Genomic DNA, 60,948 nt, shown 5'->3' with positions numbered 1-60,948 from the left:
CTTGTCGGTATTGTATACCTGTCTTGCACAAACAAAAATATATCCAAAAAATGGCTTTGAAATAGGAACACTGGCACGATTGTATTTTCTATATATTATTTTTTATTATCAAAACTAAACGCTAAACCCACAAGGGTCATACAGAGCTGTGTTTTTTATATAGAGTACACTATGAACATTAAAACTGCTGCTCTGGCTTTGCACTGTAACCTAGTTATTATAATTTTATCATATTCACAAATATATAATAGGGGGAAATTAAAAGGTTATGCAATATATGTATAATGAGCTTTATTTGGAACAATTTATGATAATGTTTTTCAACGGAGTAGAATAAATTGTCTTGTAACAAATATTTACAACTGGCCACATATATGTACACATGCCGAAAGCGCACGTTAAAAAATTCAACACATGGTTACACTGGGAAGGAAAAATGAAACTTAACAAGTCGACAGCATCACGTGACACTCCACTTAACTAGTAGTTAATAAGGAAAACAATAACTTTTATAAACCTCTTGGAAACACGTGTTAGAAAGACTTTATAAATTTATATCGGTAATTTTTATAAAAATTCTCGAGTGATGAATGAAACACTTATATGAAGCAGTTCTGAAAATGACACATAATGAGAGGAAGCCAGTTATCAAAGATACATAACACATACCCAAAAGTATTAGAGGTTGTGGTGAAAGGGAGTTTGGGTTAGCTCAGTCAGTTAACAGCTGTATAAAACGCAGATGATCAGGAATGATGTTCCGTGAGACATTAAGAATGATAAAAAAAATATATATGAAGGACATGATGAGGACTATATACAGTAAAAACAGGTAGCATGGAGACGAAGGAAGATAAAGTAAATAATATCAATAATGTTATTCCTTAGCTGGGGGCTCTCAAACTGAAGTAAGAAAAAGTCACCAAACATATGTGCTATATGAGCAGCAACACATTTTATTGGTTTTACTTTAAAGTAAAAATGAGGTGGTGGAGTCTTATGCCCAGGTTATTTGAAGGTATCAAGAATAAAACACACGTTCAACATCTGCGTATCTTTATTGTAGACGTTTAGCCATCCAGTGGCTTTATCAATACAAATTCAAGGACATAATGAGAAGACAGTAGAACTATATACAAAAAATGCCTCATCTTTTGTATATAGTTGTGCTGTCTTCACATTATGTCGTAGCATTTGTACTGATAAAGCCACTGGATGGCTAAACATCATAAGATACTCAGATGTTACACGTGTCTAATTCTTCGGTACTGTATATCATATATTTACAATTTCAAGGTATAGTAATTATATTTTTAATGTTTATATTTTCTTCATTAGTGATGACTCCATAGCATGTGGTGGCAGGTGCAGGTGGTCATATATGGGGGTTAATTGTTTCTTAAAGGTTTAGCGCTTCTTTTTGATTATAATAATAATCAATGTTTCTCAAGTTCCGTGTTTATTCTTGATCTACATATTAACTGACTTAATTCATCTTACCCTTCTCAAGGCTAAAAAGAACAGTCATCAAAGTTCTTAGATAGGTTAGGTACATTCGACTATATTACGTTAATTTTAGCTAAGTGAGTAAGATGCTATATTAGTTTCGCTACAAACTTATTATATTCAAAGAAATCGTTAATTACACTTGTTGCAAAAAAATATGGTCAACTGTTTTGCTGTTGGAATAACGGGCCAATTTTCAAATGATGTTACTCCAAATTTTTACGATTTGATCCTAATTTCACGACTGTGATCTAATTAAGCTCATGGAAAAATGCTACTATGGAGTGGATGAAGAAAAGATCGAGTGGGTCCCATTGTCCTTTATATTTAAATGAGTCTGAAAATGTAATTATGAAGGCGAAACATACTTAAGAATGTGAAAAAAATACTGATTTACCATAAACTCTGCAGCTGGAATTAATTATTGATCTTAATTTATATGTACATCATGTGTATGATGAGCAGTTTGTTGTTGCTTCCAGCTTCTAATGTGAATATTAATGTAGTTTGTTGTGTGCGTTAGACATAAAGTGCAAAAGAGAATACTAAATGCAGATTTTAATTTAAATGCAAGGTCAGAATTAATCAGTCAAAACATCAGTAATAAAAAGATTCACTGATCTAGTAACGAAGTTGAAATTAACATAAAGAGAAACAAAGGTAAAATTCTATTACATTTTAGTTGAAATTGTTGAAAGGCCCCACAGAAATGTCGACACCAAGAATGTAGTGGTAGTGGTACTTACAGAAAGAGATCAGACTAGTTAGGATGTTCTTTTAGAGACTCATTTATGACACAGGAAGATTGTGACTACCATTAACAAGTGCTGAATTTGACCAAGATCTGTCGGAGTCATCATGTCAAACAGGTAACTGTAAACTTATTAATAAAGGAACATTTATTACTACACAAAAAAAAGGAATATTCTTGTCTGATATTTTCATTCTTATTTTTTTTTCTTGGCATCGACTTGGTGATTATGCATACAAAGTTGGAAATATGAACATGAAATATAGATAGGTTTGTAAATGTAAAAATATGTGAACATTGGAAATTTGTAAAAAGTGCACACAGGGATAACAAGAAATACATTCCTTCCGAAAAATGGAAGATTGAAAATGCTGCAGGTGGACCAAACATTCCTCAAATAGCCTACAGAGTTATTATACAGGAATGAATTGCATGCCATACCATCGAATCTGTCCACCACTATCTCTAGCACTAACCAAAAGTGTGGAAGTTTTTCTATACGTCACTTATTCTCAGTTGACATAATCATAAACATAGCTTGTATGTGGACAGGTATTTTACTGGCTTTGTAAAACCATATTGCCTACTCTTAAAATAATTTACACATATTAGATTGTAGGGTATTGCACGAAACGATGCATTCAAAATAGACTGAAACTGAAGCAAATAAATTACTCCTACTCTGATACAGTATTGTACATTAAAATAAGAGATTGCAGGTACTGATCACTCTGTACATCCAGCACTCTGGCAGTTTTGAAGTTTACGAAGGTTCTCAGTCTTGCAATACCTAATACACCTGTCACAGGCAAAGTATATACACTGAGAGGTGTATATCTCTCAGTGTACATACATTGAGAGTTAACTTTAATCCCTATTTTAGGGATTACAGTGGGTGGTGTACAGGGGGAAAATGCAGCCTTAATGACCCTCGCGGAGTCGATAGGCTTTAAACCTAACAAACCATCAGAAGAGCCCCCCTATGAACTGTGTGGGTTTTAAGTTTTGAAGCTGTGTTTGAAGGAAGTGTGATTTGAAACAGTCACACTGCCAGATCGCAGGCAAGATGTGGTATCACAGACATCCTTTAAGCCTGTGTGATAGCTGACATGGCATGGGATAGTTAAAATAGTTTTAACAAGTTGTAGACCTACCGAAGAGCAGTTTCTGAATGCAAGCAACAAGTTGTCAAAGATCCAGAAGCCAAGTATTAATACGTGCTGATCCATTAATGAATTAAAGATGAAACTTGCTGTTTTTATATATTTTAAATTTACTATGCTAAAATTATTTCTGTGCAGGAATTTTTACTAGCGTATGTAACCAAAAAACTGAGACTATTTCTAGGCTACTAAAAAAATCTTCCATGGTGCTTAATTGCGTTATTCATTACCTTACCAAACATAAGCTGGATCCACATGGCGTACTGCCGACAATAGTAAAGGCAAGACACACGTTGAGGAACGAGCTTTACTCTGGACAAATGAAGCTCTCTCAGAGGGAAACGTCATCCCAAAGCTTGTTCTGCAACCTGTGTCTTTCCTCCAAGCATAAGCTAATACTGGAACACTTGCTATACAAACATTTGTGAATTTATTGCTATCCAGACTGAAGCAAAGAGCTGTTCTTATTGTTCACTTCTAAATTTCATACTGCCAGCTTGACTTGTAAAATATACACACACAATATCTTGAATATGAGCCTCTAGCGCAGTCAAGTGATATTCAAGCTTATAACTTAACGTCTTTAAAAATTTGCAATGGAAGTCAGCATAACTTCTAATTATCATTACAATTACCCTAATGGTAGCTCCCTCAGTTTATTTAGCCTATCTACAATAACACATTTTTGTCCTTAATACTGATATATTTTTTTTAAAGCCACGCATCAGCATAGATGTGAGAGGAAGGGCAGTAGTGCCACCTGTCTTGACATTAAGACAGTGGCACCGCCTGTCTTGAGATTAAGACAGCAGTACCACCTGTCTCGAGACTAGTTCAAGGAGTCAGTATGAAGTTGCTTATCTTGTAAAATAAAATATTACTAGACGTCACAATTCAATCTTACTGTCTCGATTTTGATTATTTAGTCACTTGTATTGCTGCTTGTTCATTATTTGATTCTGAGCAACTGGATGCACACACTTCCCCTTGAAAGAAGCTGCAGGATATGTACTAAAATAACATTTACTGCAGGTAACTGCGATAGTCAATTGCTCTGTCATCGAAATACTTTTTGGAAAACAGGCGTGCCTGCTTCTAGAGCAGTAATTCTCAACCAGTGAGCCGCGGACCCCTAACGATGGGCCAATAACTTATCCATTATACCGTAACTATTAGCATTTGTGGGTCCGCAATTTTTGAGGTTTGCAAGGGGTCCTCTTACACGAGAAAGCTTGGGGACTACTGTTCTAGAGCACTGATGTTATTAACTATTCTGCCACTTGTTTCATAAGGAAGCACATGCAAAGGCAGCTGGAAGATATGAACACTAACCACAAGCCTGCCTCTCACCCCAGGGCGCTCAGCTCTTTATACAGCCATATGGAAGTTTATTACCACACAAGATTCAAGAGAGTATTAATACATGTCCGTCTAACCCTCGACATATCAAGAATTATTTTCTCTAGTAAAAGCACCTTGTTTCAGATATGGGCAACAGAAACAGTTACTAGCTGACTAACATCTAGGAAGACTAGAGTGAACAGTGGGTCTTAAACTACCACATTCTTTAATTAGGATGATTGAATAGTGCCTCTTACTTAAGTTATTACTCAAGGGAAGACAAATTTGGCATAAGAGATTTTCTTCATTATTTACACGTGACTTGTTATCACTTTCAGAATCATGCTGCCCAAAAGCTTCGCATACAAATGCCACAAAGAAAAATTATACACAATAACCATTACAGTGAGGGTATTCAACCTCACCAAGGACCGTTTACCCATAATTCATAAACCCAGTAGTGAATACACTTTCACTGAAATATGCCTTAATTCAAGTAATAACTTAAGGTATCGTCCTTGTGATCTATACTGCTATGAAAGCTCTAAGAATGCTTTTTATTTTGTGATATAATATCTTCATACCAGAAAATTTACTTGTCTATAAGCATAGTAATTCTACACTTAATTATTGCATGAAAAGAATAAAAATTCTAGTAAGTCGTAACAAGGGAAAAGAATTCAAAATGACTGGTAACGTTTTAGAATTTGTAGGTAAATTACACTGTGGAGTATCTATGTCTAGCAGCTACCTTGATACAGCACATTGTTCAAGTATCCCGAATTCTAATTTCCTACATATAATAAAATATTGCTGAAAATGATCTGAGTCAGCTGAAAAGACACAAGCTGCCTTGATGTTGTGTAACAATCAGGCTTGAAGGATAACACACCACAGCCACACTCAGGTTTGCAAGCGACTGGAGTGCTTCCTCCACCTCTGATACCAATCCACCAGTTTATCCATATTAATCGTTTTTTTTATTATAAACTTTAATTTCTAACCTTCCAGGATAGATTTATAAACCCTTAAATTACATCTGTTTACCAAAAACCTTGCGGCATTCCTAAAATGTCACGAATATCCAAATTTATAGTTTTCGAGTCATTTCTTGTAATATTTATATATACCTGACTAAGAAAGACAGCCTTGGAACTAGTAAGGGAACCGATGAGGTATTATACTCATGGGGAAACGCTAAAACAGTAAGGGTCATGCATCGCCTAGAGCATGTGAGACAAATTCTGATGGACTTGTGTCAGTGACAGAAGGAACACTGAGAGCTCGTTATTGATATCTATATGATAATATTTTCGACTTGAGAAAGAATTTGGTGACCTCCCTCATGTAACTGTACCACCTGGTGTATGATGACCCCCTCATGTAACTGTACCACCTAGTGTATGATGACCCCCTCATGTAACTGTACCACCTGGTGTATGATGACCCCCCTCATGTAACTGTACCACCTAGTGTATGATGACCCCCTCATGTAACTGTACCACCTGGTGTATGATGACCCCCCTCATGTAACTGTACCACCTGGTGTATGATGACCCCCCTCATGTAACTGTACCACCTGGTGTATGATGACCCCCTCATGTAACTGTACCACCTGGTGTATGATGACCCCCTCATGTAACTGTACCACCTGGTGTATGATGACCTCCCTCATGTAACTGTACCACCTGGTGTATGATGACCCCCTCATGTAACTGTACCACCTGGTGTATGATGACCCCCTCATGTAACTGTACCACCTGGTGTATGATGACCCCCTCATGTAACTGTACCACCTGGTGTATGATGACCCCCTCATGTAACTGTACCACCTGGTGTATGATGACCCCCTCATGTAACTGTACCACCTGGTGTATGATGACCCCCTCATGTAACTGTACCACCTGGTGTATGATGACCCCCTCATGTAACTGTACCACCTGGTGTATGATGACCCCCTCATGTAACTGTACCACCTGGTGTATGATGACCCCCTCATGTAACTGTACCACCTGGTGTATGATGACCCCCTCATGTAACTGTACCACCTGGTGTATGATGACCCCCTCATGTAACTGTACCACCTGGTGTATGATGACCCCCTCATGTAACTGTACCACCTGGTGTATGATGACCCCTTCATGTAACTGTACCACCTGGTGTATGATGACCCCCTCATGTAACTGTACCACCTGGTGTATGATGACCCCCTCATGTAACTGTACCACCTGGTGTATGATGACCCCCTCATGTAACTGTACCACCTGGTGTATGATGACCCCCTCATGTAACTGTACCACCTGGTGTATGATGACCCCCTCATGTAACTGTACCACCTGGTGTATGATGACCCCCTCATGTAACTGTACCACCTGGTGTATGATGACCCCCTCATGTAACTGTACCACCTGGTGTATGATGACCCCCTCATGTAACTGTACCACCTGGTGTATGATGACCCCCTCATGTAACTGTACCACCTGGTGTATGATGACCCCCTCATGTAACTGTACCACCTGGTGTATGATGACCCCCTCATGTAACTGTACCACCTGGTGTATGATGACCCCCTCATGTAACTGTACCACCTGGTGTATGATGACCCCCTCATGTAACTGTACCACCTGGTGTATGATGACCCCCTCATGTAACTGTACCACCTGGTGTATGATGACCCCCTCATGTAACTGTACCACCTGGTGTATGATGACCCCCTCATGTAACTGTACCACCTGGTGTATGATGACCCCCTCATGTAACTGTACCACCTGGTGTATGATGACCCCCTCATGTAACTGTACCACCTGGTGTATGATGACCCCCTCATGTAACTGTACCACCTGGTGTATGATGACCCCCTCATGTAACTGTACCACCTGGTGTATGATGACCCCCTCATGTAACTGTACCACCTGGTGTATGATGACCCCCTCATGTAACTGTACCACCTGGTGTATGATGACCCCCTCATGTAACTGTACCACCTGGTGTATGATGACCCCCTCATGTAACTGTACCACCTGGTGTATGATGACCCCCTCATGTAACTGTACCACCTGGTGTATGATGACCCCCTCATGTAACTGTACCACCTGGTGTATGATGACCCCCTCATGTAACTGTACCACCTGGTGTATGATGACCCCCTCATGTAACTGTACCACCTGGTGTATGATGACCCCCTCATGTAACTGTACCACCTGGTGTATGATGACCCCCTCATGTAACTGTACCACCTGGTGTATGATGACCCCCTCATGTAACTGTACCACCTGGTGTATGATGACCCCCTCATGTAACTGTACCACCTGGTGTATGATGACCCCCTCATGTAACTGTACCACCTGGTGTATGATGACCCCCTCATGTAACTGTACCACCTGGTGTATGATGACCCCCTCATGTAACTGTACCACCTGGTGTATGATGACCCCCTCATGTAACTGTACCACCTGGTGTATGATGACCCCCTCATGTAACTGTACCACCTGGTGTATGATGACCCCCTCATGTAACTGTACCACCTGGTGTATGATGACCCCCTCATGTAACTGTACCACCTGGTGTATGATGACCCCCTCATGTAACTGTACCACCTGGTGTATGATGACCCCCTCATGTAACTGTACCACCTGGTGTATGATGACCCCCTCATGTAACTGTACCACCTGGTGTATGATGACCCCCTCATGTAACTGTACCACCTGGTGTATGATGACCCCCTCATGTAACTGTACCACCTGGTGTATGATGACCCCCTCATGTAACTGTACCACCTGGTGTATGATGACCCCCTCATGTAACTGTACCACCTGGTGTATGATGACCCCCTCATGTAACTGTACCACCTGGTGTATGATGACCCCCTCATGTAACTGTACCACCTGGTGTATGATGACCCCCTCATGTAACTGTACCACCTGGTGTATGATGACCCCCTCATGTAACTGTACCACCTGGTGTATGATGACCCCCTCATGTAACTGTACCACCTGGTGTATGATGACCCCCTCATGTAACTGTACCACCTGGTGTATGATGACCCCCTCATGTAACTGTACCACCTGGTGTATGATGACCCCCTCATGTAACTGTACCACCTGTACCACCTGGTGTATGATGACCCCCACACGTAACTGTACCACCGGGAGTATGATGACCCCCTCATGTAACTGTACCACCTGGTGTATGATGACCCCCTCATGTAACTGACTGGTGTATGATGACCCCCTCATGTAACTGTACCACCTGGTGTATGATGACCCCCTCATGTAACTGTACCACCTGGTGTATGATGACCCCCTCATGTAACTGTACCACCTGGTGTATGATGACCCCCTCATGTAACTGTACCACCTGGTGTATGATGACCCCCTCATGTAACTGTACCACCTAGTGTATGATGACCCCCTCATGTAACTGTACCACCTGGTGTATGATGACCCCCTCATGTAACTGTACCACCTGGTGTATGATGACCCCCTCATGTAACTGTACCACCTGGTGTATGATGACCCCCTCATGTAACTGTACCACCTGGTGTATGATGACCCCCTCATGTAACTGTACCACCTGGTGTATGATGACCCCCTCATGTAACTGTACCACCTGGTGTATGATGACCCCCTCATGTAACTGTACCACCTGGTGTATGATGACCCCCTCATGTAACTGTACCACCTGGTGTATGATGACCCCCTCATGTAACTGTACCACCTGGTGTATGATGACCCCCTCATGTAACTGTACCACCTGGTGTATGATGACCCCCTCATGTAACTGTACCACCTGGTGTATGATGACCCCCTCATGTAACTGTACCACCTGGTGTATGATGACCCCCTCATGTAACTGTACCACCTGGTGTATGATGACCCCCTCATGTAACTGTACCACCTGGTGTATGATGACCCCCTCATGTAACTGTACCACCTGGTGTATGTTGACCCCCTCATGTAACTACCACCTGGTGTATGATGACCCCCTCATGTAACTGTACCACCTGGTGTATGATGACCCCCTCATGTAACTGTACCACCCCCTCATGTAACTGGTGTATGATGACCCCCTCATGTAACTGTACCACCTGGTGTATGATGACCCCCTCATGTAACTGTACCACCTGGTGTATGATGACCCCCTCATGTAACCACCTGGTGTATGATGACCCCCTCAAGTAACTGTTCCACCTGGTGTATGATGACCCCCTCATGTAACTGTACCACCTGGTGTATGATGACCCCCCATGTAACTGTCATGTAACTGTAACCACCTGGTGTATGATGACCCCCTCATGTAACTGTACCACCTGGTGTATGATGACCCCCTCATGTAACTGTACCACCTGGTGTATGATGACCCCTTCATGTAACTGGTGTATGATGACCCCCTCATGTAACTGTACCACCTGGTGTATGATGACCCCCTCATGTAACTGTACCACCTGGTGTATGATGACCCCCTCATGTAACTGTACCACCTGGTGTATGATGACCCCCTCATGTAACTGTACCACCTGGTGTATGATGACCCCCTCATGTAACTGTACCACCTGGTGTATGATGACCCCCTCATGTAACTGTACCACCTGGTGTATGATGACCCCCTCATGTAACTGTACCACCTGGTGTATGATGACCCCCTCATGTAACTGTACCACCTGGGGTATGATGACCCCTAGTGTATGATGACCCCCTTATGTAACTGTACCACCTGGTGTATGATGACCCCCTCATGTAACTGTACCACCTGGTGTATGATGACCCCCTCATGTGACTGTACCACCTGGTGTATGATGGCCCCCTCATGTAACTGCACCACCTGGTGTATGATGACCCCCTCATGTGACTGTACCACCTGGTGTATGTTGACCCCCTCATGTAACTATACCACCTGGTGTATGATGACCCCTCATGTAACTGTACCACCTGGTGTATGATGACCCCCTCATGTAACTATACCACCTGGTGTATGACCCCCTCATGTAACTGTACCACCTGGTGTATGATGACCCCTTCATGTAACTGTACCACCTGGTGTATGATGACCCCTTCATGTAACTGTACCACCTGGTGTATGATGACCCCCTCATGTAACTGTACCACCTGGTGTATGATGACCCCTTCATGTAACTGTACCACCTGGTGTATGATGACCCCTTCATGTAACTGTACCACCTGGTGTATGATGACCCCTTCATGTAACTGTACCACCTGGTGTATGATGACCCCTTCATGTAACTGTACCACCTGGTGTATGATGACCCCTTCATGTAACTGTACCACCTGGTGTATGATGACCCCTTCATGTAACTGTACCACCTGGTGTATGATGACCCCCTCATGTAACTATACCACCTGGTGTATGACCCCCTCATGTAACTGTTCCACCTAGTGTATGATGACCCCTTCATGTAACTGTACCACCTGGTGTATGATGACCCCTTCATGTAACTGTTCCACCTGGTGTATGATGACCCCTTCATGTAACTGTACCACCTGGTGTATGATGACCCCTTCATGTAACTGTACCACCTGGTGTATGATGACCCCTTCATGTAACTGTTCCACCTGGTGTATGATGACCCCTTCATGTAACTGTACCACCTGGTGTATGATGACCCCTTCATGTAACTGTTCCACCTGGTGTATGATGACCCCTTCATGTAACTGTACCACCTGGTGTATGATGACCCCTTCATGTAACTGTACCACCTGGTGTATGATGACCCCTTCATGTAACTGTACCACCTGGTGTATGATGACCCCTTCATGTAACTGTTCCACCTGGTGTATGATGACCCCTTCATGTAACTGTACCACCTGGTGTATGATGACCCCTTCATGTAACTGTACCACCTGGTGTATGATGACCCCCCTGTCATGTGATGACTGTAACTTCCACCTAGTGTATGATGACCCCTTCATGTAACTGTTCCACCTGGTGTATGATGACCCCTTCATGTAACTGTACCACCTGGTGTATGATGACCCCTTCATGTAACTGTTCCACCTGGTGTATGATGACCCCCTCATGTAACTGTACCACCTGGTGTATGATGACCCCCTCATGTAACTATACCACCTGGTGTATGACCCCCTCATGTAACTGTTCCACCTAGTGTATGATGACCCCTTCATGTAACTGTTCCACCTGGTGTATGATGACCCCTTCATGTAACTGTACCACCTGGTGTATGATGACCCCTTCATGTAACTGTTCCACCTGGTGTATGATGACCCCTTCATGTAACTGTACCACCTGGTGTATGATGACCCCTTCATGTAACTGTTCCACCTGGTGTATGATGACCCCTTCATGTAACTGTACCACCTGGTGTATGATGACCCCTTCATGTAACTGTACCACCTGGTGTATGATGACCCCTTCATGTAACTGTTCCACCTGGTGTATGATGACCCCTTCATGTAACTGTTCCACCTGGTGTATGATGACCCCTTCATGTAACTGTACCACCTGGTGTATGATGACCCCTTCATGTAACTGTACCACCTGGTGTATGATGACCCCTCATGTAACTGTACCACCTGGTGTATGATGACCCCTTCATGTAACTTCCACCTGGTGTATGATGACCCCTTCATGTAACTGTACCACCTGGTGTATGATGACCCCTTCATGTAACTGTACCACCTGGTGTATGATGACCCCTTCATGTAACTGTACCACCTGGTGTATGATGACCCCTTCATGTAACTGTTCCACCTGGTGTATGATGACCCCTTCATGTAACTGTTCCACCTGGTGTATGACCCCTTCATGTAACTGTACCACCTGGTGTATAATGACCCCTTCATGTAACTGTTCCACCTGGTGTATGATGACCCCTTCATGTAACTGTTCCACCTGGTGTATGATGACCCCTTCATGTAACTGTTCCACCTGGTGTATGATGACCCCTTCATGTAACTGTACCACCTGGTGTATGATTCAACAGATGGATTCTTTAATAAAACTTGTAGATTGCCTGATGGTCACACCTTATTGTATGTGAACAGAGACAAGAATGCAGAAAAAACTTTAATCTGGACACCGTGTCGCTCTAAATAAAGCTGTTATGACTTGAAAAAGTCATAATTAGAGCGGAATGGTATTCTGTATACTTGTATGTCCAAATACCAGCGAGTGTGTGTGTGTGTGTGTGTGAAAGACGAACAAATGAAAAACGAATTATGAATTTCACTGCATTTAGAGACACTTAGAGTAAGCCTTTTATTTGAAGGCTTTCTTGCTTTCGTTGCCCATCAAGGTGAAGGACTCTTGATTCAAAGCCAGCACGTCTATGAAGACATACACATAACAGCATAAGCCCTTATTATAACAACGTTTCGCTCATCGTTATAATTAAAACATATGATGTCTTCATATACGATGTTTCTGCCAATGTCTCATTCATAATTTGCCAATTTCTGTGCATCTCTCAACACATCCTCAGCATGTACCCACAATTAGGAGAGGAACCTTATGACGACGTTTCAGTCCTTCCTGTACTATTTTCAAGTCACTTATGGACGGACCGAGACATCATGGTAAAATTTATCTCCTAATTGCGGAATTTTAGTTAACTGTTCCAACCTCAGTACTGTGATTTTTATTTTTTCTTGCTCATATGAACAGGAAGACCAATATATGTAAGTCAAAAATGCAACATAATGGATGTGTTACTAAGCATAAATCACATATTTACTTTCAATGTATTAATTAAAGGGATAATTCTTTACATGTGTTTTTTTACGATTTCTCTAGAAATTTGGCCATTGAAGAGACGTGCGCAACACTTGAGTATCTTAATGGAGCGACACACTGCCTGCCCAGCAAGCTAAGACGGAGGCCAGAAGATGGAAATTTTAATACTGGAGTTAGTGGTAAGATGCAGCAGTTGAGGACATGGATACATGTGGGCGGGGCTCACCACGCAAGCAGGTGAGAGATATAAGCCGCATGTGTCCTTGCGTTCAACTGCCACACCTCTTTCCAGTAGTCTCCGCCATCACTTCTCTGTAATAAACTGGCAAAAGTTACTGAGAGGGCAAAACGTCTCTTAACTTTCTAGGCTCGAACCTATGAACTCTCACAAGAATTGTGTCTTAGCCATCAACCTGTCCGTATTATATCTTTTTATCTAATGATTTCTCTACGAACTTTTTTTAACTTAGGTTTGGTTGGCTACACTATCATAATTTCATGACAAGCATATTGGGGAGTAAGTACATTAATATTATTATCATAATCAAAACTAAGCTATAAACCACCGGGGTCATACAACGCTGTGTGAGGGAGCAAGTACAGCTAATTGAAGAACAGAAAATATTAATCAGGTCAAAGGTGCATATGACCGACAAAGTAATGAATAAGACGAGCATAGAACACCTGGGTATCTCTGAGAGACGTTACGCCCACCAGTGACTTTCTCAGTCTAACACAGGGATGGTAGGTATAATGTTTGTCAGGAAACAGGACAAGTGTTTCCTGACGCGGGTCTTAGTCATATGATGACCCACAGCTGGAGCTTTTGGTCATCTGACCGAGGACTTCCGCTGGCTTTCGGTCCACCTCTTTAAAAAATCATGGTTATGATTATAACCATTAGGAGTACAACTAATACAGGGACGTGAGAACGGAGACTTATAAATGGCATCCTGAGAGGTGAAGGAAGGAGGCAGCAGTAGTCATAGTGGTCACATAACGGATTACTAGTGATGTGATTCACTGGCCGTGAAGACAGTGACCAGGTTGACTTGGGATGTAGTAGTATGTGTAATCAGGTTCGAACCTGTGACCTCCGACAAGGGAGATATGTTGTAGTAGTAATAGTAGTAGTGGCAGTAGTAATAGTATGAGTAGTAGTGGTGACAGTAGTAGTTAGCTGTGTGGTAAAAGCAAAAAGTCAAGATATTCTATTCGCCCAAATTCCATCATATTGCAAGAAGCTGAACAAAACACCTAGGTGTTGCGCATGCCTCTTAATACGTCAGCAGACAAAACACCTAGGTGTTGCGCATGCCTCTTAATACGTCAGCAGACAAAACACCTAGGTGTTGCGCATGCCTCTTAATACGTCAGCAGACAAAACACCTAGGTGTTGCACATGCCTCTTAATACATCAGCAGACAAAACACCTAGGTGTTGCACATGCCTCTTAATACATCAGCAGACAAAACACCTAGGTGTTGCACATGCCTCTTAATACATCAGCAGACAAAACACCTAGGTGTTGCACATGCCTCTTAATACATCAGCAGACAAAACGTGGATAAACCGTACTTTACAATGAGGCTCTCTCAAGCATCATCATGAAGTCAGTCCTCGCACAAGGATGTTGAAATTGCTACTCGCAATGAGAAGCGAAACTTAAGGAATCTAAGGAGTGGCAGCCATAGTTGCATCGGTCACTTCTTCTCTTCAAAGACATTCATTAACTAGAGTAATTTTTTTTTACCTGAATATAAATGGCAACCACAGCAATATTATCTTCATGGTGAAGCGTCAAGCCTGTAGGGGTCATTAAGCGCACGGAGTACAGGAGGTAATAATAATAATAATAATAATAATAATAATAATAATAATAATAATAATAATAATAATAATAATAATAATAAAATAATAGAAATAATAATAATAATAATAGAAATAGTAATAAAATAATAGAAATAATAATAATAAGTAATAAAAAATAGAAATAATAATAATAATAATAATAATAATACATTTTCTCCTGAAATCGTTACATTGAACAGACAGGAAGTCAAAATTAAGCTGACGTGGTAATTTAATTTCAAAAAACATAAATTAAAGATATAAGGATCACATGCAATGATTTATGCTGATTTATTATTATTATTATTACTGCGATCACATTCATTGGAAGCGACAAACCCGTTAGAAATGAGAGGCTATCACGTTTATTCCAATAGACGGAAGCATAGCTCCAATTCCGAGGATCAAGAGCCCTTCATGAGCATCACGGTGCCTGCTACTGAAGGGCCGTTAAAGTGTAATATTGCTATATCTCAATAGAAGCTATTTTAAGTTAGGTTATTTTGAGGTTAAATAGGCTATATTTAAGCAACTTTAGCACAGGTCAAGTTAGGTTAGCTTAAGTTAGCTTCGCAACAAGCTCAGCACCAGTACACACATTTTTTCCCTTGTCAGCAAATTATATTCACTGGGAAGCGCTAAACCTGTAGGGGGATCATACAATAATATTTCAGCATAATATATCAACGTAAGTGATGGTCCTAACATAAGAGACTCCATCACTTAGAGAGGGGAAAAACAGGACAGTATTACTGAAGACATTTCTGTCCTGGAACAATGATCACCTCAAATGTTGGAAACGTTCACGGTCCCATGAGCAGAAATGTCTTCACTTGTAATTAGTGAATGAATTATTTCCCCAGTAAATCGTTTTACGATTCTTGTCTCCACTGGAGGGAGGTACCCTGATGCCGGCGAGGGGGATCTTGATCCAAGGAATTTGGCCTGCCCTCCTCTGTCTACATTGGATTTAAAACTGCTTTTCATTCTCCCCTTCCCCTGGGCGCTGTATGACCCCTATGGGTTTAGCGTTCCCCGTGAATGTAACGGCTGTTGTACTCCCTCTAACACTCCCACCTGGCGAAAGGCTCTTAATCCAAGTACTTTCCTCTTTCTCGGATCAAACGTGATTACCTTCCACATCCCTTACCGGTTTAGCACTTCCCCATACACACACACACACACATGTATATTATACATATATATATATATATATATATATATATATATATATATATATATATATATATATATATATATATATATATATATATATATATATATATATATATATATATATATATATATATATATATATATATATATATATATATATATATATATATATATATATATATATATATATGTCGTGCCGAATAGGAAGAACTTGGGTTCTTGGCTTAAATAGCAGCGCTCATCTTGCCATATAGGACAAGTGAAAATTTGGTATGCAATAATTTCGTCAAATTTATTCTGAACCTAACGAAAAAAAATATATTTCATTGTGTTTGTTTAGTATTAAATTACTGTAAACAAATCTAAAATATATTTAGAGGTTTAAGCTAAAATAAATTGCACTTGTTATAATAAGGTTAGGTAAGTTTTTCAAGATTCTTTTGGTGCAAAATTAATTTTTTTTACTTTAACATTAATGAAAAAAATATATCTTTAAACGTACAAGAGAAAATTTTAGAAAGGACTTAATTTTAAATGAGTTCTTGCTAATTGACCAGTTTTACATATTCGGCACGACATATATATATATATATATATATATATATATATATATATATATATATATATATATATATATATATATATATATATATATATATATATATATATATATATATATATATATATATATATATATATATATATATATATATATATATATATATATATATATATATATATATATATATATATATATATATTATATCCATGTTTCAAAAAACAGATGGAAATTATTATTATTAAAATTCATGGTGTAGCACCAATCCTATACATAAGTGTAACAGCGCCTTGGGAATGGGAGGTAATTAGGTTTAAATACAAAGAAGGAAATTGCAGCTCTAGTTCCTTGGATCAAGAGCACTTCACCAGCATCAAGGCTGGTGAAGAGCTGCAAGGTATTACTTGAAATTATGATACCAGCCAAGGCGAAAGTCAAAGCCTAGCAGGCTCGAGAACTTTTTTCCTCTCGTCTCCTTTCAACGGGCTTATAGTAACAGTCTGACTAGTCAGGAAGAGGACAGCGATTAGCGATCGGAGGATAGAACCTCCACTACTCCTGGCGCCGGATGACTCACACAGGATTAGCGCTTCATGAAGTAAAGATCTATTAAAAATGAGTGTCCCGACAGGAGCACCGGAGTCGACATTTTCAGCCACAACAATGGTGGTGGTGTCTTTAAACCTGACGAAGTTCTACAGTCATCGTGCACTGAGTTGCTCGTAGATGATAGCGAGGAGGGGGAAGAAGATGCAGGAGAAAGAGGAGGTACAGCAGGGTAAAGAAGGAGAAGAGATGCTGGAGGAAGAGGAGTTCGATATGAAAAACGAGATGTAGAAAGGAGTGAAATAAGATCAGAGGCGCAGAAGAAAAAGAGAGAGGAAGAGGAGGCCTAACAGGAGCAGCTGGTGGTGCCGCAAGACGAAAAGAAGGCGTAGTAAAATTAGCGATAAAAAGAAATAAAAAAAAGTAGCAAACTGAAAATGATTTCCCAAGATGCAACATATGTCCTACTAACTCTGAGGTCTTGTCACTACTTACAGCCTCGTAATATTGCTCTGAATTCGTATAACAAGTAAACATTATATAAACACATTTGTAAACATCACTACATACACACTCTTCCAGTCTGCGAGCCATGTTGATACATGTAGAATTATATATATCACTGAATATGGTTATATGTAGACTAAGTCTTGTTGCAATATAAGGAAAAAATTAAGAAATGCCTAAATTATTTTCGGAGTGCTTATAAAATTCTTGAATGAATTTATAGCGAAACATTTAGATATATTTATATATGTATATATATCTTTTTGCACGTTGATTCTCAAGGAAGCGTGAGCGGCGTATTTTTACGCTTACTCAAGTATAATTTGTAACTATTTCATCCCCTAAGCGAGCATAACGGAACGATATTGTGCTTGCAGTTAAGACTTGTGGACACTACAGTTAGTGGCGACGCTTCAACAGACACTATTGAGCCACAACAAAGGTTCTTCAGGTGAGGGGCTTGTCGGGGCGAGTATAAAAGGTATTTTCACACTCGCACCCTCTTGAGGTATGGCAATACGGTACTTCCAATCATTCAACTTAATGCAAGTTTCCTTTAGTTCAACATTATATGTATGAGTCATTGGAACCCAAAACATCCCATGCACTCTTTCTGTATGTCTGGTACACGGAAGATGCAGCAGCCATCTTCAATACAGACATAGTAATACTGATACTGTTTCAAGTTCGACATTACTTTTTGGCTTTTTGAAACAGTTTTGAGCATTTTTGTATTATGCATGTGGAGTGTTATCACTATCACTCATGCAGTCGAGTGTCGAGCTCAGTGAGGTCACTTAATGTCCACAGGTCACATAACGTAGTTATAGAAATAAACGAGAACAACTATACACTTTAGGTTCTTTTGGCTGCCAGAGTCACGACGTATAACACGCCACTCAAAAGCACGTGGGTAATGAATCTCTGTTAGTTGGCACGTAACAAAGGAGTTATTGACAAGATCCTACATTATGAGGATCAGGTAGTGTTCTTGCTCCTTTAGCTTCTTAGTTTCTTATTCCTGGCTGGAGAGGATTCTGCGTGTAGTCGTCGAGGCAACTGCGTTTTCCTGTAGGCTGTCCTCCTTGCGAGATCACCTGACACTTCTGGAGGAAACTACAGTCCCTCAAACACCTTCAGGGACTCCGTGATCACTTCGTCCTGAAAGGAAGGATGAGAAATTAGGCAAATGCAGTGGTCACACAAGTCTCAATCTTTGAACCCATTACGTACCTATTAAAGGATACTTTCAAAATGTTTTTATAAATTTGTTGATAAGGGCCAGTTGGTCAGGGCAGTACATATATAATTATGATCAACTGATAACACAGTTCTGATGTTTGTGATCCGATACAGGGATTGTCAGTAACTATAATTATTTGAAGGGAAACAAAACTGGAAAGATATACCTAACAAAAGCGTATGAAACAAACAAGGATTGGAGTACATTACAATCATCATAATCTGTAAAAAAAAGTACAAGAGTTTGACCTCAAAGAGTCAAAGGTCAAGTGACAATAAAGAAAAAAAAATATACAGTATTTTACGAACACTGTAGCCGCTGGACAACAAATCTGGCTCAATGATACGAGGTCAGTTAAGGACCAACAACCAAATATTTTTTTTTAACCTTAGAAGTGGCCTTCCCTTCACCTATACTACCTATTTGGTCCCTCACATCACATTTTCCACTGTAGTTTCCTGTGGTTTTTTACTAGGTTTGAAACCTATCGACTACTTTTTTCCTACAATGAAGATCAAAGTAAATTCTCAACATACATATAGTGAGATACATACACTTCTCGTTACACATATTCTTATCCTAAAGCTCGCTCTATCTTATTTTCCCGTTGTCTGACTTAATAATACCTGCGTGAGAGTTTCCTGTTATGACAGACCGAGACAAATAACAGACTTGCAGTAAACATCACGACTCAGACACAACATCGTAAAAATTAGAATTGAAATTTTAGACCATTTGCGAAATTCAAACCGAGACCTGGTGTGCTCCCAAAATAAATTTAAACTTTACTCTTTTTTTCGTTATTTAGGAGTGGAAACTATTCGCATTTTTATAATAAAACTTAAAAATCATACCAGTTTTCATTGTCGCTCCCTCCGTGGGTATGAAAGTCGCTAGAGCGGCTCATGCCTCAGTGAAATTCCTACAATTCACAATCGTAGGATCCGTGTTCAATCATGGAGTGATTGGAGACGTTGGGCATATTTATTTACACATGTTGCCTCTGTTCACATAACTGTATATAGGTATCTGGGTATCGGCCGACTGTTGTGCGTCGCATCCTGGAGAAGTGGATCAATGGACCCCTATAGCTGTCTCTGATTCCTCTCCACGAATAAAATCCTCTTGTTCTACACTCATGCTCATCACAATAAAAGTTGCTGAAGTCTTGAACTTCATCGCGTGTTTCAGTTCAGGAAGCAACACACTTTTAGCTTCAAGCCATCATAATCGACTTCAAAAAAAGGACACGTGTCTGCATCACTTTTTCCTTCCTGTTATCTTTATCCTGATTATTATACTTTCTACCTAGATTGTTATATTCAGGTGAAAGAGGTAGAGCAGTATGGGGTTGCTGTTATATAAAGTGAGATGTTTTAGGCTGTAACATCGTACGTATTTCAGCTTTCTGTATCTTGATTCTTATTACATCAAGTTCTGGCATCTTCGTGAAAGATCACCTTAGAAAAAAAATATAAATTATCTCAATAGTCTTAAGTACATGTATGTTATACATATACTCAATAGTCTTAAGTATATGTATGTTATCATACATATATTTAGCTAATACATTTTGTATTTCAAAGAAAAATGTCCAATATCTCACAAGATGAGATTAACCTTGGCAAGGGAATGATTTATTGTGCTTTACTCTGCCTAATACGGAATTCAAGAACGACAGAAATTTACATGTTTCAAAAGCTGATGAATCTGAATTGTCATTATCAACAAGTATGTCTATAATGGTGAAATGAAAGGTTTACTAAGTGACTCGGACACTTATGTTCTGTTGAAAAAGATCCATCTTGAACACGTTAATCATTCTTTCAACAGAAAATTGAAAGAGATTCTGAAAAGGAATGATAATTTAATCAAGCAGTTTTCCAGAATTGCGTCACTTTCTTATTTATATGGGCTGATTTAGAACACATAAAATTGGCAATCCTGTAAAGCCAATCATAAGTTCTATAGGTTCTGCAACCTATAAATTATCTAAATAATTAGTGAAAATATTAGCCCCAATTGTAGGTACCATGTCTTCTTCTCATGTTAAAAAAAATGATCTCATTGATAAACTTATAGGTTTCATATGTCTAATGAATTCAAGCTTATTAGTTTTGATGTTCGTTGTTTACTAAAGTACCAGTAGATGACATGTTAGATTTCCTTGCAGAAGACCTTCCAAAATATGTTCTTCCCTTCAACACTGATTAAATTATTAATTTGATTAAATTGTAAGTTTATGATCAATGGCAAATTCTAAATAAAGAAATTTGTCATGGCCATAGGTAATTCTTTATTCCCTGTGTTGAGTAATTTGTACATGGAGTATTTTGAGACCAAAATACGTATACTCAAAAATATTCTTCATCCGGGATGAAGTGCTGTCAGTGGCCTCATAATGAAAGCCCTGATGACTATCTACCTAGATTAAACTCACTGGTCCCTTCCATTAAGGTCACTATCGAAAATGATGTAAATGGAATAAATCCATTTCTGGATATAGATATTCAGAGATCTGGTAGAACACTTAGGTTGAATGTTTATCGCCAGCCTACTAACAAGTTCATACACACATTACTATTCGAATCACCAAATACATATTTAACAGTGTATTTATATCCATATTTTTGATGGGGAAATGAGAAAAATCTATGAAATTGTTTCTAATCTGCAATATCCACGAACATTTATTGATAAAAGTTTTCACTAACACACACACACACACAAAAAAAAATCTACAAGACAGAGCCTAATACTGAGTATAAGCTTTAGAATTTGTTGGTTTTACCATACAATGAAAATCTCTCTTACCTCCCACAAGCTCTTAAATACTTCAATGTTAAAGTATAACAATACGGCGAAGCAAAAATTAATTAAAAATTATTTCAAGGAATCTTGTGTAACTTGTAAATGTTGTGATACCTTGTATTTAGGGCAGACTGGCAAATCTCTTGAGACCAAAATTAAACAATAAAAATATGCAGTATCTAGTGGACAAGAATCCAGTGCTTTGTTCATTCATGTTAGGAATACAGGCCATTGTGTAGATTGGACTAATGTCAAAGAATTACTTCCCTCTAATTCAACAGTTCAACGAAATATTGTGGAATCATCTCTTATTAAGCACGATGCACAACATATTTCAAATTTGTGTTTTGGGTTATATAAACTTGACAGTTTTACGGTCTAGAATATTGCCTATAATATTAAAGGTAAAAATATTTTTCATAAAAATAGTGCGTGTTATTTGTCAGGCGAACAATTTAACTTGTTGGACAAATTTATGCGTGGGTTAGGCTTGTGCGGGATCTGTGTGAAGTGTTGCGACCATCCTTGAGTTTTAAGTATCATCCCAGGGTTTGACATATAAAATGTGCTTCTCTTGCCTCATCTTCTATTCCTCTGAAGATATGTGTGTAAGCACATGAAAGCGCTCAGGTTTCATATCTTATTTTCACTGTGGTATTTTTCATGTTATCGTGAGTTATATTTCCCCAAATAACATTTCTTCCTCCTCCTGCCAGTCACACAAGATCATCTAGAACCACACTTCATGGACAGATCAATCATTTACTTATAAAGATATATATCACTTACACTTACACAGTCCATATATTATTATTATTAGTAGTAGTATACGAAGTTGTAAATCCGCTTGGGCGATGGAGCTCCCTCAGTTACAGAGGCTGGATCCTCCTGTAATCAGAAGTGTTCACTAACTCAGATAAATTATTGTTTACATCACTCGATCTTCTACTTGATCTCAATTTTCTTTACTTATTTCCTATAATCTCACTTCATTTATTAATAAATTATATCACAAAATGATCGAATATATCAGCAGTAGAGAGAGAGATTATTACTGTATTAAAAATAATTACTAAATCCATATGCATTAAATAGCAGAGAGAAAGAGAGAGAGAATAAACAAAGGTATTTATATCTGAGAGATAAGGCAGAATTCTTCTTCCGGTGAAAGGGAGATAGAGAGAGAATGCTGATAAACGGAGGAAGGGGAGGGAATGTGAATAACAAACGTATACCAAGTATATTTAATATTTTAAAATTATTTTCTCTGGTATAATACCCTGGGTAAAGCACTCTTAATATAATATTCACCGAGAAGCGCTAAAGCTGGAACACAAACCAGTCTGTCTTAACATGGCGCCGAATTTAAGATAAACGAAAGTCCTAACCATATACAAAAGTGCCTCAGTTCACTCTTTTCGAGACAGCTTATGGCATTGATTTTCTCTCCACTTCTAACCTTCTGATGAGAGGCAGCTGAATCCTCCGCTTCAGAAGACATCTTTCTCGAGTGTCTTAACAAACTTCTTACAACACACAGTTCTCTGATATTTGAAACCCGACTGCAATTTTAAAGCATGCTCCCCCCCACCTTCCCCATCATCCTTGCGTGAGGACTGATCTGTACTGATGTTCGTGTGACTTGCAAGAATCTCTCATGGATCAGTGACGGTAGTCACAAGTGTCTCACCCATACATTTATATACTATACTTGAAAATGATTTAAAAAGTTATAATATGTAGAGGCAAGAATAAGAATAATTTCTTTATTTTCACTGCTCATTAGAGGTCCTTGTTCTTCTCGTATTTATTTATATATATATATATATATATATATATATATATATATATATATATATATATATATATATGTCGTGCCGAATATGTAAAACTGGTCAATTAGCAAGAACTCATTTAAAATTAAGTCCTTTCTGAAATTTTCTCTTATACGTTTAAAGATGTATTTTTTTCATTAATGTTAATGTAAAAAATTTTAATTTTGCACCAAAAGAATCTTAGAAAACTTACCTAACCTTATTATAACAAGAACAATTTATTTTAGCCTAACCCAACTACATATATTTTAAATACGTTTACAATAATTTAATACTCAACAAACACAATCAAATGTATTTTTTTTCGTTAGGTTCAGAATGATTTTGGCAAAATTACTGCATACACAAATTTTCACTTGTCCTATATGGCAAGATGAGAGTTGCTATTTAAGCCAAGATCACAAGTTCTGCCTATTCGGCACGACATATATATATATATATATATATATATATATATATATATATATATATATATATATATATATATATATATATATATATATATATATGTGTGTGTGTGTGTGTGTGTGTGTGTGTGTGTGTGTGTGTGTGTGTGTGTGTGTGTGTGTGTGTGTGTGTTTGTGTGTGTGTGTGTGTGTGTGTGTGTGTGTGTGTGTGTGTGTGTGTGTGTGTGTGTGTGTGTGTGTGTGTGTGTGTGTGTGTCGTGCCGAATATGTAAAACTGGTCAATTAGCAAGAACTCATTTAAAATTAAGCCCTTTCTGAAATTTTCTCTTATACGTTTAGAGATATACTTTTTCCATTAATGTTAATGTAAAATTTTTTAATTTTGCATCAAAAGTATCTTAGAAAACTTACCTAACCTTATTATAACAAGAGCAATTTATTTTAGCCTAACCCAACTAAATATATTTTAGATTTGTTTACAATAATTTAATACTAAACAAACACAGTGAAATATTTTTTTTTTCGATAGGTTCAGAATGATTTTGGCGAAATTACTGCATTCTCAAATTTTCACTTGTCCTATATGGCAAGATGAGCGTTGCTATTTAAGCCAAGATCGCAAGTTCTGCCTATTCGGCACGACATATAAATATATATATATATATATTTATATATATATATATAAATATATATATTTATATATATATAATATATATATATTATATATATATGGGGAGTTTTGAATCAAGTGTGAGAGTAATGGTGGTTGGGGATTTCAATGCTAAAGTGGGTAAAAATGTTATGGAGGGAGTAGTAGGTAAATTTGGGGTGCCAGGGGTAAATGTAAATGGGGAGCCTTTAATTGAGCTATGTGTAGAAAGAAATTTGGTAATAAGTAATACATATTTTATGAAAAAGAGGATAAATAAATATACAAGGTATGATGTAGCACGTAATGAAAGTAGTTTATTAGATTATGTATTGGTGGATAAAAGGTTGATGGGTAGGCTCCAGGATGTACATGTTTATAGAGGGGCAACTGATATATCGGATCATTATTTAGTTGTAGCTACAGTTAGAGTAAGAGGTAGATGGGAAAAGAGGAAGGTGGCAACAACAAGTAAGAGGGAGGTGAAAGTGTATAAACTAAGGGAGGAGGAAGTTCGGGCGAGATATAAGCGACTATTGGCAGAAAGGTGGGATAGTGCAAAGATGAGTAATGGGGGGGTTGAAGAGGGTTGGAATAGTTTTAAAAATGCAGTATTAGAATGTGGGGCAGAAGTTTGTGGTTATAGGAGGGTGGGTGCAGGAGGAAAGAGGAGTGATTGGTGGAATGATGAAGTAAAGGGTGTGATAAAAGAGAAAAAGGTAGCTTATGAGAGGTTTTTACAAAGCAGAAGTGTTATAAGAAGAGCAGAATATATGGAGAGTAAAAGAAAGGTAAAGAGAGTGGTGAGAGAGTGCAAAAGGAGAGCAGATGATAGAGTGGGAGAGGCACTGTCAAGAAATTTTAAGGAAAATAAGAAAAAATTTTGGAGTGAGTTAAACAAGTTAAGAAAGCCAAGGGAAAATATGGATTTGTCAGTTAAAAACAGAGTAGGGGAGTTAGTAGATGGGGAGATGGAGGTATTAGGTAGATGGCGAGAATATTTTGAGGAACTTTTAAATGTTAAGGAAGAAACAGAGGCAGTAATTTCATGCACTGGTCAGGGAGGTATACCATCTTTTAGGAGTGAAGAAGAGCAGAATGTAAGTGTGGGGGAGGTACGTGAGGCATTACGTAAAATGAAAGGGGGTAAAGCAGCTGGTACTGATGGGATCATGACAGAAATGTTAAAAGCAGGGGGGGATATAGTGTTGGAGTGGTTGGTACTTTTGTTCAATAAATGTATGAAAGAGGGGAAGGTACCTAGGGATTGGCGGAGAGCATGTATAGTCCCTTTATATAAAGGGAAAGGGGACAAAAGAGACTGTAAAAATTATAGAGGAATAAGCTTACTGAGTATACCAGGAAAAGTGTACGGTAGGGTTATAATTGAAAGAATTAGAGGTAAGACAGAATGTAGGATTGCGGATGAGCAAGGAGGTTTCAGAGTGGGTAGGGGATGTGTAGATCAAGTGTTTACATTGAAGCATATATGTGAACAGTATTTAGATAAAGGTAGGGAAGTTTTTATTGCATTTATGGATTTAGAAAAGGCATATGATAGAGTAGATAGAGGAGCAATGTGGCAGATGTTGCAAGTATATGGAATAGGTGGTAAGTTATTAAATGCTGTAAAGAGTTTTTATGAAGATAGTGAGGCTCAGGTTAGGGTGTGTAGAAGAGAGGGAGACTATTTCCCGGTAAAAGTAGGTCTTAGACAGGGATGTGTAATGTCACCATGGTTGTTTAATATATTTATAGATGGGGTTGTTAAGGAAGTAAATGCTAGGGTGTTTGGGAGAGGGGTGGGATTAAATTATGGGGAATCAAATTCAAAATGGGAATTGACACAGTTACTTTTTGCTGATGATACTGTGCTTATGGGAGATTCTAAAGAAAAATTGCAAAGGTTAGTGGATGAGTTTGGGAATGTGTGTAAAGGTAGAAAGTTGAAAGTGAACATAGAAAAGAGTAAGGTGATGAGGGTGTCAAATGATTTAGATAAAGAAAAATTGGATATCAAATTGGGGAGGAGGAGTATGGAAGAAGTGAATGTTTTCAGATACTTGGGAGTTGACGTGTCGGCGGATGGATTTATGAAGGATGAGGTTAATCATAGAATTGATGAGGGAAAAAAGGTGAGTGGTGCGTTGAGGTATATGTGGAGTCAAAAAACGTTATCTATGGAGGCAAAGAAGGGAATGTATGAAAGTATAGTAGTACCAACACTCTTATATGGGTGTGAAGCTTGGGTGGTAAATGCAGCAGCGAGGAGACGGTTGGAGGCAGTGGAGATGTCCTGTTTAAGGGCAATGTGTGGTGTAAATATTATGCAGAAAATTCGGAGTGTGGAAATTAGGAGAAGGTGTGGAGTTAATAAAAGTATTAGTCAGAGGGCAGAAGAGGGGTTGTTGAGGTGGTTTGGTCATTTAGAGAGAATGGATCAAAGTAGAATGACATGGAAAGCATATAAATCTATAGGGGAAGGAAGGCGGGGTAGGGGTCGTCCTCGAAAGGGTTGGAGAGAGGGGGGTAAAGGAGGTTTTGTGGGTAAGGGGCTTGGACTTCCAGCAAGCGTGCGTGAGCGTGTTAGATAGGAGTGAATGGAGACGAATGGTACTTGGGACCTGACGATCTGTTGGAGTGTGAGCAGGGTAATATTTAGTGAAGGGATTCAGGGAAACCGGTTATTTTCATATAGTCGGACTTGAGTCCTGGAAATGGGAAGTACAATGCCTGCACTTTAAAGGAGGGGTTTGGGATATTGGCAGTTTGGAGGGATATGTTGTGTATCTTTATATGTGTATGCTTCTAGACTGTTGTATTCTGAGCACCTCTGCAAAAACAGTGATAATGTGCGAGTGTGGTGAAAGTGTTGAATGATGATGAAAGTATTTTCTTTTTGGGGATTTTCTTTCTTTTTTGGGTCACCCTGCCTCGGTGGGAGACGGCCGACTTGTTGAAAAAAAAAAAAAAAAAAAAAAAATATATATATATGTCGTTCCGAATAGGCAGAACTTGCGATCTTGGCTTAAATAGCAACGCTCATCTTGCCATATAGGACAAGTGAAAATTTGTGTACGCAATAATTTCGCCAAAATCATTCTGAACCTAACGAAAAAAATATATTTCACAGTGTTTGTTTAGTATTAAATTACTGTAAACAAATCTAAAATATATTTAGTTGGGTTAGGCTAAAATAAATTGCGCGTGTTATACTAAGGTTAGGTAAGTTTTGTAAGATTCTTTTGGTGCAAAATTATAAATTTTTACATCATCATTAATGAGAAAAATATATCTTTAAACGTATAAGAGAAAATTTTAGAAAGGACTTAATTTTAAATGAGTTCTTGCTAATTGACCAGTTTTACATATTCGGCACGACATATATATATATGAACATAAGGACCTCTGATGAGCAGTGAAGATAAAGAAATCATTATTCTTGCCCCTACATATTATTATTATACGCTGTCTCCAACGTCGGCCGTCTCCCAGAGTGACCAAAAAAAAGAAAAAAACACGTTCAATCCAGGGACATGATGGAATGAATTCGCTGTACCAGATTGAAGAAAGCATTTTGTACAGGCGAAACGTCTCTGCAATACAGTTAACCAGGTTTTGTTGCACGTGTCTTAGTCATTAACTTGTCGGTATTGCATACCAGTGATCTAATAATGAACGATGTAGCCGCTGGTAATGATTAAGTCTTTCTATGAAGCCCCAGAAGTAAAAAAAAAGGTGTACATCCTTAAGTTTACTAATTACAGTTAATCCAGCTCTCTGCACTTTGTGATTCGCTATTAATGTGGAAAATACTGTATATATTTTCCAGAAATACAGTAGTTATATGTAAATAGATGGCCATACTGTATTTAATAAAATTTATGTTATCGAAAACGGGAAGCTGCGCCTGCGCAGGACACTCGCCATTGTTAATTTGAATTGGATACAATGTTAGTGTAATGGGAAGAATTTTTCGTGCTCTAGAGGTTAAAATTGGGTTGACACCTCTCAAATAGGAGGCGAAATTGTTGGATGTGCATTCCTGCATAACTTGAGATATCAGGCGACTGGACAAGAGAGCTCCAGGAACCTCAGATAAGTCTTATGTAGTAACCTGGCCAGTGTTATTTTCATAGATAGACAGTGAGGTTTTCTGAGTACGATACACATTAATCTCCAGTCAAATTGGTGAGTGATATTAAGATATTCTCCTTCTGTTATGTGTATGTGTATATATATATATATATATATATATAATCATTTATTATTTTTAATATACAGTCCACAAATTTATATATTTGCCAGAATTCCTGGTGATGTATCTTTTATTTATAATTAATAGGTCTAGAGCAACTTGTGGATATGACAGTGGTAGGTATCGAAGGGGGACATTTTTTGCGACCTAGGTGTCCCAAATTCCTACTTGTCTAACTGATGAATAATAATTATCTTTGTTCATTTACTGTTATGTACATAATGATACATTCAGATAAATGTAATTTTCCACAATTAATTTGCCCATAATTAAATATCACCACAATAAAACTTTCATAAATGATCAGAATATAATTGTAAAAAAAAAAAAATAGCACCTATCATCATACTTTTGTTGTGCGAAGATAGTCTAAAAATTTAAATATGTTTATAGACAAAAGGGTGCTTTATATTCCCCCCCCCCCCAAAAAAAAAAAGACACCTCAAAGGCTATCTCGTAATTTCAATACCAATAAAATGACTAAGACGAAGGAAGAAAAGTTGCATTTACAATTATATTATATATACTTTTGAAGTGTTATGCAACAGTCATGTACCAAAGTTAAAAAAAAAAATATGAAACCAAGCACTGGTCAGCTACCTCTTCCAGAGAGCTGGCCCTCTTGTGCTTATGTAGTGCAGGATGTATACTCATCCTGAGAAGAGATTCATATTCATACGGGAGATGAGAAGGTTGAAGCCATAGAGGATGCCTCCGGTGATGACCAGTGCCAGTGCGAAGCACAGCACCTTGGGCAGCAGGTCTTGCTCTTCCTTGCCAGGGGGACAGTATGAGTTATCAGTAGTAACAGGCAGCCGAAGGTGTGGACGTCGCTCCCAGTTACCTGTTAACCGCACGAAATCTCGCTCGTCTGTCTCTGATTCGGTTACTTCCGTCTCAAATGTTTCTGTCCGCGTATCACAGTCGAAAGAAACGTTTTTACTAGTTCGATACTTGGCGCAGTGGGCGTGGTCAGTGAGGAGGCCGGAGCGCCGCTGCTGGAGGTTGGAGGGCGTGCGGTCCAGACATTGTGGGAAGCCATGCTGGTCCCATAGCGGCGGCTGCTGCGATAACAACACTGGTGTAAAGGTTAAACTACTGGATTTTAGCATAGCTGCTCGAGGATCCTGGGTCTTGCTCTCTACCTCCTCTCTCTCTTCCTTATCTAGTGGGATCGCCACACTGGCCTCTGTGGTGCGGCTGTAAAGGCTGCATCTCGAGTCGTTACTATCACTGCATAAACTCGAAGCTCTCCTGAAGGAGTGACATGAGCGGGGTTGGTTTTTGTCCTTTCCTAGAGAAACGCTTGTGCTAGTACTCGATTTCGGGGGGCTAGTGGTTTTTCTGCAGGTGTTGGCACGGGTGATGGCGGCCCGGGCCAGCTGGGCCACACTGGTGTTGCTCGTGGCATGACACAGGTTGGAAAGCGAGCCAGTCGAGTAGTTGAGCTCAGCAGTGATGAGATGGTTAGTGACCCCTGTAGAGGATAGCTTGATGCCCTGAACCTGGCTGGATTTAACTCTTGCTAGGCTAGTGTGACTGGGCGACTGGTCGTCTTCAGACACCAGGTCGCCCTTGAAGGGGCACACATGGCCTGTGTCTGCGAGAGCCACGTGGTGTGCGGTGCTGAGGTTGACCTTGGTGCCTCTAGGTGCCTTATAGGTGACCACCGTGTCTCTGGGCACCACGGCGGCCATCAACATACCGCTGCCACCAGCCAGCCTACCCACATTGTGCCCCTTTCATCCCTCTCAACACCCTCACACTCATCGTCACCACTAGTGCTCTTCAGCACACTTCTCCATTAAAATATCTCCACTTAAACAACATTCTTAGGACTTAATTATGCAGCTCTCATATTTTTCCACATGTAATTTTTCAAGGCTAATTTTTTATCTTGGAACATGACGTGAAATAACCTAGTCATCAACAGAACCTTAATATAAATATGAGTCACTCTGGAATTCAAAGTTTATATAGTATGGGAGTGACAGAGTAAAGCACAACACCAAGTGTAGGAGATTACTGAGTGAGGTGGCTGGCTGGACTGCTCCCTCACACCCGGCCAACCCTCCATGCAGCCTCACGCACGATAACTACTTATTAATAACGTCTCTCAATAAAACTGCAGTTTACCTCTACATTAAATTACGAGTAATTTAATCCCTAAAATTTGCGTTAACGTACATTTTCAGTGTATGCACACTATTATACACCTTATCAGCGGTAGAGTGATCGGTTCACAACCGAAAGTTCCTGCATTCGATTTACTGATTGGGCTAAATTTATTGGCAAGTCTCCCTCTGCACCTGCTGCCTCTGTTTGCCTAGCAGTAAATAGGATCCCGGATGTTAATGTGCTATGTGTCGCATCTTCAATATAATATACGATAGTTTGAACTGGGTTTTGAAGTAAGCTGTGGTAGGTAACAGCTCTTAGCCTGTACAAATTAACTATACATAAGAGTGACGCTGGGTGGCGGTGGAATGGCAGACCTCATTTGCATACAGATGGATTTGCTTTCCCATTACTCTTATCCCTCCCACATTTTCCCCTTCTCCCTCATTTTCCAGTTGGCACTAGGTAATTGTCTCCCATTTCACGAGGCAGCTGCCTCCCCGTATCCCACATGCGAGCTGGATGCCTTCTCTGTTCGATACCCATTGAGAAGAGATGGATGGCAGAGCATCGTAGCGGGAGACATTGTGGTGTGTTTCTCACACTGGAGGAATTGTTCCCATGCTCGTTGAATAGTTACCTCGGTTTTGAAATAGTTCTCATGCTGGCGGAATTGTTCCCATGCTGGTGAAATAGTTCTCATGCTGGCGGAATTGTTCCAATGCTGGTGGAATAATTCCCATGCTGACTGAATAGGTCCCATGCTGGCGGAATTGTTCACATGCTGGTGGAATAGTTCTCAAGCTGGCGGAATTATTCCCATGCTGGTTGAATAGATTTCACGCTAGCTGAGTAGTTCCCATGCTGACTGAATAGTTCCCATGCTGGTGGAATAGTTCCCATGCTGACTGAATAGTTCCCATGCTGGTGGAATAGTTCCCATGCTGACTGAATAGTTCCCATGCTGGTAGAATAGTTACCATGCTGGTGGAATTATTCCCATGCTGACAGAATAGTTCCCATGCTGGTGGAAGTTCCTATGCTGGCGGAATTGTTCCCATGCTGGCTGAATATTTCCCACGCTGGCTGAATAGTTCCCATGCTGGCTGAATAGATCCCATGCTGGCGGAATTATTCCCATGCTGATTGAATAGATTCCACGCTAGCTGAGTAGTTCCTATGCAAGTGGAATAGTTCCCATGCTGGTGGAATAGTTCACATGCTGGTGGAATAGTTCCCATGCTGGTGGAATAGTTCCCATGCTGGTGGAATGGTTCCCATGATGGTGGAATAGTTCCCATGCTGGTGGAATAGTTCCCGTGCTGGTGGAATAGTTTCCATGCTGGTGGAATAGTTCCCATGCTGATAGAATAGTTCCCATGCTGGTGGAATAGTTCCCATGCTGGTGGAATTGTTCCCATGCTGGCTGAATAGTTCCCCTGCTGGATGAATAGTTCCCATGCCGGCGGAATTATTCCCATGCTGGTTGAATAGATTTCACGCTGGCTGAGTAGTTCCCATACTAGTGGAATAGTTCCCATGCTGGTGGAATAGTTCCCATGCTGGTGGAATAGTTCCCATGCTGGTAGAATAGTTCCCATGCTGGTGGAATAGTTCCCATGCTGGTAGAATAGTTCCCATGCTGGCTGAATAGTTCCCATGCTGGCGGAATTATTCCCATGCTCGTTGAATAGATTCCACGCTAGCTAAGTAGTTCCCATTCTGGTAGAATAGTTCCCATGCTGGTGGAATAGTTCCCATTCTGACTGAATGATTCCCTTGCTGGTGGAATATCTCTCACATTAGCTAAATAATTCCCAAGACTGGTTTTTAGTTCTGACACTTGTTCGAGCTTCAAAAATTACCATCTTTATCTTGTTATAAATAGCTTAATTTTTGACAGAGGACAGTTTAACCTAACTAATCTTAGCTTAACTTCAGTTAAGTACATCAAGAAATTTACTGTAAATCTTATGTTAGAAATCCACATTGAATTTCAGAGGATGGGTTGTAGGGGTGGTTGTAGTGGTAGTGGTGGTGACAGTAATTGTGGTAGTAGTGGTGACAGTGTTGACATGGCCACATCCTGGGCTTCCTGAGGCTTATAGCCAATGGTGTGAGCATGACCATAATTGAGTTCTCTGTTGCTCGTCACCTAAATTACATTACAGAAGGGCCTAGGTGTTTTTCGTCTGAGTTATATGACAGAAAATTCAGATGTTGCACGTATGGTGTTCATTGCTTGAATTACATAATGGGAAGACGTAGGTTTCCTCCGTTGTTCCCCGAGCGTCGTTCTTCACCTGCGTTACATAACTCAGGTGTTCTTCATATTACAGGTGATAATTATTATTTGTGATTAAGTCTTTGTAGACGGTGTTCTCAGATTCGACCTAATGAGTCGTATGAGTAGTAGAAACCAGAGGGAGATGTAACACTCAGGTCTATCATCTTCAACCAATGAATAGCAGATACCAGTGGATGATACAACAGGCAGAACAAACATCTTCAGCTGTTCTATAAGCCTATAGGAGAGTACAAATATAGGAAACACGTGTCTCGTGCTCAGCAGACGAAGGATCAAACCTCCACCACGTTTTCCGCTGAATGACACATTGGTTAAGCGCTTATCATGAATAATTAATTAATTCAGCTGTTGTGTAATAGATACGAAGGGAAGAAAAATACAACCGGTGGTAGACACAACAGTCAGAGCCAACGTCTTGAGCCAAGACTGTGAATGTTTCAAGGAAGAGGTGGCGAGTTTATGCAGTACGAAGGACTAAGACTGATAATATTCTGTCAGCTTTCTTTATAAGTAAGCACTCTTGATTAATTTTGTTCCTCTATTCACCTGAGTGTTGAAGAAGACATCTTCCTGGTTTATGTATTCTCTTAAGAGGCTTGTAGCCTCTTCATTACTGTTGAGGTGTGGTAAACATGCCTTTCATCAACTCGGAAACGCGTTACGGTCGACCTGACGCTCACGTATAAGGGCAACTTCGACCTTATGGAGTGGGTGCTAAGGCTGACATTCACGTTGAACGGTAATCTCGACCTTATGGAGTGAGTAGATTACTGGTGTTGTGGACACATACTGAGGGCTTCTCTACGTTCAGCTGATCCCTCCTGGCTCACTTACCTCTTCAATGTTCATATCAGACTACCTTCCATCACAACCTTCCACTACCATCTTCAGTCACAACCTTCAACTACCGCCTTCCACCACCATCTTCCATTTCCAACTTGAGCTAGCACCTTCTACCACCACCTTCTACCCGCACTACCAGAGGTGTGATAGGTGGTGCAGATACTGCTAGAGGTGTAACAGACAGTGAAGGTACTGCTAGAAGCGTAGCAGACAGTGAAGGTACTGCTAGAAGCGTAGCAGCGAAGGTACTGCTAGAGGTGTAACATACAGTGAAGGTACTGCTAGAGGTGTAACAGACAGTGAAGGTACTGTTAGAAGTGTAACAGACAGTGAAGGTACTGCTAAAGGCGTAACAGGCAGTGAAGATACTGCTAGAGGCGTAACAGACAGTGAAGGTACTGCTAGAGGTGTAACAGACAGTGAAGGCACTGCTAGAGGTGTGACAGACAGTAAAGATACTGCTAGAGGTGTAAGAGGCGGTGCAAGTACTGCCAGAAGCGTGGCAGGTGGTGCAAGTACTGTCAGATGCAGATGTGAGGTGGATGTAGGGTGGATGCAAGGTGGATGTGTCGTGGATGTAAAGTGGATGTGAGGTGGGTGCGAGGTGGATGTGATCTGGGTGTGAGGTGGGTTTGATTCTATATAGTGAATAAATTGTTCCAAGGGGACGCACCAGATGAACGACCAGAACAGTGCTTGAGCAGCATACGCTGCAATATTGCAGAGCCCTTTCTCCTTTGGGAATCAGAGACGGGTCATCGCAAGATTAAGACCCGTGCCAGGACCCCGGTCTTGGCGAACATTATACATACATTCCAAGGGGAAGTGGCCTTTCAGTTTGTACGACACATTCATCAGTACCCTCTATGACCTCCGTACAGGTGGGGGGGGAGGGGGTCACTCACCTTTCACCTTGAGGACGCTCAAGAAGCCATTCATAGGAAGCGAGGAGGAGAAGGAGGAGGATGAGGAGGGAGAGGAGGATGAGGAGGGAGAGGAGGATGATGAGGACCACGATGGGGGGGAAGACGTTGAGAGGAGTACTGATGGTGTCTAGAGGGAGGGTGAGCATAGAGTGTACTGCTAGGTCAAAGTATCCATATAAATCCATGTTTTTACTATTTATGCCGTAGTTATTATTATTACTATTACTGATAGGGGACATACAACGCACTGTGATAACTTCTTGTTTAGTGAATTTTGATGAAATTATAGCCACCCTCCCATCCATTCTCCAGGAGCAGTATGATTCCTACATTCTTAGGGCTTTCCCATTACTATAAAACTCTAATATATATCGGCAGTAAATATCAGTGTGTGTGTGTGTGTGTGTGTGTGTGTGTGTGTGTGTGTGTGTGTGTGTGTGTGTGTGTGTACTCACCTAATTGTGGTTGCAAGGGTCGAGACTCAGCTCCTGGCCCCGCCTCTTCACTGAACGCTACTAGGTTCTCTCTCTTCTCCATGAGCTTTATCATACCTCGTCTTAAAGCTATGTATGGTTCCTGCCTCCACTACATCACTCGCCAGACTGTTCCACTTCCTGACTACTCTATGACTGAAGAAATACTTCCTAACATCCCTGTGACTCATCTGAGTCTTCAACTTCCAAGAGTGACCCCTTGTTTCTGTGCTCCCTCTCTGCAACATCCTGTCTCTGTCCACCTTGTCTATTCCACGAAGTATTTTGTATGTCGTTATTATATCTCCCCTAATCCCCCTGTCCTTAGCTCTTGAACTAACCTTGTCGCAAACCCTTGCACTTTCTCTAATTTCTTAACGTGCTTGACCCGGTGTGGGTTCCAAACTGGTGCTGCATACTCCAGTATGGGCCTGACGTACACGGTGTACAGTGACTGGAAAGATTCCTTCCTTAGGTATGGGAAAGCTAATCTCAGGTTTGCCAGGCGCCCATATGCTGCAGCAGTTATCTGGTTGATCTGTGCTTCCTGAGACGTGATCGGTGTTATACTCACCCCAAGATCTTTCTCATTGAGTGAGGTTTGCAGTCTTTGGCCACCTAGCCTATAATCTGTCTGTGGTCTTCTTTGCCCTTCTCCGATCTTCATGACTTTGCATTTGGCGGGGTTATATTCGAGAAGCCAGTTGCTGGACCAGGTGTCCAGCCTGTCCAGGTCTCTTTGAAGTCCTGCCTGATCCTCATCTGATTTAATTCTCCTCATTAACTTCACATTATCTGCGAACAGGGACACTTCTGAGTCTATCTCTTCCATCATGTCATTCACATATACCAAAAATAGCACTGGTCCTAGGACCGACCCCTGTGGGACCCCGCTCGTCACAGGTGCCCACTGTGATACCTCATTACGTACCATGACTCGTTGCTTCCCTGTCAGGTATTCTCTGATCCACTGCAGTTTCCTTCCCGTTATACGCGCCTGATCTTCTAGTTTCTGCACTAATCTCTCGTGAGGAACTGTGTCGAAGGAATTCTTGCAGTCCAAGAAAATGCAATCAACCTAACCCTCTCTCTCGTGTCTTACTTCTGTTAATTTATCATAAAACTCCAGAAGGTTTGTGACACAGGATTTATCTTCCATGAATCCGTGCTGGTTGTCGTTTATACTCTTGTTCCGTTCCAAGTGCTCCACTACTCTCCTGATAATCTTCTCCATGACTTTGCATACTATACACGTCAGTGACACTGCTCTGTAGTTTAGTGCCTGTGTGTGTGTGTGTGTGTGTGTGTGTGTACTCACCTAATTGTGGTTGCAGGGGTCGACACTCAGCTCCCGGCCCCGCCTCTTCACTGATCGCTACTAGGTCCTCTCCCTCTCTGCTTCCTGAGCTTTGTCATACCTCTTCTTAAAACTATGTATGGTTCCTGCCTCCACTACTTCACTTGCTAGGCTATTCCACTTCCTGACGACTCTATGACTGAAGAAATACTTCCTAACGTCCCTGTGACTCGTCTGAGTCTTCAGCTTCCAGTTGTGACCCCTTGTTTCTGTATCCCCTCTCTGGAACATCCTGTCTCTGTCCACCTTGTCTATTCCTCGCAGTATCTTTTATGTCGTTATCATGTCTCCCCTGACCCTTCTGTCCTCCAGTGTCGTCAGTCCGATTTCCCTCAACCTTTCCTCGTACGACATTCCCCTGAGCTCTGGAACTAGCCTTGTTGCAAACCTTTGTACTTTCTCTAACTTGTGTGTGTGTGTATGTGTATGTGTGTGTGTGTAAATGTAAACCCTACGGTATCTATCCTCCAGTTTTCACTAATGAAGATACGATTCCATACAAGTGCGTCGGTATAAGGTAAGTACTGGCCAGTACATGAAGACTGTGTGAGGAAGCTAAACTAGCGTTGCTGGAAAGGCACAAAATACAAACACTAGGATACCTTATTGGAAGCCTTTAAGTCCTTTTAATAAACTAGCATTTCATCTGTTTAATTACATACATAAAATGCATTTTTCGATACTTTTTAGAAGTTGTCTCATTTAGGTCAGTATATATACATGTCTGTGTGCTCACCTATTTGTACTCACATATTTGTGGTTGCAGGGGTCGAGACTGTGTGTGTGTGTGTGTGTGTGTGTGTGTGTGTGTGTGTGTGTGTGTGTGTGTGTGTGTGTGTGTGTGTGTGTGTGTGTGTGTGTGTGTGTGTGTGTGTGTGTGTGTGTGTCCGTTTTCATCTCTAAGTTAGAGTTTAGTCTCTTTAATTTTTGTGCTAAAGAGAATTGTGATCTCTATTGACTTTTTTTTTTACTATAACAACTGATTTATTTACCAGAACAAGTGCATCGTGTTGGACAGACCAGAGGTTAGGTTAGCTAAGATTACTTGTTTTTATTTGCTTTTTTAAGAGCCATGATGGCTTATGTCTGATGAACCCTGCTGCCACAAGTCTGGTGTTTAAATGTTGACTTAACACCTAGATACTGCACAGAGAAAGGAATACATAGAATACAGTAGATTATTATTATTATAATAAAAAAGAAGCGCTAAGCCACAAGGGCTGTACAGCAGAATACAGTAGAACCTCTGTATTTGGAATTAATTAGTTCCTTAGAGTGTTCTGAACATTGAATTTCCTGAATATTGGATCATTTTTTCCATAGGAAATAATGTAAATTGGGTTAATTAGTTCTAGGCCCCGACAGTTACTCTTCACAAACCGTTTTTGTCAGAATATTGGTTAATTAAACTTGTAAATAACATATACAAGCACGAAATCATGCATGAACCCTTCAGGAATTTTAATTCCTGTTGCCACATTAGCACTTTTTATTGCTCTTTTATTTTCTTAATAGAAAATACGGTTAATGTTGACATTCCACATTCCTCTGCTAGGTCAACAAGTGTATTTCATATTCGTGTTTTGAAATAAGTTCGTTTTTAAGTTCAATGGTGACTCTTACAGCTTCCCTTTTATTTTTTTTACTATTCTTATTCAGGCAATGATCACTTATTTTCAATAATAAAATAAAAATAACACAAAGTTATATAAAAATAACAATTGAATCGTTTCGAATATAGTGACTTGCGAATATCAGTACTTTTTTTCCCACGTTTTTTTTCCAAATATTGGTTTTTACAAATAAACGCGCATCCGAATACGGAGGTTCCACTGTATCTGAATCGAAACGGGAGCCGTTGAGAAGGACGGGACTTGTAGGATGTACAAGTTGTTGACCTAAATCCTCACGGCATATGGTACAGGCAGAGTAAAAAGTGTTCATCTGTATCATCCTGCAAAGGATACCAAGGGCAGGTAGACGCACCATGGACATATCAAAGAGACGATCCCAAGCACGAGCCCAACGACACTAAAGTTCATCAGAGACACGAATGAATCGAAGATGAGTAGACCTGAGAGGTGGCACTGAATCTGACAGCCGAAGTCGATGACAGGCCCGCCATATCACTGGAGCCGATTCATTTAAATCCAGTATCAGCTTCTGCCTGTTTCATAGACCTGAAGCTCAGTTTAGATTGATGCTGCTCAAATACTCACCATCTGTGTTGGTATACCTGCTAAATATACTACATTTTCTCAGTATGTCGTATATAGGAGCTATATGCATATAGTTAACAAAAATGATGCACGTGATTCATGTTTAATGTTCAGTAATTAAAAGTCATGAGGTACTTAATTAAGTCATGACTTTTAATTACTGAACACCCAGATTTTAGATTTTGCCACCGAAGTGGCTAGTTTATTGTGCACCCCATATCCATCCTGTGGACGGTAGCGCGAGAGCATATGGATACACAAAAGGCCTAGGAACTAGGCCCCCAAAGGGTTAACAGGAATACATATGGATTTATATCTACATATCTATAGTTCACTTATCTGTTACAAGCAAATTTAGGAAATTTGCTTAGTATATCTGGTATCTTATTTTCATTAATAAGATATCTTGACATGTCACATAGGTTATTATACTGTCTGTCTCTGTATTCCTCAATAAGTGGACAATTAAGCACATAGTGTTCAAGAGAATGACCATATGCCTGATCACATAATTTACATTTAGTTTGATCATCATCTGTGTGTCTCCCAAACTGCCAGAAGTACTTGTAACCAAGCCTAAGCCTGGCCACTACAACATCAGTCAGTCTGTTCACATTGCAAGTTGCTCCATAAACATACTTATCTACGTTCATGTTATCATAGTGGGTTATAGATCTACTCAGGCTTCTAACTGCATTCCTATAACAATCATTTTCATTATTTACTTCTCTCCTAATATTATTCCTAATGCTAGACACAGTTATACCAAAGTTATATTCTACATTCTCCTTCTCGATACTCTTCTTGGCTAACATATCAACTTTATCATGAAGGAGTAATCCAATGTGTGATGGGATCCATAGCAATTGTACATTAATTCCTTTGTCCCTAATTTTTGAGTATCTATACCTGGCTTCCCCAATGAGCATGTTGTTGGAGTCATTATATGAGCCAAGAGCCTTCAATGATGACATAGAATCAGTAATGATGATAGAGTCAAGCTCAGTGTCATAGGTTAGCTTTAGCGCCATTAGGATTGCAAACAATTCAGTTTGCAGTGTAGACGCCCAGTTGTTAATTCTTATGCCTAACTCAACAAATTTATTATCGTTCTTAACTAGGTAGGTGGCAACAAGAGCAGATGCAGCCCTGCCAGAAGACTCCTGTTTAGATCCATCAGTGTATATAACTTGTGATAACTTGTTACTACCAGCTAGGTGAGAAATTTCTTCTTGAGCAGTTGCTCTAACAAGAGATTTAAGGAAGGGATTACTAGCAATGAGCTTCTTGGGAGGAACTTGTAGGTATGTGATATTAAATGAACACATCTTCCATGGAGGGGTGAAATGCTCTTGTTGCCTACAGTGATACAGTTCATGCAGGTTATAAAACTTAATGCAATTGCACGTTTTCACAATCCATTTAGATCTGTGTGTATTTACCTCTAGACACTTGGTAAGATTCACTGTGACAGTGTCTGGTTCGTTTCTCAACATTCTAATACCGAGTACAGTGTTAATTTCAACAATCCTATCACTGATACTAGAAATACCAAGCTCCTTCCTCATGTTAAGAACTTTTGTAGATCTGGGACAGCCAAGAATAATCCTGAGAGCTTCATTTTGCATTAACTCCAAGGGTCGGAGAGAACTTTCTCTAGCTAATATCAACATGGGAGCAGCATAATCAATTAAGGACCTAACATAGGCTATGTACATCATTCTCACGATTCTCACATTTGCACCATAGTTGGGATTGTAGCCAGCAACAGCTTTGAGAGCATTTAGCCTAGCTTTACATTTCTTGTTTAGTTGTGGTATAGTGGATTTGTTAAAGGGTACATCTACACCAAGATATCTGTAAGTTTTAACGTAGCTAATGATTTCACCCTGCAAATAGATGGGTGGGGGATGTCGTTTGCTTGTTAATATCTTAGTTTTAGAGGAAGATATTATGAGGCCTAGTCGATTACAAATTGCTTGAACTTCATTAAGAATGGTATTCATCTTCTTATGCCCTGTTGTATGGATCATGATATCATCAGCATAGCTTATAGCTATATGTTTAGGTGAGGCAGGTAGAGCATTTAGGAGAGCATTAATCAGAATATTAAATAGCATGGGACTAAGAACTCCTCCCTGCGGTGTACCTAAAGACATTTCTTTAGAATCACTTCTGAAGCCTTGGTAAAGGACAGAGGATACTCTATTTGACAGGTATCCTATTATCCAGCAGAGTAAGCTACCACCAATATTCATTTTGGCTAGTTCATGTAGTATAACGGTTCTGTTCGCAATATCAAATGCAGATTTTAGATCAAGAAAAGTGGTAAAACTAGTAGAGGTGTGTGCAGTGAGAAAGGTGGAAATACAGTTCTGCACACTTTTACCTTTCATGAATCCATAGAGGTAGGGGGAAAGTTGATGTCTGATTCTGTAGTACAGTCTGTTAAGCATCATTCTTTCAAAAGTTTTACAAAGACAACTAGTTAAGGAGATCGGCCTAAATGTATCAGGCTGTTGGGGCTTAGGGATAGGCACAATGAGACTATTGGTCCAGGAAGTAGGAAGAACGCCCTCAATGTAACTGAGATTATACAGTGCCAACAAAGGGTTATCAGGCACGTGCCTTAGAGTTCTGAGAATATCATAGGTTATACCATCCTCTCCAGGAGCAGTTGATCGACCTTTGGTTAATGCATTATCTAATTCATATTCGGTAAAGAGGCAATCACTCTCATCAATATTTTGGCTCATAAAATTAATCAGTTTCAACATTTCTTCAGAAGTACTCTCTAAATTTTTTCTAATATGAGATGGAAGGCTTTCATGCCTGGATGTTTTGGACCAGTCATTTATGAGGTCATTTGCTTTTTCAAGAGGAAAGGGATGAGCAACATTGCCAGTCTTTTTCCTGGTTATTTTATTTATACCTTTCCAAGCCAAACTCAAAGGGGTGGACCTATTTAATCCACTAACAAACTGTTCCCATTCCTGTTGCCTAAGTTCTTCCTTTCTATTCCTTGCATTTGTTAGTGCAGCTTGGAACGTTCTGAGCAGGTCTGGGGTTCTACATTCACGGTATGCTTTACCAATCCTCCTAGCTGCATGTGTTAGATTGCGCAGCTGTGGATCATTATAGTATTTACATTGGTTTTTATTGTTATTTATAGTGGAGGGTTTTTGTTTCCTATTCCTGCCCACTTGATCTGTGAGAACACTCTCAATAGTGGTAATTAAATCATTAAATTTTTGTGTGCCAATGGGCTCGTAATTCTTATACCATTGATCCAAGTGGTTAATAAAGTTGTCTCTGTGTTCTGGTTTGAGAATAAGTTTCCTCCTTCTGTATTTAGCTCCTTGATTGCTGGAGATGTGATCAAGATTGACAGTTGTTAGTCTTGGGAAGTGATCAGATAGAAGATCATCAACTATGACAGAGTCATGCATCGTATATGATGTATTAAATCCAAGACACAGATCTAGTATGCCACCATATATGTGAGTAGGCTCAGTAGTGCCCACAATTCGAACATTATCATGCTCATTTAGTAATCTCACTAGTTTAGTTCCATTGGTGTTTGTTATAGACCCACCAATATTCTTATGTCTGGCATTAAAATCTCCAAGAATGATGGTAGGTTCACTATTGATGCGATCTGGTAAAGCATCAGGTCGAAGCTGGTTCGCTGGGGCATAGAGATTAAAAATGTTTATGGAAAAATCGCCTGCATATACTTTGACACCATGATACTGCATGTTAACTCGACTCTGCAAGGAAAGGAGTGAATGTGGCAAGCTCTTTCTGACATACATCACACAACAGTTGGTTGACCTTAGGTTATACGCTGCATATCCAGGCAAGTTTGGTGGAGGTGCTCCATCTTTCAATCTACATTCCTGCAAACAGATGACATCAATATTCTTGGTTGCACTAATATGATGTAAGTCAGGCAACCGCTTCCTGATGGAAGCAATGTTCCATGAAAAGATTTGTAATGTATCCATTGTAGTGAGTTATTACAATCTCTTGCTCATAAGATGGTAAAACTATTATGCTTTGACTACAGTGTGCAGATACTTAAGAGCAAATAGCATAGTTTGTACGTCTTTATCTTCAGGACCTTTATTTTTAAGCATTTTTCGGCATTTTGGCAGCCAGTGATAAGGCAAGTCTTGAAGGCAAGAGTTATGGGCTTCTTTCTCACAAATTGCTGGAAGCTGAACGGAGATTGCTGCACTTTGGACATCATCACCATTCTCAAGAGCATCATCCTGATTACATATATTTATTAAACTTGTCAGGATCTGTTCAAGATGCTCAATTTTTTTCTGGAAAGTTGTTATAATATGAGGAAGGTCTAACGAATCCAATGCCTCTCCGAAGGATGGCACTTCTGGGTTAGTGCTTTCTTTAACACCTATCACCTTAACAGGTACCATGGTTACATTAGTGTTCTCTGTTTCATCATTCATTGCAGGTAGGTCCTGTGCATCTGACTCATCTCCAATTTCCAGGGAGGTTACCTGTGTGGTGTCCGTCTCACTGTTGTAGTTGTGTGTATTGGGAGAAATGACAAACTCATCCCCATATTCAGGTGTAGCCATAGGTATCTGTAGTGGCAGACCAGTAGTTCCATATGTGCTAGCAGGGATGGCTAGCTCCTCCACAGCTGGTGTGTGTGATGGCATTCTGGTATCACCAGAATCCTTTGCAGTGAGGTGGGGTTCTTGCACACTTTGCAGAGGTTCAGTCTCAGATCTGGCTGTGGTAGACTGGATGGCCCCATCCTCAGTTACCATTAAAGGACTGTTATCAGGTTTACATCGAAGGTTGTTTGGGTTCTGACTGCAGTCCTTGTGGGAGACTGTAACCCCAACTTCTTTACAGTTAATACACTTAAATTTTCGGCTGTCAGGGCCTACTGTGCATTCTCTAGTGGAATGTTTCCCAGCACACTTACCACACCAAGAATGTAGTATTCCACAGTCTACTGCAACATGGCCATAGTGCTGGCATTTGTAACACCTACGTTTAGGGGGTAGGTACACTTCGATGTTTAGGAAACGTAAACCATGCACCCAGATATTCCGGGGGAGGGGCACAGGACCTACCCAACTGGCAATAATTTGGGATTTTCCTTTAAGTCTTTTAGGCTTGATGATATGCTCACTTAGAGTCAGATGGGATGGGTCCATGCAGAGAGGGTATCCAAAGATTATGATACTGACCCATTTTTTAAAGTGGTGAGTGTCTGATGGAGGTCGGAGCAGCTTAATATCCCCATAAGGTGTACTAAGTAGATCATTAATCAGCTCTTTATTCTGTTCCACAAACACAAAGTTGTGTGTGTTTTTCCTAAATTGGATCCTTGAGTTAGGATGCTTGTTTACAGCTTCCATTAGCCATGCACACTTAGCAGGCAGCGGGGTGTTGTCAGGGAAGTTCAGCTTAACACATTCTTCCTTTGAAGAAAGACTTCTTGCAGCCTCTGTGCACCAAGGACGTTTAGTATCACATTGTGTACGAGTCAAGTGAGTCTGACTACGTCGACGCTCTAGCCCTTTCTCGCTTTTTCTCTTTTGTTTACTTTTAAAGGTCTGGAAGCTATCTTCATTTCCATCACCTGCAGAAATAGGTTCCTCTATGACAGTTGCCATGTTTGCCAGTGATGATATCTGGTGTAAGACTCACAACACAAGAATTCCTCGCTTATCTTTCCCTTATAGCTTATGCAAGAGCAAATATTCACTACAAAGTCAGAAGTCCAAAATAGATCACAAGACACAAGTGCTCAAGTTCAATGAACACCTCCAACCATACTCAACCCAGACCACCACCACTCAATACCACACACACCCCACCAAAAACACACTCAGAGACCTCTTGTATGTGTGGTAATAATATGGTACATATAATGATATAATGGATGGTACACGGAACTCTCTCCAGGTAAACAGGCGAGGTCTTACACCTTATCACAAATTACAAAGATGAAAAGAGAGAGAGAAAGAGAGAGAGAGAGACAAAGTAGGTAATATTGAGCATAAAATTAGAATTCTGACATACATCACATTAAACATGAGGTTCAAATTCAATGATAACTTCCACTTGAGTTAGTTCAGGCTACTGCCACCTAATGTACCTCACTGAAATAATAATATAGCAGACATCACAATGAATGCTGAAGACAACCTCTTACCCCAACCATAGATTGTAAACAGTATTATTTAAAAAAAAAAAAAAAAAAAAAAAAAAAATAGGTAATGTTACAATGACAATGAGATAAATTACTCTGGTCGACTTCCTTCCTCCATCCTGGGTAACTCACACATTACTATGTTATACATGTATGCAAGCATAAGTGTGCAGCTGTAGATAGATGAACCAGTACCTAAACAATCTCACTTACACACGCGTTACTATGTATGACAAGTGTTACCAAGTACACCAAGTGTATACTTTATCACTTAGAATACACTTTTGTTGATGTAAATATAGGTGAGAGTGGTACACCGCTGGTCGTAATAAACACACTGAACTTCTCAAGGTCACACACTAGGCCCAGCTTCTGGAGTTACCAGCGTTTTAATGTGTTTATTATGTGTCAGTGCGTGTCTGCAGTCATTAAATTGGTGTATCAGAAGTTAAACACTACAATCCAGTTGATCAAACAGTCTAAAACAATTTACACAATGTATAACTAGAAGTATAATGATTGCAAATTGTTACTATTACAATTTCAACTAGGCGCCAGACCCACTAGATGAGATGGCAAGGAACATAGATGTTAACAGGCTGACTCTTGCTTAACACAGTTGAAAGGTAACCGAATTACTCAAGAGAGAAAGTATTCATGAAACTGAACATTATGCAGGAGTAAGCTTGTTCACAGCAAAAATACAAAGCATAAGTTACACACTCACACCACAGATGAACACTGCAATTTGAAATATTACTGGGAACCTAGCAGTAAAGTTTCAGTCTGAACGAGACTGCACACCCAGAAGTGTATATCTCAATTCCTACACACCGAGAGATATATATCGTAGTTTATTTACCCCGAGAGGTGCATATCAGTGTATAATTCGACAGATGTATATCTTGGTGTATTTATACCAAGAGATGTATATTTCACAGTGTATTGACACAGATGTATGTCTCAGTGTATTTACTCGGAGAGGTATATATTTAACATATTTGCTACGAGCGGTGTATAAATCGAAGTGTATTTACCCGGAGAAGTGTACAGCAGCGTATATACACCGGAAGGTATATATTTATGTATAAACATCAAGAGGAGTAAATATCTCATTTTATAAATACCGAAAGGTATGTAAAAGCTGAAAGGTGTATATATCTCAGTGTATAAACACCAAGATATGTATATCTTAAATGTATTTTGATATGAGAATCTAATCCTTATTTTAACGATTAACCTGTGTTTATGAGTAGGTGAATTGCGGCCTTACTGCCTTGTCCGCAGTCGATAGGCTTTAAGCCTATAACATACTAAGCTTCAAGCCCTACACATGTGACCGGTGTGACATCATAATGCAACTTGGTGTTGACGTCAGTGCACTGAACGACCTCCATAGAGTATATTGCAGTGGTTTTCTCTCTTGGCTGACTGATCAGAGAAAATGGATCCTGAGAGAAAACGGCACAGACTTCACCAGATAGAAGAACAAAAAAGGCACAATACACACATAACATAGGAGAGAGGAGCTCACAATGACGTTTCGGTCCGACTTGGACCATTTACAAAGTCACTGTAAATGGTCCAAGTCGGACTGAAACATCGCCATAAGCTCCTCTCTCCTATGTGCGGGTTATTTGTGCACTCACAAGGTAGATCTTGCCTTCAAAATGACCGTAGAATAAGTAAGTTAATTTAGGTACAGGTACACATAAGCAGGGGCGGATCTACTATGAGACTAATGAAGCTTAGCATCATGTCCCATAATCCTGGAGGGGCCCCAGAAGCAACTTTAGTCCACATTGCTTAAAAATTTTGGTTTTACTGAATGAAAAGGTTTTCTTTAAAAAATAATAACATTAATAATATAGTGTAATTCAATACAAAATAATGGGGAGGGGGGGGTTGCTGGTAGCCAAGCCCCCCATAACAGTTCAAGCTTCAGGGGCCCCCAAAATTGTAGGTCCGCCACTGCACATAAGTGCAATTATTATACATAGTATAAATTACCTAGGATAGCCCAAAAATGTCAGTGACTCATGAGAGAACTCGCCGATGTCACTTTTGACTTGCAGTCGCGGGTTATCCTAGGCAATTTATATTAAGTATGATAATTGTATTTGTTTGTATTTGTGCCTAAATAAACTTACGTAGTACAATACCCTTTTTTAATAAATTTTAATTATACTCATTATCTAAGCAGATTACCTGGAGTTTACCTGGAGAGAGTTCCGGGGGTCAACGCCCCAGCGGCCCAGTCTGTGATCAGGCCTCCTGGTGGATCAGAGCCTGATCAACCAGGCTGTTACTGCTGGCTGCATGCAAACCAACGTACTAGCCACAGCCCGGCTGGTCAGGAACCGACTTTTAGGTGCTTGTCCAGTGCCAGCTTGAAGACTGCCAGGGGTCTGTTGGTAATCCCCCTTATGTATGCTGGGAGGCAGTTGAACAGTCTCGGGCCCCTGACACTTATTGTATGGTCTCTTAACGTGCTAGTGACACCCCTGCTTTTCATTGGGGGGATGTTGCATCGTCTGCCAAGTCTTTTGCTTTCGTAGTGAGTGATTTTCGTGTGCAAGTTCGGTACTAGTCCCTCTAGGATTTTCCAGGTGTATATAATCATATATCTCTCCCGCCTGCGTTCCAGGGAATACAGGTTCAGGAACCTCAAGCGCTCCCAGTAATTGAGGTGTTTTATCTCCGTTATGCGCGCCGTGAAGGTTCTCTGTACATTTTCTAGGTCAGCAATTTCACCTGCCTTGAAAGGTGCTGTTAGTGTGCAGCAATATTCCAGCCTAGATAGAACAAGTGACCTGAAGAGTGTCATCATGGGCTTGGCCTCCCTAGTTTTGAAGGTTCTCATTATCCATCCTGTCATTTTTCTAGCAGATGCGATTGATACAATGTTATGGTCCTTGAAGGTGAGATCCTCCGACATGATCACTCCCAGGTCTTTGACGTTGGTGTTTCGCTCTATTTTGTGGCCAGAATTTGTTTTGTACTCTGATGAAGATTTAATTTCCTCGTGTTTACCATATCTGAGTAATTGAAATTTTTCATCGTTGAACTTCATATTGTTTTCTGCAGCCCACTGAAAGATTTGGTTGATGTCCGCCTGGAGCCTTGCAGTGTCTGCAATGGAAGACACTGTCATGCAGATTCGGGTGTCATCTGCAAAGGAAGACACGGTGCTGTGGCTGACATCCTTGTCTATGTCGGATATGAGGATGAGGAACAAGATGGGAGCGAGTACTGTGCCTTGTGGAACAGAGCTTTTCACCGTAGCTGCCTCGGACTTTACTCTGTTGACGACTACTCTCTGTGTTCTGTTAGTGAGGAAATTATAGATCCATCGACCGACTTTTCCTGTTATTCCTTTAGCACGCATTTTGTGCGCTATTACGCCATGGTCACACTTGTCGAAGGCTTTTGCAAAGTCTGTATATATTACATCTGCATTCTTTTTATCTTCTAGTGCATTTAGGACCTTGTCGTAGTGATCCAATAGTTGAGACAGACAAGAGCGACCTGTTCTAAACCCATGTTGCCCTGGGTTGTGTAACTGATGGGTTTCTAGATGGGTGGTGATCTTGCTTCTTAGGACCCTTTCAAAGATTTTTATGATATGGGATGTTAGTGCTATCGGTCTGTAGTTCTTTGCTGTTGCTTTACTGCCCCCTTTGTGGAGTGGGGCTATGTCTGTTGTTTTTAGTAACTGTGGGACGACCCCCGTGTCCATGCTCCCTCTCCATAGGATGGAAAAGGCTCGTGATAGGGGCTTCTTGCAGTTCTTGATGAACACGGAGTTCCATGAGTCTGGCCCTGGGGCAGAGTGCATGGGCATGTCATTTATCGCCTGTTCGAAGTCATTTGGCGTCAGGATAACATCGGATAGGCTTGTGTTAACCAAATTTTGTGGCTCTCTCATAAAAAATTCATTTTGATCTTCGACTCTCAGTCTGGTTAGCGGCTTGCTAAAAACTGAGTCATATTGGGACTTGAGTAGCTCACTCATTTCCTTGCTGTCATCTGTGTAGGACCCATCTTGTTTAAGTAGGGGCCCAATACTGGATGTTGTTCTCGACTTTGATTTGGCATAGGAGAAGAAATACTTTGGGTTTCTTTCGATTTCATTTATGGCTTTTAGTTCTTCCCGCGATTCCTGACTCCTATAAGATTCCTTTAGCTTGAGTTCGATGCTTGCTATTTCTCTGACCAGTGTCTCCCTACGCATTTCAGATATATTGACCTCTTTTAGCCGCTCTGTTATTCTTTTCCGTCGCCTGTAAAGGGAGCGCCTGTCTCTTTCTATTTTACATCTACTCCTCCTTTTTCTTAGAGGAATAAGCCTTGTGCATACATCGAGTGCCACCAAGTTAATCTGTTCTAGGCATAAGTTGGGGTCTGTGTTGCTTAGTATATCTTCCCAGCTTATATCGGTTAGGACTTGGTTTACTTGGTCCCACTTTATGTTTTTGTTATTGAAGTTAAATTTGGTGAATGCTCCCTCGTGACTAGTCTCATTTTGTCGGTCTGGGGCTCCACGCATACATGTCTGAACCTCAATTATGTTGTGATCTGAGTATATTGTTTTTGATATGGTGACATTTCTTATCAGATCATCATTGTTAGTGAAGATGAGGTCTAGTGTATTCTCCAGTCTAGTAGGCTCTATTATTTGCTGGTTTAAATTGAATTTTGTGCAGAGATTTAAAAGTTCGTGTGAGTGTGAGTTTTCATCAGAGCTGCCTCCTGGTGTTATTACTGCAACAATATTATTTGCTATATTCCTCCATTTTAGGTGCCTTAAGTTGAAATCCCCCAGGAGCAAGATGTTGGGTGCAGGAGCTGGAAGATTTTCCGGACAGTGGTCAATTTTTAACAGCTGTTCCTGGAATTGCTGGGATGTTGCATCCGGAGGCTTGTAGACTACCACAATGACTAGGTTTTGGTTCTCGACCTTTACTGCTAAAACTTCCACTACATCATTTGAGGCATTAAGCAGTTCTGTGCAAACAAGTGACTCTGCAATGTACAGGCCAACCTTCCCCCCCCCTTTTGCCTGTTCACTCTGTCACATCTGTATAGATTGTAACCTGGGATCCATATTTCGTTGTCCAAGTGATCCTTTATGTGGGTCTCAGTGAAAGCCGCGAACATTGCCTTTGCCTCTGCAAGCAGTCCACGGATGAAAGGTATTTTGTTGTTTGTTGCTGGCTTTAGACCCTGTATATTTGCAAAGAAGAATGTCATCGGACTGGTGGTATTGTTTGTACTGGGGGGGGGGATTTTTTTTCCGGCATTAGTATCTGTATCTGTTGGTTTGGAGTGGAGGCCATCGACTGTGGTTCCACTCCAGGAATGACTGGATTTGGTGTACGATTTCTGCCATTTCCTGCCAGTTTTTTTTCCTTCCTGGCACTAAAAAACCTCTCCCTCTTGAGTGGCTGTGGCTACCCAGGTTTTCCCATGGTCTGGATGTTTTGTATCTTTTTGTACCCTTTAGATGGTGTGCCTGGCAATTTAAGTTATAGCACAGTCTTTCCTGTACTGAAGAGGTACACATTTCAGGGTGAAAAAGCTTACAGGAAGGGAGTTTGCATTTTCCTGTTGTCATATGGGCATGGCATTTTCTAGGGTGGTCATAGTTGCACGTCCCGTCTGTTTTTCCAGATTTCCCATGTCTGCAGATACCAAGTGCATAGTATGTGCACAGGCTTGGTTTCCGTTTGCCTTGGGTTTCTGTGACTGTATTCCCTGTTGGTGCATATTTCCCTGTCTTATTCCTATCCTCCCTAGCACCAACAATGGAGCTCCCACCAGTTGATTTTGGTAATATATCCTCACTATAGCTAGTGGAGTCCTCTTGTTTGCTATTTCCTGTTGTATTTCTAGTTTGCAATATTGGTTTTATCTTATCTTTGACTACACTTGTTTCCCCACTGCGGCTCCTGTCCCATATGAGGTCATTTATATGTATTCCTTCCTGCGTATAATTCCTGACTAACTGGACAAAATCTCCAGCTTCACCATTACTGTCTCCCAGGACAGCACCTCCAGCTTCACCATTACTGTCTCCCAGGACAGCACCTCCAGCTTCACCATTACTGTCTCCCAGATAGCACCTCCAGCTTCACCATTACTGTCTCCCAGGACAGCACCTCCAGCTTCACCATTACTGTCTCCCAGGTGTTGTGTTGTGTGGTGTTACAGTGTGTTGTGTGGTGTTATGTGTTGTGTGGTGTTATGTGTTGTGTGGTGTTATGTGTTGTGTGGTGTTATGTGTTGTGTGGTGTTATGTGTTGTGTGGTGTTATGTGTTGTGTGGTGTTATGTGTTGTGTGGTGTTACTGTGTGTTGTATGGTGTTATGTGTTGTGTGGTGTTACTGTGTGTTGTGTGGTGTTATGTGTTGTGTGGTGTTATGTGTGTTGTGTGATGTTATGTGTTGTGTGGTGTTATGTGTTGTGTGGTGTTATGTGTTGTGTGGTGTTACTGTGTGTTGTGTGGTGTTATGTGTTGTGTGGTGTTATGTATTGTGTGGTGTTATGTGTTGTGTGGTGTTACTGTGTGTTGTGTGGTGTTATGTGTTGTGTGGTGTTATGTGTTGTGTGGTGTTATGTGTTGTGTGGTGTTACTGTGTGTTGTGTGGTGTTATGTGTTGTGTGGTGTTATGTGTTGCGTGGTGTTATGTGTTTTGTGGTGTTACTGTGTGTTGTGTGGTGTTACGTGTTGTGTGGTGTTATGTGTTGTGTGGTGTTACTGTGGGTTGTGTGGTGTTATGTGTTGTGTGGTGTTATGTGTTGTGTGGTGTTATGTGTTGTGTGGTGTTATGTGTGGTGTTATCTGTTGTGTGGTGTTACTGTGTCTTACGTGGTGTTATGTGTTGTGTGGTGTTATGTGTTGTGTGGTGTTATGTGTTGTGTGGTATGTGTTGTGTGGTGTTATGTGTTGTGTGGTATGTGTTGTGTGGTGTTATGTGTTGTGTGGTGTTATGTGTTTTGTGGTGTTACTGTGTGTTGTGTGGTGTTATGTGTTGTGTGGTGTTACTGTGTGTTGTGTGGTGTTATGTGTTGTGTGGTGTTATGTGTTGTGTGGTGTTATGTGTTGTGTGGTGTTATGTGTTGTGTGGTGTTACTGTGTGTTGTGTGGTGTTATGTGTTGTGTGGTGTTATGTGTTGTGTGGTGTTATGTGTTATGTGGTGTTACTGTGTGTTGTGTGGTGTTATGTGTTGTGTGGTGTTATGTGTTGTGTGGTGTTACTGTGTGTTGTGTAGTGTTATGTATTGTGTGGTGTTATGTGTTGTGTGGTGTTACTGTGTGTTGTGTGGTGTTATGTGTTGTGTGGTGTTATGTGTTGTTACTATGTGTTGTGTGATGATGTGTTCTGTAGTGTTATTTTGTGTTATTGTATGTTGTGTATGTGTTCTGCGGTGTTATCACGTGTTCTGTAGTTTATGTTCTGCGGTGTTATCACGTGTTCTGTAGTGTGTGTTCTGCGGTGTTATCACGTGTTCTGTAGTGTGTTCTGCGGTGTTACTGTGTGTCTTCTGTAGTGTTATTATGTGTTTCATGTTGTTGTTTGGTGTTTGTGTGTGTTGCTAGTGTCTTATGTTTTTCATGTGTGTTATGGATTGTTAAGTGATTTTACTATTTTATGTGTTGAGTGCACTGCGGTGTTGTCTACCTGGAGAGTGTTCCGGGGGTCAAAGCCCCTCGGCCCAGTCCTTGACCAGACCTCACGGTTTATCATGACCTGATCAACCAGGCTGTTATTGCTGGCCGCACGTAGTCCAACGTAAGAATCACATTTTCTACGTAACTGTCAGACACTGCAGCATAACGGTATCTTGGTATAGAGGACATCTTCCACTCTGCATCGCCTATCTACTAGTTACAAGTGAGAAGGGTTGGATTCCGGAGGGATCTGCCTTCTTCTACTAGTGAATCCCATCCCCAGCGAAGACTTCGAGATCTTTCATGTTGACAGTATTTAAGACCCTGTTCTCATGCTTCAGCTTTATATCGTTCCAGACCATGAAGCTGACCTCTTCTCCAACTTGAGGGACTGAATACCTCAATTACTTTTTCCCCAAGGTTGATGGACTGACTACATCTGCTCCCTCTGTATTTGACTGAAGCCTGCTGTGTAGGATAAATGTTTCGTCAATAAAGATACCCAGCTGTTGCAAATGTGTCTTAATCCTCAACTTGTTGGTATTTTATGCCATTTCCAACCTAAGAATCACAGCCCAGCTGATCGGGTACTGCGTTATTGCCTGTTAAATGTTGTTATTTTGTGTTATATTGCATTACTGTGTGTTATGTCATGTTATCGTGTTGTAATAAATTTATTTTAATTTTGAAATATTAAATAAGTGTTTATAACGTGGTAAAGAGCTCTAATATAAATGTTAATTAATGTTGGTGTTTTGTTAAGGCTTGTCAACGATGATGTCACGGCGTGAGCAGAGAGGAGCGCGGGAAAGATGGCGACCAGGTGGACGGTACGTAGCGTTGTGGTGGTATTTTTTTTTTGGTAATGCTCAGATCTTAAGTTATGTGTAGTGTTTATTTTATGCTCAGGTAGGCCCTAAAAGGTGCTTGACTCTGTTGCTTAAGTGGGGCCTGTGTGAATTTAGGAGAGAACATGAAAATAGGGCGTTTAACGACCTGCTAGGGGACTCTGGCCATGTTAATAATGCTCTTTCGGCCTTATTTTGCTGCATGACCTTAGTGGGCTTAGCACTTTTCCTTGAATATAACAATAATCGGAATTATTTTAATCACCTATTAAGGGTTTACATGCGTAAACTAAGGTTTAGTGTAATGGAGAATATGGCGGGTTTTTATTGTATATACTCTTGTTTTATGCTTTTATTTTCCTAAAGGAGAGTTTTATTTGATTTTGTGCTTCAAACCTGGGTTTATTAATCACGGTATTGACCACCAGTGTGTGAGGGAGTGTGTTTTTAGGGTGATTGTATTTAATAATTTTGTACCAAATGAACCTTAGAAAACTTACCTAACCTTATTATAACAAGCGCAATTTAATTTAGCCTAATCCAACTAAATATATTTTAGATAAGTTTACTAAATAATTTAATGAACGTAATGAAATATATTTTTTTTCGTTAGGTTCAGGGTGATTTTTTGTGAAATTATTGCATACACAAATATTCGCTTGCCTTATTCGGCAAGAAGGGCGTTGCTATTTAAGCCAAAATAGCAAGTTTTACCTATTCGGTACGACATATATATGCATGTATATGCGTTTTTAGTGAAGCCTTCCACACGCCCACAGCGTTTTTATTAGTTCCCCCACGCATTTAATATATTATATATATATATATACTATATATATATATATATATATATATATATATATATATATATATATATATATATATATATATATATATATATATATATATATATATATATATATATATATTATTACATAATATGGCACAGACGATTTAAGAGATACATTGTTAATATAAAGGTGGCATATACGGTACATGTTGTTACGTGTGTATCACCGATTATAAGGGAAAATCTCATCCAGCTCCTCAGAGCTGGGGCGTGTGCCCAAAATGCAGCAGGCATTACCCTTTTGAACAGCCGCACTGAGCCGCTGGAACAGAAAACTAGCTGCCCTGGGATCCCTAGTTACCCTGATGAGTCTTTTTCCCAGCTCCTTAAGGAAATTAGATGCACTCTTTCCCCATGAGCCAAGGGTCTCTGAGCCTATGGGAACAAACATATAATGATGGGCAAGTTCTCCATATTTTCTAGACTTTTGGGACTCCCTGAAGCTGGCAGCTGCCCCTCCTTCCTCCCTGGTGTATTGGAGATAGGTATCAGCTAAGGTAGATGCACATGTATAGTCCCACACCACCTGCTTCCCATCTGTCCAGGCTTGAAGGGTGATACCATCTGGACGCTTCTGGCTGCCATCAGATCTGCATAGTTGGGGTGGCTCCCTTACTGCTGGGCATCCAGCTGTTGTGAGGCTCCTCTTGATAATGTTATTAACCTCCTCATGTCTTGCAATCTTTCCCTCGGATTTACGGCACACAAGACCATGGTACCCGAATCGGTCTGCTGCTTCACTGCCACAAATACACCTGTGTTCGGCGAGAATAGGGGCGGCAAGTCAGTCGAAGGGCATATATATATGTCGTGCCGAATAGGCAGAACTTGCGATCTTGGCTTAAATAGCAACGCTCATCTTGCCATATAGGACAAGTGAAAATTTGTGTATGCAATAATTTCGACAAAATCATTCTGAACCTAACGAAAAAAATATATTTCACTGTGTTTGTTTAGTATTAAATTATTGTAAACGTATCTAAAATATATTTAGTTAGGTTAGGCTAAAATAAATTGTTCTTGTTATAATAAGGTTAGGTAAGTTTTCTAAGATTCTTATAAATTTTTACATTATCATTAATGCCAAAAATATATCTTTAAGTGTATAAGAGAAAATTTTAGAAAGGACTTAATTTTAAATGAGTTCTTGCTAATTGACCAGTTTTACATATTCGGCACGACATATATATATATGTAAATATATATATATATATATATAATATATATATATATTTATATATATATATATATATATTTATATATACCTGGAGTTTACCTGGAGAGAGTTTCGGGGGTCAACGCCCCCGCGGCCCGGTCTGTGACCAGGCCTCCTGGTGGATCAGCGCCTGATCAACCAGGCTGTTGCTGCTGGCTGCACGCAAACCAACGTACGAGCCACAGCCCGGCTGATCAGGAACTGACTTTAGGTGCTTGTCCAGTGCCAGCTTGAAGACTGCCAGGGGTCTGTTGGTAATCCCCCTTATGTGTGCTGGGAGGCAGTTGAACAGTCTCGGGCCCCTGACACTTATTGTATGGTCTCTTAACGTGCTAGTGACACCCCTGCTTTTCATTGGGGGGATGGTGCATCGTCTGCCAAGTCTTTTGCTTTCGTAGTGAGTGATTTTCGTGTGCAAGTTCGGTACTAGTCCCTCTAGGATTTTCCAGGTGTATATAATCATGTATCTCTCCCTCCTGCGTTCCAGGGAATACAGGTTTAGAAACCTCAAGCGCTCCCAGTAATTGAGGTGTTTTATCTCCGTTATGCGCGCCGTGAAAGTTCTCTGTACATTTTCTAGGTCGGCAATTTCACCTGCCTTGAAAGGTGCTGTTAGAGTGCAGCAATATTCCAGCCTAGATAGAACAAGTGACCTGAAGAGTGTCATCATGGGCTTGGCCTCCCTAGTTTTGAAGGTTCTCATTATCCATCCTGTCATTTTTCTAGCAGATGCGATTGATACAATGTTATGGTCCTTGAAGGTGAGATCCTCCGACATAATCACTCCCAGGTCTTTGACGTTGGTGTTTCGCTCTATTTTGTGGCCAGAATTTGTTTTGTACTCTGATGAAGATTTAATTTCCTCATGTTTACCATATCTGAGTAATTGAAATTTCTCATCGTTGAACTTCATATTGTTTTCTGCAGCCCACTGAAAGATTTGGTTGATGTCCGCCTGGAGCCTTGCAGTGTCTGCAATGGAAGACACTGTCATGCAGATTCGGGTGTCATCTGCAAAGGAAGACACGGTGCTGTGGCTGACATCCTTGTCTATGTCGGATATGAGGATGAGGAACAAGATGGGAGCAAGTACTGTGCCTTGTGGAACAGAGCTTTTCACCGTAGCTGCCTCGGACTTTACTCTGTTGACGACTACTCTCTGTGTTCTGTTAGTGAGGAAATTATAGATCCATCGACCGACTTTTCCTGTTATTCCTTTAGCGCGCATTTTGTGCGCTATTACGCCATGGTCACACTTGTCGAAGGCTTTTGCAAAGTCTGTATATATTACATCTGCATTCTTTTTGTCTTCTAGTGCATTTAGGACCTTGTCGTAGTGATCCAGTAGTTGAGACAGACAGGAGCGACCTGTTCTAAACCCATGTTGCCCTGGGTTGTGTATCGTGCCGAATAGGCAGAACTTGCCATCTTGGCTTAAATAGCAACGCTCATCTTGCCATATAGGACAAGTGAAAATTAGTGTATGCAATAATTTCACCAAAATTATTCTCAACCTAACGAAAAAAATATATTTCACTGTGTTTGTTTAGTATTAAATTATTGTAAACAAATCTAAAATATATTTAGTTGGGTTAGGCTAAAATAAATTGTTCTTGTTATAATAAGGTTAGATAAGTTTTCTAAGGTTCTTTTGGTGCAAAATTAAATTTTTTTACATCAACATTAATGAAAAAAATTTATCTTTAAACGTATAAGAGAAAATTTTAGAAAGGACTTAATTTTAAATGAGTTCTTGCTAATTGACCAGTTTTACATATTCGGCAAGACATATATATATATATATATATATATATATATATATATATATATATATATATATATATATATATATATATATATATATACATGTATATATAAAATATATATATATATATATATATATGTATATATATATATATATATATATATATATATATATATATATATATATATATATGTTTTTTTATTTTTTTTATTATCACACTGGCCGATTCCCACCAAGGCAGGGTGGCCCGAAAAAGAAAAACTTTCACCATCATTCACTCCATCACTGTCTTGCCAGAAGGGTGCTTTACACTACAGTTTTTAAACTGCAACATTAACACCCCTCCTTCAGAGTGCAGGCACTGTACTTCCTATCTCCAGGACTCAAGTCCGGCCTGCCGGTTTCCCTGAATCCCTTCATAAATGTTACTTTGCTCACACTCCAACAGCACGTCAAGTATTAAAAACCATTTGTCTCCATTCACTCCTATCAAACACGCTCACGCATGCCTGCTGGAAGTCCAAGCCCCTCGCACACAAAACCTCCTTTACCCCCTCCCTCCAACCTTTCCTAGGCCGACCCCTACCCCGCCTTCCTTCCACCACAGACTGATACACTCTTGAAGTCATTCTGTTTCGCTCCATTCTCTCTACATGTCCGAACCACCTCAACAACCCTTACTCAGCCCTGTGGACAACAGTTTTGGTAATCCCTCACCTCCTCCTAACTTCCAAACTACGAATTCTCTGCATTATATTCACACCACACATTGCCCTCAGACATGACATCTCCACTGCCTCCAGCCTTCTCCTCGCTGCAACATTCATCACCCATGCTTCACACCCATATAAGAGCGTTGGTAAAACTATACTCTCATACATTCCCTTCTTTGCCTCCAAGGACAAAGTTCTTTGTCTCCACAGACTCCTAAGTGCACCACTCACTCTTTTCCCCTCATCAATTCTATGATTCACCTCATCTTTCATAGACCCATCTGCTGACACGTCCACTCCCAAATGTCTGAATACGTTCACCTCCTCCATACTCTCTCCCTCCAATCTGATATTCAATCTTTCATCACCTAATCTTTTTGTTATCCTCATAACCTTACTCTTTCCTGTATTCACCTTTAATTTTCTTCTTTTGCACACCCTACCAAATTCATCCACCAATTATATATATATATATATATATATATATATATATATATATATATATATATATATATATATATATATATATATATATATATATATTCTTTCCGACGAATAATATATAATTAAGCCTAATAAGTTGAAAAATGATCCGAGATAGATATAAAAGCAGAATTGAATTTCAAAGTGTGGTGACAGCTCTCAACTTCATGGGCTCGGAAGAGAGAAAGCATTGAATCGTTTGAGCATGAACATGTTAATTTCCATTCACCTACAGAGTCATCAGGCATGCCTCATGTAGCTTATTTTGCTGTAGACTTGCTGCATAAATACATGAAGTCGAGATCTTGATCAGTCATGATGGTTCGTGAAAGCTTCCGAGCTCCGAAGCTGAACTTACTGTCTAGTCATGATAGTTCATGAAAAGCTTCAGAGCTCCGAGGCTGAATCTCACAAAGTCGTCAGTGGGTGAGGATTGTCGACTGAGCGAGGGGGGAGCAGGTCGCACTACCCTACATAAACCTGCAAGATTATGTACCAATACTCCGAGATGTGTGTATCTCTCAGCGTTTATACACCACTATCTGTGTGTCTCTCTTTACACTGAGGAGATCACTTTAGTTCTCATTTTAGTGATTAAGTTATCCTTGACTGGTAGTGTACAGATAAAATGCAGCCTTCAGGACACTCGTATAGCAGATAGGCTTTAAGCCTAATAAACCAACCAAGTAAATATAATTTAATTCCTTAAATATTAATGTATAAACATTTGTTATTCGTGTGCTTGAGGCATTGCTTATGAGGCAACAGTGTATTTATGACCCGAGTTAATAAACAGTGCTGGTGTGCAATGTTGACATCGAGGTGTTCACTAAACCGTACAAGTGTTTCAAACGTTCATAGTGCTCATAGGTGTTCATATAGCATTGCAGCGCTGTATAGCCCTTGTGGCTTAGCGCTTCTTTTTGATTATAATAATAATCATATAGCATTGCTGACAAAACAATTGTTATCAAAATTAATACTGACAAATGTTACTAAGAGTGTTGCTGGTAAGTGTTAGTAAAGAGTGTTAATGATAAATGGTACTAACGTTAGTAACACATTTCGTCAGTATCACTAAGACTGTTACTGACGAAAGTGTTACTAACGAAATCGTCATTTACAAAAATGCTACTAATGAAAATGTTGCCAATGAAAATGTTACTAAGGAAAGTGTTAGTGATGATAGTTCTTGATCAGCACGAGTTTCCTTTGTCATACCCATTTAGGTTAGGTAATATTGGTGGACCCCAGTACCACTTGAACCCCAGCCAGACCCGGACCCCAGCACCACTTGAACCCCAGCCCCACATGGACCCCAGCACTACCTGAACCCCAGTGCCACCCGGACCCCAGCACCACCAGGACCCCAGTACCACCTGGCTACGCATCATCCTAGCATCTGCCATCATGAGAAGGTGAGTTTCATTTTAGACAGTTAAAACTTAAATTTTTGTTCCACTGTTCCGTGAGAATTGTTTTTATAACCAAGACGAATATTCAGCTTTCATATATCCCAAATTTAGATTATATTCAGCGGACCCCCGGTTTTCGTCCTTAATACATTCCAGAAGGTCGGTCGAAATCCGAAATGGACGAAAACAGAAGTAATATTTTCCATAAGAAATAATGTAAATCCAGTTAAT

At 40.2% G+C, this 60,948-nt stretch overlaps 1 protein-coding gene and 1 long non-coding RNA gene across 2 annotated transcripts; both read right to left on the bottom strand.

Annotated features, from left to right (window-relative positions):
* Positions 1-276: 276 nt before the first annotated feature.
* On the bottom strand, positions 277-6,286 carry LOC138853540 (uncharacterized). Its single transcript, XR_011392709.1, has 2 exons — positions 6,231-6,286; positions 277-6,193 (listed from the first exon to the last, which is right to left on the bottom strand). It is a non-coding gene; the product is annotated as an uncharacterized lncRNA (long non-coding RNA).
* Positions 6,287-17,267: 10,981 nt separating this feature from the next.
* On the bottom strand, positions 17,268-31,317 carry LOC128693829 (uncharacterized). Its single transcript, XM_070090805.1, has 2 exons — positions 29,910-31,317; positions 17,268-19,267 (listed from the first exon to the last, which is right to left on the bottom strand). The coding sequence occupies exon 1, from the start codon at positions 31,010-31,012 to the stop codon at positions 29,960-29,962; it is 1,053 nt and encodes a 350-aa protein (XP_069946906.1). The 5' UTR covers positions 31,013-31,317; the 3' UTR covers positions 17,268-19,267; positions 29,910-29,959.
* Between the last annotated feature and the right edge of the window lie 29,631 nt (positions 31,318-60,948).

The sequence above is a fragment of the Cherax quadricarinatus genome, chromosome 33 (genome assembly GCF_038502225.1).
Source record: "Cherax quadricarinatus isolate ZL_2023a chromosome 33, ASM3850222v1, whole genome shotgun sequence".
Taxonomy (NCBI): Eukaryota; Metazoa; Arthropoda; class Malacostraca; order Decapoda; family Parastacidae; genus Cherax; species Cherax quadricarinatus.
Note: the sequence above shows the minus strand (reverse complement) of the source record. Positions and strands in the feature narration are given on the sequence as shown.

Bases quoted from the DNA above. Each gene is read 5' to 3' on its own strand.
- LOC128693829 (XM_070090805.1), bottom strand. From the start codon at position 31,012: ATGTTGATGGCCGCCGTGGTGCCCAGAGACACGGTGGTCACCTATAAG.